Raw genomic sequence first — 72,089 nt, forward strand, 5'->3', positions numbered from 1 at the left:
AGCTTGTTGTAGATGTTTTGAAGGTGGATAAAAATGTTGGACCATGCAAAGCTCAAATGTGTGTTGTCAAAGAGCTCTTGAATCAATCCTTGATGAGAAGAGACAATAACGAAGGGGCAAGTGTGGGAGATATAGAGTTGACCAACTTTCTTGAGCAATTGGTACCCCTAGTTGAGAATCAATGGTATGTTTGTTTGTAGCTAAGTGATTTTTAGTTTACTTAACTTTAGAATGGCATAGGAACCTTCTAAATAGTTGACTTGTGATGTTACAGGTTCAAATAGATTGTTGCACAAGAGAAGAAGGTAAGGTTACCTGTTGGGGAAGGCTATGGCAGCCTTTCTTCCATGGAAGTCGTTTTCTAGGGCAAGGCTTGCCAGATGAAAAATGTTTTGTTTTTAAAATGTCAACCAATGGTCCAGCATCTGGTGTGGATCTTGTCAATCACATGAGAAGAGGAGGAAATGGTGATTTCAGGAATTCATGTGTACAATTTGATCACACCCATCGAGTGATTGGGTGGAGCACAGTGGCATGTCATGTTTATGATCCTAGGTATAACTTCCCTCCATCCTTATGTATCCATGTTGCTATCATCAAGAGAGTTGTGGTATAATATTTAATAATGTTGGCTTTGTCTACCAGTGTGCAGGAATTAATGATCATCGCCACATGTGAGATGAAAGATGAAGATGCTGAAAGCCAAATCCTATTTTGGGAGATGTTGAATGCCACAATGAAACAATGTGGGTATCCCCCTGCAGATTTTCATGGTTTCATTCTGATGAAGCTGGAGCAAATTGGATAGCTGTGAGAACTAATTTCAATGGGGATCCAAACAATATAATTGTTGGGAGAGAGCGCTCATGTCTCTTCCATTGGGAACAAAGCTTGCATGAGCACACAAGGAAATTTGTCAAAGAGGATATGAGGAATGAGCATATCACCATGTGTGAGAATTGGAGATTATGTAAGACAAAGCAAGAAGCTACCAACCAAGCAAAGCTCATTCGGAAGTGGTGGCATGCAGGACATGTCCGTGAGGCTGACATTCCTTCAATGGACATATGGTTTATTTGGTGGGATGTGCGGATTGCCCATTGGGGGAATCTCATGAGCACAGTATGTATTTTGTAGATAAATGTAGTAAGCTAAATAAATGTAATAAGCCAATTCTAATTACCTCCTTTTTTACCACAGGTAATAAAGAGTTCCTTGGAGGAGGCACACACTCCAAGTCAAATCTAGCTGAAAGCATGCATGGTAGTTGGCTAGCAGGAGAAGGGTTTAAGACAAAGATACAATTATATGATTGTTGCATCTCGGACATGGCAAATGCCCTATTACAAAGTGCCAAACAATATGCATATATGATTGGCAAGCATGTTGGGGATGGTCCTAACTTGGAAGCCTTATGCAAAAGGGTGGCCTCAAGGAGTACACCTTCACCAGCACAAGTTCACAAATGGTGCATGAAAAAGTTGCAGGGACACCAATGTATGAAGAACCAAGACCATTACATGGGGATAAGGTAAGAGTCCAAAGAAAGAGAAGCAAGTCATCAAGTATACATTTAGAAAACACCTCACATAAGCCAAGGTATGTGATGGAGACCAGAGATCATAAGCAAAGAGGGCAACCAAGAAAAATTAGGTTCGAGACAGAAGGTGGAGATTGGCATTCAATAAAATTGCAAGGTAATATCCAATCAGTGGATGTTAGGGCTTCCACAATGGAGCAAGGTGGAGTTCAAGGGGAGTCTACAAAAACATCATGGGGAAAACATGGCACTATAGGGGAAGCTAAAGGAGCTCAGAATGAGACCATGCCCACAAGAGAACAAGCCCCAATGGCTCCACCTATGAGACAAGGAGGCCTTCCTAGTGGCCTCTCTATTGTTGAGGTGCCTGTTCACCGTACCTTTTGGGCAATTCGAAGGACCTCCAAAAACTCTAAAGTGGAGTGTCTTGGATTCATAGATGGAAAGGTTAAGTGTAATCGATATATACAAAGCAGTTCACAAGGAGTGGTGGCACCCTATTTCTACTCTGAACGGTAGCATCCAGGGGTAGGAGGAACAAAAGCATAATGGATGTGGTTTTGTAATGATGATATAACTCAAAAATGGCACCTAGATCATAATATCATGCATGTTCCTGAACGTCCATCTATGTGGAAGGTGGATGTGGAAACAAACATCACAAGTGAGGAGATAGGCAATCTCATTAAGGCTAGTTTTAGACTGCAAATAGTGGATCAAGCCCATGTGAATTGGAGGACACCAAATGTACCAAAAGGATCAGCACCGATGCCAACTAATTTTTGTGATGCACATGGAGGGTCGGCATCCATACCAAGGAATCCAGCTCAACACACATTGCTAAGAACCACAAAATGGAGGCATGGCATATCTAAGGAGGCTACAAAAAGAATAGCTAGTGCTCAATCTATGCATGCTATTATCATGGGAGAAATGATAGTGGAGCTTCTTCATCATAGTATTTTCCATTTGAAACAAATAGGGTCTGACAAGGCTCGGATCTCCTATTATGTGCACATCAAGACTGAACCCATGTGTACATGTCCAGATTTTAAAAAAAGAGAGTTGGGTCAAAAACCTTACCTGGCATGCAAACATATCTATTACATCTTCATCCATGTATTGGGATTGGATCCAAATCAACACATGCTTATTCATCAACCAACCCTTTCCACTATTGATGTTTCATCAGTCCTTAGCTGACCTAGGATCAATCCATAGACCTGAATGCAAAATATAAACCTGGTTGGTGTTATGATAGCCCACTTTTTGATGTGACTATTTTTTGCATCGACATGCAATACATATTGCTCAAAATTTGTTGTGTTGAGTCAACACAATGTTCTTAATGTGGAACATTTTACTAATTGCTTTGGCCTTTTCAAATAATAGAACTACATGAAAATTGGCATATGCTTACTTGAAGTTTCATTAAACCTTTGTTGCCTTAGCAGCAATCCATAGACTTGAATGCATAATACATATTTGCTGGTATTATGATGGCTCATTTTTATATATGATATCATTTGATACTGACTTGCAATATAAACTACTTGGATCAATAGCTTTGTCTTTTTTAGTCCATAGAATTGCTAATTGCTTTGGTATTTCCTAGGATAAATCCATAGATACAAGATAAGTAATTACTTTGTTATTTTTTGATTAGTAGGCCTTTTTTTATGGTACTTTAAAAAAGCTCGCAAACTTTGATAAATTTCAAAAAAAGCTCGCATTAAAAAGCTCACAATAAAATTTTCCCATAATAATCATGTGTCAAGAATAGCCAAAAGTCTATACAAGGATGATGTATGTGTGGAACTAATGCCAAAAATAATCAACAAAATGTGACTTTACATAATGGGGCCATGATCTTTGGCTACCCCGAACAACACAAGAAGAGCATTCTATATTCTCGATCTTAGCAAAAAAATGACTTGTGGGAAAGATGTGATGCAACCATACTAGAACACTATGCTAAACTTCACCTTTATGAGCAGACTTGCAAAATGTTGGAGCTCAATGTTAAAAAACTATTTCAAGCAAGGTAGTATAGAGCTATGCTAGGGCAACTTGTGTTGAAACTCAGTGCTAAACTGATTAATACTCATATTGCATGATATAGAAAATGCACTTGAGCTATCACATCTTAAAAATGAGATAGTAAACCATAGCAATGATATAGTGAACCAAATCAAGCATATAAATGAAAAGCACGATAGGACTTTTATTTCTCTAATGTCACCATGCCTCAATATGTTGGAATGGCATCTCCAAAAAATTTGTCTCATCATTCATCTAAATGGTCGATAATATGGGTGCAAAGTGCTCTTTCAAGCACTATTAAATAGAGTACTACATCCTTGATTTATTTACATAGTGAGGGTATAATCTTACTAAACAACTAACCAGTCTGTTCATCTACACAGCATGAACAATTCACAAATAGAATAGACAAAACAAACGTGTTGGGTGCAATCTCCCCCATAGGAGTAGTGCTCTCCTTCCACCTTGTATGTATTTGAATACTAATTGACTGAATAGCTTCTAAGCACAAATCATACAAGCTTCATGTACATCTTCCCTATGGACAAAATTAGGGTAAGGCCCCACAAGCCACTTCTAGAATAGCTTGCTTTTTCTTAAAATAAAGTTGTCTTTTCCCACTTTAGTTAATACATGTAGGCTAAGCCTCTAAGGTTCCAAAATTGAGATATGTACATGGGCACTTGTAATGTCAAAACATAAGGCTTAGCCTAGTTCATCCCCGCATCACTGGGAGTCGCACATATGTTCAAAAAATACGACGAATCTATGCCATCACCTGATTAATTACTCTTCCTTGAATTCACAAAATCAATAACAATGAAATAAACTACTCTTCCCCTGAATTTGCAAAATCAGCCTTTCGTATTTCAACAATACAAAATCAATAATCAGAGATGGATGGTGCACACATGCAACACATGCCCATTAAATGGTGCACACATGCCACACATACACAAAATTTCACAGATGGTGCACATATGCCACACATACCATCATCAAGTAGGTGCTACACACAATAACACACACTCATATAGCTATAGCCATATATCTAGTGATGTACGAGCACATAATTCGTCACTATGAACAGTGAGAACAGATGCACCAACTAAGTGACAATGATGCTGGATCTCACTTAACTAAATACTGAAGGATTAAATTAATGGAATCCATGCCACACATACCATGATCGTGTAAGTGTTGCACTCAATGCCACACACTCATACAGTTGTAGCCGTATATCTAGCTATGTAGGAGCACACATGCATCACTACAAACAATGAGCACACATGCATCAGCTGCATGACAAAAATGTTGGATCTCACTCAACTAAATGAAGGATTAAATTAATGGGATAATTCCAATTCTCGTAACAACTAGGTAGCACATTTTTTATGTCTCTACATAGTCAGCATATAATCTTGCTAAACACTAACAACCAATATCTTCATTTGTGTGTGTGCACGTTGTAATATATAAGGGCATCTGCTATTATTATGAGGTCGTTGCCTCTTTCATGAGTTTCTCTTGCATGTGATAGGCATTAACAAAGTATTGATGCCCATAGCATAAGGCAGCCTGATAAGCATTTGGATTCATTATGTGATTGTGCTTATGGTCTAGTACTCAGTGCCATGTGGAAGGCATGTGAACTAGGAATCTAGGTGTAGCCTCTTCTCCATACCAAATTGGGATAGCTGCTTCTCCATCCTAAATTTGGACTCGGACTCTAGTCAAATAGGACTCAAGGCCAAGCCTAGTAGAATGTGGATCAAATAATTAAAAAATCAAGAGGATCCAAGGAATTGGGAGGATCTAGGGAATTAGGCGAATTTGGGGACTCCATGAAATTAGGAGGATCCGAGAAATTTAGAGGATCAGGGGAATTTAAAGGATCCGAGGACTCTAGGGGATCAAGAGGGCCAAAGGAATCAGGAGGATCAAGGAAATCTAGAGGATTCAAGAATTAAGAGAATCTAAAATTTAGGTTTATTATTTAGAAATCCAAGGAATCTAGATCCAATTCTAGGGATCAGGATCATGATCCATCAAATCAAGACCATAGCAAACCAAATATCAAAACGCGGTCCCAATAATAAAATAAAATAAAACATTTTAGAGTTCATATATCCAAACCTTGACTCTACGGAAGCCATATAAGGCACATCTAAAATCCAAACCTAGGGACATCCATTCATTATGACAAAGCATTCCAACGCAAAACTCAAGGTCCTTTTGTTGGTTAAAAAACAACTCATATAAAGCAAACCTTAGCAAACAAATCCAAAATAAAGTTTTAATAACATCATAAGCCTAGACCTAAGAGAGTGCTTGTGTGCATGTATGTGCATACGTGTGTGCGTGTGTGTGTGCATGCGTGCATGCTCATGCCTATTGAGTTGGTAAAAAATTAATTCATACAAAGCAAACTTGAGCAAACAAACCCAGAATATAGTTTTAATGTGTTGGTAAAAAATGAAACATCATAAGCCTAAATCTACGAGAGTGCCAATGTGCACTTGCACATGTGTGTATGCATGTTTTTTCACCTATCCACTATTATTCCCATAAAAAGTCCAATTTTTCATAGGCAACTAGTGCCAATAGTCTCTCCTATGTCTCTAGGAAGGGGTTGATTGCCCTAACAATGAAAAAATGATTCTCATTGCAACAATTCGCATTGTGATTGTTGAATTGAAGTAAACCTTAGGCTTCAATAAACTTTCTCATTTTTTATGTTGTTTTCCATAGGCAACTAGTGCCAATAATCCCTCCTATGTCTCTAGGAAGGGGTCTATTGCCCTAACAAATGAAAAAATGAATTAATAATTATAGCAATTTGCATTGTGGTCATTGAATCAAAATAAACCTTAGGCTCCAATAAACTTTCTCATTTTTTATATTATTTTCCATAGGCAACTAGTGCCAATAGTCCCTCCTATGTCTCTAGGAAGGAGTCTATTGCCCTAACAAATGAAAAAATGAATTATTCATTATAGCAATTCGCATTGTGGTCATTGAACTGAAGTAAAACTTATGCTTCAATAAACATTCTAATTCTTGATATTGTTTTCAAATAGATGTAAGTCAATACTTAGTATGCTTGCATACTATAAATTTCAACCATTCATCCATCCTTATCATCAATAGCTATAATTTTGTTGGGATAAGTATGGTCAAGGGCTTGCTCTAAGGTGCATGTGTGCATCTAGGGGAGTCACATTGTGTGTGTGTGTGTGTGTGTGTGTTGTAGAAATACACCTAGTGCTGTGAGGTGTCTAGTGTGTGACCTAAGTGATGATATAAGCCAAAGGCCCCCACATGGGAGGTTCCTTTGATTTAGGCTAGAGTCCCACTGATGTAGGGGCTGATTGCCACTGATATAGGGGAGGTGCCTACACCATCCTCTCTTTCTATATAATGGAGGACATTCCTTCATTATAATACATGGATTTTGCCTCACTTGATCTCTCTCTCTTTGTGCCATGATGCATCTCTTCTACCCCACACTCTTCTACATTTGGTATCAGAGCTGGTAGGCTTTGGAGAACTCATTTTGGTAGTGCCACCTCATCATCTTCTCCATCACCTCCTTTTGAGATTTCTTCTTTCTTCTTCTTCAGAAATGTCTTAGCTCTATTCTCCTCATCCCTTGTGTCTTTTACCAAGCCCTCCTAACTGAAGACTCTACCCTATGGGGTGCACCTCTGGCTCAAGCATTCCCCCAAAGATGGAGAATATCACCCGTGCTGATCCAAGCAAGGTCTGATAAAAAATCACGCAATTCCACCTCTATGCTCATCTACTGCTGCCAAAGCCCTTATAGCACAAGTTGGTCCACGTCTAGAGCTTACTGTTGGTGAATTTTGAAGGACACTGCTTGCTAGAGCAAGGAGAAATCAAGGAAAAGACAACCGAAGAAGGGGCAGCTCTCCCAGACAAGATGGCATACTATTTCGCCTATGCTCTGTGTTGAATTTACCTTGGTATTCGCTTTAGATTTGCACAGAAAGCCCTCTCAAACTCTGGTCCAGTTGTGTGAATTATGCCCTCCAAGTTGAGCTAGTCTTCTGCAAAGCATTTTTTATAGTTTTGGAAATTTGATGCTAGAGTAAATGCTAGAATGATGTTTGAGGATTGAAGTAATGCTAAAGTATAGATCAGAGAATGCAATTTCATATTGAAATTCAGTTGGGACTGATCTCTCGTCAAAATGCCAAGCTCTAAAGGTTCTTCCAATGCTAAGCACTTGAAGAAGACTACAAGAAGGACAAAGTTCAAAGTGAAGAAGACCCCAGCCAAGAAACTTTGGGAGAAGCCAACTGGGTATGAATATGCTAAACAATTAGGCTTTTCTAAATTTATCTCTAGCAATCTACATTTGTATGGTGAGGGAGATTTCTTTGTTCAACAAGATTAGTCATTTTGTAAGAGAGTAGACACTGCCTGAAAGAGGTAAGACCCTCTCATGGCTACTTATAAAATTGACAAGTTCAATGGCCAAGGCTTCCATACTTGGTAGATGAAGATAAAGTTTATGCTTATGAAAGAAAATCTATGGGACTTAGTCAAGGAAGGAACTCAATCCTCTCAGGAAGGTGAATCAACTACAACCAAAGGTAAAGGAAAGGCCACTGACTCTACTTCTACACCTGCAGATGCAAAAAGAATAGAGAAAGCCTATGCAATAATTGCATTAGGTTTGGGAGATGATTATGTACACCACATTTCAGATTTGGAATCCCCTTTTGAAGCATGGCATAAGTTAGACATATTATTTGGTGCTAGCTCTCATACTTCCAAATTAAATCTGAAAATTAAGTTCTTTGAACTTAAAATGGAGGGAGATAATGTTGTTGCTCATGTCAACACTATGAGGAGTCTTATGACACAACTAGCCTCAATTTATTCTCCTATCACTGAGGATGCTATATGGCAGTGCTTTTAAAAAGCATGCCTCAAGACTTTGACTATGCGGTCACTACTTTCAAGAATCTTCCTCAACCCACATTAGAAGGCATCATCAATGCCTTACAAGAAGAGGAAGGAAAGAACACTTCAAGAATGGGCAAAATGCACACAAAAGCACTTGCAGTGAAGTTTTTAAAGTGCAGATACAAGGCTTGCAAACATTGTGGGAAAAACAATCATCTTGAGAAGGATTGTTATAAAATCAACCCTTGCTCTTATTGTGGCAAGAATAATCACTCTGAAAAGTTTGGCAATGAGAAAAAGAGGACTATGACAAATCTGGTTGAAGGGAGAACTCCATCAACAAATGAAGCATCCAACTTTGTGGCAAAAGACGAGGACTTTGCCTTTTGAGCAACTTGTCTTTGAATTTTTGTTTATCATCACTTGGTCAAATTTTGAGGTTCTCTACCTGGAGTAGTACTCCAAAAAGAATGTCATGTGTTCTGTCTTTTGTAAATCACCTCTGGTCACCATATGATGTAGGCCATGTGATATGTAGATTTATCCTTGACCACCATGAGATGGCATGTGTGACCACCATGACATGGCATGAGAAACTATGTGACTAGATGTATCCTTGACATTGCAAGAGGCAAACCCTTGAGGGGGGGTATGTTAGGATAAGTATGGTCAAGGGCTTGCTCTAAGGTGCATGTGTGCATCTAGGGGAGTCACATGTGTGTGTGTGTGTGTGTGTGTGTTGTAGAAGCACACCTAGTGCTATGAGGTGTCTAGTGTGTGACCTAAGTGATGATGTAAGCCAAAGGCCCCCCCCACATGGGAGGTTCCTTTGATTTAGGCGAGTCCCACTGATGTAGGGGCTGATTGCCATTGATATAGGGGAGGTGCCTACACCATCCTCTCTTTCTATATAATGGAGGACATTCCTTCATTCTAAGACATGGATTTTGCCTCACTTGAGCTCTCTCTCTTTGTGCCATGATGCATCTCTTCTACCCCCCACTCTTCTACAAATTTTACCTTAACATGCTTGAAGAAGGTGTAGATCATGGTTCCATAAATCCCAACGCCTTTGAACCAGGGAGATGCCTATAAACATGCTTAGCAACAAGGACCTTTGAAATCCTCATAGGCTTACGAGGGTTGTATGTAGCCTATTCAATAATCATCTAGACAAGCCTACCCTATGGTAGACAATCTTTGGGATCATGGTTCAAGGGTTTGGAATGCTAGATGCGTGGGTCCTATAAATTTTGAAGTTTCATATCTTGCACATAGTTCTTCTCCCTTAACAATAATTTCTTCTTTCATCCGTAGGGTGTCAAGTTTGTATTCTTAGTATTTTGACCATGTCCCAAAAGGTTGTTGGATGTGGACGAACTCATCTTTCCTTCTCCCAACAAATGCATGCATTAGTGTTTCATCTATCTACTTGCAGAAGAAAGTCTTCAATGCCAATCGATTATTGTCCCCTTTTCCAAAAATTTCTAAATACATTAATCATGTTGCTTTCTAACAAGTGTTACACTAGAAACACAAAATATCAGAGTTGAACTTAAACTTGTTCATTTATAATGAAACTTGTGTAATGAATCATAGTGTCTTAGACTTGTATAACAGTATAACAGTATGACATCGAGCAATAAAGGCACCTTCAAGGCAATTAATCCCACAATAGACCAACTAGCTCCTTAATTCAAGTGCAAGCATTCATCCATGGATAGCCATGGATCGTTCAACTTTCCAATTTTTCAACGAGGGTCCAACATTGGAACTATCATGACCATGGCTAGTTGTGAAGATGTAGTAACAATGGATATATATTGTCTCTTTTGAGAAGAAAGGACAGGATGAGTAATTCTAAAAATGAGACAAGCTGAGGTGATAATTCCTTCACCTAATGAGACCATGGCAGTTCATAGAGATGCCATCATTAAATACTTAAAATCAATGATCGATGTAGAAAAGCTTGCCCAAAGAGAAAAAATTTCCATAATCCACCACTTGAGGAGACAAGTTTGGATCAAAGTTGAACTTCATCAAAAGTCAAGATTATCTTTCCTCTGAAGACTAATGATGGCATTGTGCCATGATCTTTGCATATTCATACTAATCATAGTATTGTGGCATGATCTTTGCCTACCCCTAGGAACATAGGCAAAGCATTGTGCATTCTTTGTCTTAGCCAAAAAATAACTAACGGGGAAGGACATGACAACATCAAATACCTATTTCAAGCAAGGTAATATAAAGGTATGTCTTGGCATCTGAAAGAGACCTTGCTTGAAACATAGTGCTAGAACAACTAATAAACATATTGCACATTACAAAACTAGTGAACCATAGCAATAATATAGTGGCTTTCGGTGAGTTCTTGCATCATGTCCTTTGCCTAACAGTCATTTTGTGTTGATTCACATTGTTTGCTCTGTCCTTCTTTAGTCCTCATCTTTAACACACCTAGCACCAAGGCATTTGCTTCATATGTTTAGACCATACATCATCCCTTCGCGATTGCATCAGCACCAACTCCATGAATTTGTTGGGATATAAGTAGCTTCCTATCCACAGTTAATTGTTGGCATGAACTCAATCTTCCCAAGGTATAGGGTGTAGTGAAACAATAACAATGATAGCTTCTTTGTTTGGAGGGCTACTTTTGCTACAGTAAATTTGTAAATTGTCATTTGCTCATGATACCATGCACACTAGCTTTGACATGTCTTGCATCTTGGCAACGATTTGGGTTTGCAACTCTTTTGGAATTTGTTGGTATCTTCCTCTTACTTCCTCCCATTGTACTTCTGCATTAGAATTGGGTTTTCTTTGCCATTCTTAAGAAGTCCTTACTACCATCTTGCTTCAATGGTACATCTAGTGCATACCTTCCCCAATAGGGTTGCTAAAACTATTAGTTATGAATTTTCCCAACTCTACTTCATTTTGCTCAAACATGCATTTAGGTTGCCCATGCTTTGGGTTCCATGAAAATTACCAAATGACCTAACAAGAGTGGTTGCTCATTGTAGGATGGATTCATCATGCCCATAGAACATGAACAAACACAAATTTATTTGCAAGTATATAGAACACACTATTGGCAAATAAATGGACAAAAGATTTGTACATCGTTCATTGTCTAATCATTTGTGAGATGCAGTACAATAGGGCAACATTGCACTTAGTACACCCATTGCTTTGCCTTCCTCCCATGCATAGATCTCTCCTACCTTTGCCTCTTGCAGCTATTTACACACAATTGCTCATGAAACACATTGCAATGTGCATTTACAAAACCTTATGTGAGACCTTACAAACTTCTAATGTATTCTATGAAGCCTCACACATTCTCATAAATTCATATTGGACCTATAAGTTGGAATGGGTATATATGAATAGATTTCCTTGAATTCATATATGAAATCTCGGATGAGCGCAAAATCTAGGATGATCTATTCAAGATGGATCATCCCATATTTTGTCAACTATTGCTAAAAACATTCTCACAATCTTCTTACACTCATCCATGCAACTATGTTACAGAAACCCCTACAAATCACTACTAGATGAGCCTAGATACTCTCCCTCTATGCATTCCCCATGTCAGGAGTTTGTCCTTAATTTGTTTTGCTAATCACACCAAAACTATTATTACAAAGAGAAGCCAACTAGACTTTCATGCAAGTTCTTGCGTAGCTGTTAGGGAGATGACCCTTATCTATGGCTACTTGGTGCAACCAACCATTTGACATGTCATCCTCGTGTCATCATGGTGTGTGTGGGTGTCCCATCTCATCACCTAGCCACCAATGGGAGAGACCAATTCCCCAAAATAGACTGAAGGATATGGGCTTCCTCCCTTTGAAGACATTTTTTGGCTTCCTCTTGCTTTGTATGTGGGATTTATCTTCAATATTTGTCCCCTGAGACACTAACATATGGTCGCCTTATGCCATATGCTTCTATCATAATATGCGGTATTGGGAGGTGCTCAATGAGGCCGGTAGATCCTCATCCTCTTTCTTGCACCATCTTTGCATAAGTGGTGGTCAGTTTTTCTCTTGCTACATGTACACATAGACTCTACCATTCTTCTACAAACTAGTTTGGACCACGCCTTATTATAATAGCTTTTACGTTCATGCATGTCTTTCCTAATCTACCCCTTTGTGGGCTTGATCTTCCTGCAAAGGATCGTCACTGCACCAATGCGCCTCTGGCAACTTGAATGAGACACAAGTTAGACATATGCTCTACATGGTTGTTAACACGCTACACAACGGTGCGACATTCGTATCCACCGCATTCCACATGATCATCAAGTCTAGGTCTAGGTGAGTCTGTACTATAGGCATTTCACCACATGATGCACCCACAACTCACAAATCACCTCGCTACACATACATCCACATGTATTCACGGTCAGCACTAGGTGATTATGGTTAGTACGTCCATAACACATCCTTGTGTATTCTCGCACGTTGGCCTCAGAGTCCGCCACATGCCTCATCCATATACCTCACATTCACAACCACCCCTTCAATCCCCCACCTCTCTCTCTTTCTCTCTCCTCTTTCTCAATCATCTAACCCCTTGTCCCTTCCACCCTCCCCCTTCTTTCCCTTTCTTCCCTTTTCTCCTCTCTCTCAGTCATCTAACTGCTATCCCACCAGCCATTACTATATTGCTATCCCACCGATCGTTGCTATACTGCAATCCCGCCTATCCCATTGGTCGTTGCCCTCCACTGATCCCCACGGTTCGTTGCCCTAGTGTTTATCCTGTCAATTGTCGCCCTACCGACATCCCATCAACCGTCGCCATACCAACAGCCCACCGACCATCGCCATTTCCTCTATCCCCATGCCCCGTCACCTTACGCCATCCCCCCGGGAGGTAGGGATAGTGAAATATATAGAAAGGCCCCCTATCATCCTAGGTCGTTGCCATAGCAGTTATAGTCAAACTCTATCAAAACTTTACCAAGAATCTCCTTTCATGTACTCGGCCTCCTCCTATTCTATTGATTCCCTCGCTACTCAGTTGCCATCCTTTTTCCCCATGGACCCTAAAAATGAGTTTTTTGAGTTCGAGATGGAGCTTGGCCTCCAAACCCCTATTCCATAAGCCACCGGTCCCTCCGAATCACAAACCACGCCCTCTGCCACAATGGAGAAGCAAGGAACTGAAAAAGGAAGGGGCAAAGAAGGAGAAGATGGAAAAGAGCTGCACAAAAGAATGCAATTTTTCTTTGCAATAGTGCATGCTTGTTCTCTACTCACTATTGCCACATGTAGCATGGTCAAATCCTTGTTGTAATACCTTAGAGAAGTGGTCGCCAAAGGAAAGAAAGGATTTATTGGGAATCTTGTTACCTCACTCCTCTGTTATCTTCATCCCATTCATTGGCTTGAAGTTTTGGAAAACCCTTACGTTGATATGCTAGATATTGGAGCAATCCACTTCTACAACCATAATGAATATTCTCTCCCTGACCCTCATCCTCTCACAACTTAGTTGCAGTCTAACTTACCCCAACATGATAAGTATGGAGCTAAGGACTAAAACCTTGCCAAATAAAGTGCTTGCAGCTCTTGCAAGACTTTTGTAAGGAGAACTTGGTGTGAAACTATAAATTTTACCACGGGTAATAGTAATATTATCACCAATTTCATTCATTATTTTGATAGCATTATTATCATTACTAGCGATAATATTTTGTAAGACAACTAGTACACCATATAACTTTCAATGTTTTGAAGGAAACCATTGGTAACATGCAATTTCTTTTTTCCCCCCAAAAAGAGGGTTTTATATTATCACTTCGAGATTAAATATACATATGTTTCTTTCTGATAACTGAGATCATCACTGCATCGAGAAGCTAATTTTCTTCCTTTGCAACAACAGACATGTCAAAGCGAAAGATAATAGAAACCACAATAGACTCGGTAGCAGGCTTGGAGTGAGTCGCCTGTACATTTCTTGGTGCTACGGAAAGCACAGGTTCAAAGTGAGGCTGAGGGTTATCTAATAGCGAGGCGTTGAGCAAGCGATGGCTCTACATGTAGGTCTCCATCTGAACTTTGTAGCACTTTGAGGATCTAATCTGGGAACATGGCACTTGTATTGAACTTGCAGCCATAACATGCAATTTCTTAGCAGTAATATTATTCGTTTAGTACTTATTTTTTTCCTTGGTTACCAATGTCATGATGCTATTTCATGCTATTTGTGTTAAAAAATGATATTCTTGAGTGACACATTAACACAACATAGAAACATCAATGAAATCTTTGGTATGGTAAAGGTTTTATATTTATTGATGTCAGATGGTCCAAACCAGTATACAAATATCATATAACAAAAGTTGTCCTCATGGAATAACAAAGTGGGGAGCTTGCTAAACCCACAAATCCTCATTGTAGTCATCACCTGAGCATTAAGATATTTCAAAGGCTTACTCAGCTTGCTCAAGAGCGATGGCAGAATGCTAAATTAAGGCTAGAGCTATTTATTTTTCTTGCGTCTCTCTTCCCAATGATGCATTTGCTCCTTGTGTCCAAGAGAAATTATGCCGAATGGTATGTCCAAGGGCCTTTAGTGGATGACTAACTAGAGTTTTCCCCTTGCAAAGCCTATTGCTAATTGACCTTGAAGATTATCCTCTTCTTTTAAATCTAAGAAACTTCATTCCCAATGTTTAGATCACTTGTCAAAATCCACATGACTATGTAGACTTCTTTCATAACAGCCAGTACATATCATAGGATGTGTCATAATTAATCCATTGAGCTAGTTTGGAGATCTCTTAGCCTTTGCTCATGAATTTACTAATCCCATTGGTGCTTTTCTAAAAGGGTATGTTGCCTTTTTGTTGTGTATTCTAGTTTTTCCACCAGCTTTCCTTATTTTGCATTTAAAAAATTAACAATGGAAAAACAAGTTTCACATTGCAAGGCATAGCAACAGAGCTATGATTTGGCTCTCCAACACAAACCTTCAAATTTTAAAGTAGCTCTTGGTGCACCAGCATGCAAGCAGCCTTGCAAGATACTTAGATCACTTTGTTTTGGTCTACAATGATAATCAGATCACCTTGGAAGATAATTAGATCACTTTGTTTTGGTCTACAATGAGCCTCTAAAGGCATGCTTGGACTTCACTGTAGTGGTGTGCATAGATTCTTTTGAATTCAATGAGCCAATAAAGGCATTCATTGTAGTGGGGAGCATGTGCACAAATTCTTATGAATGTGATTTGGAAGACATATGCATCTTGATGCATTCCCAACTTTGATGGAAAATTGCCAATAGTACATGCCATCAAACCTTGGACCATAAATAACACTAATCATGCATTACGGATTTGATTTGAGTCAAGGAATAATAATTCTATTGTCATGCATCGCATGCATTAGTAGCCTTTTGGAAGCCATCATGTATCTCGCGCACGCATTAGGCCCCCACAAAATTGATGTCCTCTGCAATTGGCCCAACTTGGTCTTTGACAAGTTCAAGGAAGTTGAAGCTATTTGATTGCATGTATGCATTTGCTAGAACGCAATTCTTTTTCCCTTCATACCTTGATGCCCCACGAAAAATGATGGACATTGTATTCCTCATCAACCTCTTTTCCACAAATCCCTTGAAAATGTTTACTTCTTCATGAGGTTGATGCTTTCATTCTAAGTATGACCCATATTCATCATCAACCTCCGTTTCACAAACCCCATGAGTATGCTTGCTTCTTTGGGAGGTTAATCCTTACATTATAAGCCTGAACATGATGACCTTTCAATACCAAGCCATGCTAATGCCATTTTTAATAATCGATTACCATGCGTAAGATAATGCTCTATTAGCATGGGACCGAATTACTGTATTGAGAGAAGGAAGATGAATAAGAGAACAATGAACCCTATTGAGAGAAAGACTAATAGTGTGGATAATCCATAATAGTAGGGCTTGCAACATGGTTTAATGATTTGAGCCTATCAAGAGTCCTTAGGTGTTGAGATTTGCCACCTCCCACACATCTCCTTACTCTTACATTGCTCAGCTTGCCGTAAATACTTTGTGGTGTGTCATTTCATGATGAAAGAGGCACGAGTGTCCTTTACCATCACTTGTCCATTGTTGTACATTGCTCAAACTCTAGCATTTGTACATCCTTACTTCCACATTTGGTTGTGCATGGTTTGCCATCCTAAACAGTGTGAACTAATATGTGATGATAGTGAACATAGAAAAATGCCTTCGGTGTACACATAGATGGATCCCAAGCTTTACAAGGTGGTGAATGGACATAAAGAAGTCATCATCTAGCTGAATTTACCTCAAAAGTTGAGTTGCATGGTGGAGAGCTAGATGCCTCAAAATTTGTTACACACAATGTGCTTGTTGAGGTTCTTGCATTGGAAGGTTTTGTAGGAGTGGATGCGATTCCAAATTCTACAAGGTGATGAATGGAGATGAAGAAGTTATCAGGCAAACTGAATTTAGCACAAAATTTGAGTTGCATGGTGGAGAGCTAGATGCCGCAAAATTTCTTATAGACCATGTGCTTTTTTAGGTTCTTGCATTGGAAGGTTTTGCAAGAGTGCATCTTAGTCAAGGCAAGGATTGACAAGTTTATGGTGATGGATCATTGTTTAAGGTTGGGAGGGCAACAAGCAACTGTATGTTTTTGGCGATTGCAATAGATTGCAATGTGGCTAAGGTAATTTGGAGGTATTTGGCAAAGGCCATTCTTAAAGCTAGCTTCATGAACAATTTTGTATGAAAGGGTGTCGAAAGAAAGCTCTGGGAGCAAATACTGGTTTTGCTTTGACTATGGAGACAATTTGGCCTATAGCTATAGGTGTGTGATTGATGGCCATTAACACTCGCTCTTCCAGGGAGGCTGTTAGGAACAGAACCAAGAACAAGATAATATTCTAAAAGTTGCTTCAATTTGGCTTTGCCATGGAGAAGGAATTAAATTCATAAGATAGCTCGATTTCTAGACAATAAATTTAGGAAGAGATCACATTTGCCCTAGTAGAGATAGTTAAAGCTTTCATTTAAGAATATACCAATGTTGCCATTGCTTTTGCAAAAAGTGGAGTTGTCTATTTGCTTGTAGTGGGCCTTTTTGTTTTATAGTGTAGTTTTTTGCCTATTTTCCTTAATTTGTATTTAAAAAACTTATAGATGGGAGAAAACCATGGTGCAAGGTAGCTCCAAATTGCACCCTTCAAGGACCACAATGATGCTGGCCCTGGTAGAAGCCCAAAACTTAATAGGGTCCATATTTAGACACATGAAACTCAACGTGCACCTTTGGACTTGCTTCAATGAGCCTTGAAAACATGCTTGGATATACTTCATAAGAAGTGTGTGCACTACTTCTTATGGATGGGATTTGGAAGATCTATGCACCTTGAAGCATTCTCGACTAAGATAGGTGGAAAATCATCACGAGCCTATGGCATCTAGCTTTAGACCACTAGTTCACCCCTTATGGATTTGAGTTGAGTCAAGAAACGGTCATTCAGTTGTGCTATCATGCATGTGCCAATTGTCCGTTAACATCTCAAACGCCCACAAAAAATTATGAAGAAGTCGTATTTGTCATCTAACTTTTTTCTACAAACCCTATGACCATGCTTGCTACTTCGTGACATTGATGAATACATTGTAAGCATGACAATGAAGACCTTTTATTACACAAACCAAATAAACACGCTTGCTTCTTTGTGAGGATGATGCTTACATTGTAAGCCTGAATGAACATGATGACCTTTCAACGCCAAGCCATGCTAATGCCATTTGTAACAATCATGCTCTATTAGCATGGGAGCAGATCATCGTATTGAGAGAACTTAGAAGGGAAAAAAAAGGATTATGTTCGGCCAGCAAGAGAGTGGAGTATCCTATTGAGAGAAAGCGCACTACGGAGGATGATTAACGGTAGGTATTTAGCAATTTGAGCGATTCATAGGCCATCAAGAGTCATTAGGTGTTGAGTTTGCCACCTCTTGCACATCTCGTTATTCCCACATTGTTTGTCTTGCCTTAGAAACCTTTTGGTGTGTTGTTTCATGATGAAAAGAGGCATGAGGGCTTCCTACAATCACTTGCTTGATACTCGTGCATCCTTATCCCTACATTTGGTTGTGCATGGGCTGCCATGAATCTGAAGAGCTCCAATGCTTTGTACTTGAGTAGCCTTGGCAGATGACGGATGACACACCTACTGTAGGATAAGCACCAGCCTCTATTAGCTAAAGCCATAATTTCCCCCCTTTTGGTGGGCAAGGGTCAATACACATGACCCGATGTGTTCAAGGCATGGTTGTTTTATGGAGATGAGGTGTGGAATCGTTGACAAAACGGGGTTGTGTAAGGAGGCATGGGCTATATATGCATGGATCAATGTAGATGCTCAATTAGCTTCTCTGTCGGCAACAAGTTGGAGACATCTTTGATCCTTCAAACCCACAGCTTTTGTTCATCCATGTCCAGCTCCTTTGAGGTAAGCCATCCACAGGTACAATCCCGGTAAGACCCATTGCCCATGCTCGCACAATGTACATGTCAGAGTACTCAAGGAATCCTATTACAAACCCAATCCACTTGTTTACCCTGAGAATCCAAGGAGAGCGTGGATCTTGCCAAGCACCATGCTCCTAAGAGTTTATGTCGATGCGCATCATAACCAAGTTCTCTCCACCTATGAACAATGACATCCCGAGGGGCTGATCCACGTAGATGCATGGAAGGCTCCAAGCAAGCAATGCTGTCGTTCATTTTGAGAGACGTGTTAGACTCCTCATGTGACCTCTCATGTGACCGGTCTCTCTAACACAGGAGGAGGTAATCTTGAGAGACTCCTCATGTGACCATTGTTTCTCGCTATGTGAGGGGATGCCAAAGAGGGATGTTTTACCAAGGAAGGGCGGGAGGGGGGGGGGCGATTAAAGAGATATTTTGGAAAGCACGAAGCGGATGTGAGGCCGAAATGCAATAGGGTTGATAATAAGCCCACTGTGACTGTGAAGAAGCAAAAACACCAGAAAAGATCAGAAAGAAGAAGAACGAAGAAAAAAAAACAGAAAAGCTTCAAGCTCGCCATAGCTTTCGCTTCTCGCCATCGCCATAGCTCATACAGCTCACCTCAAGCTTCCCATCCTCCCTCCATAGCTCCCCTTCCTTCCCCTTCCTCTTTCCTTCCTTCCCCCCTTCAGCCATGTCCAAACCTTGGGGCCGTATCACCTCTTGGGCCGCTGAGGCCGAACGTGTCGAAGCCGAGGAGAAAGAGCTCGCTGCTTCCGCCGCTGCTTCTTCTGCCTCTGCCCCCCCCTCCGAGGCCTTCCCTACCCTCGGTGAATCCGCTGCCTCCAAGCCCAAGAAGAAGAAGCAGCAGGCCTTGTCTCTCTCTGAGTTCACCACTGGCACCGCTATTGGGCTCGGGGCCCGGTCGCGTACCACGGCCTCCGAGCCCCGCGGGCTTACCCTCGACGAGAGGGAAGCGCTGCCCAAAGCCCCTCGAGTTCGATCCGCCGAGGAGGAGCACCATGGCGGACTCGGTGGGGCTTTTCGCGAGTATAGAGGTGGTGCGGATCGGTTCGATCGCGAGCGGGATCGTGGCTTTGGTGGGGGATTCGAGCGCGAGAGAGAAGGCGGGGGCCTTCGCAGAGACAGGGACCGGGAAGAGCCATCCCGTGCAGATGGGAGTAGCGATTGGGGTTCTACGAAGAAGTCCGTGCCGTCTTTCGGCGGGGGAGGAAGAGGCTACGATGATGATAGGAGGGGATCGAGGAGCGGTGATCGTGAACTACCATCACGGGCAGATGAAGTCGACAACTGGGGATCCACAAAGAAACAGCTCCCGCCTGCACCAGGGAATGCATATGATCGTAGACCAGGCCGGTACGAAGATAGGAGAGAGACGTTCGAGGAAAACAGGCATTCTCGAGCGGATGAAGTTGACAACTGGGCTATGTCCAAGAAACCTCCTGCAGCGGCACCAGATCAAAGACCAGTAGCTCGATACGATCCCTCCTACCGAGAGTCGGGTGCAGATTCAGACCGTTGGGGAAGAAGAGAGCTGCCACCCACTGAGGAACCGCCCCGGAGACGCCTTGTTCTAGACCCAAGAACTCGTCCTCTCAGTAGGTCTCCCCCTCCAGTTCCCAAAACTGTGGATGCTCGGTATCCACCAGTCCAGCCAGCTTCTTCTGTGGGTATATCAGATTCGCTGCCTCCCCCACGGCCGAATCCCAAACCAAACCCTTTTGGATTTGCCAGACCACGTGAAGAGATTCTTGCTGAAAAGGGCCAGGATTGGCGACGTCTAGACATCGAACATGGCGTCAAAGAGCGGGATAGTAGGCCTTCAAGTAGCCATTCTAGCAGGGCTGATACGATGTCTGAAGTTTCCGTGGATATTGCAGTCAAGCCTAGGTCGAAAGTGAATCCTTTTGGAGATGCAAAGCCCCGAGAAGTTCTATTGGAAGAGAGAGGCAAAGATTGGCGAAAAATTGAGTTTGAACTCGAGCACCGTGGCGTTGATAGGTCATCATTTTTCCTTTCTGCTCGTGTGTTGTGAATTGTTTGCATGGGTTTTAAAAACCACTGTGTTAGGTACGTTATGGGCTTGCTATAGTGCCAGGCAGCTTTGTTTATCTCTGCTTTCTGGCCGTAAAGGCTTTCAATGGTCTACACTGGTCAGTGGTAATAAATAGTTCTTCACCTGACGTCGTGCGTGATTCAGAAGGCTTTGCATAACAGTTGAAGTGCAATTGTGGACGTGTAACTTTTGTTCCGGAGGAAAGTATAACCGTGTTAGCTTCATTGAGGTTGAGACTCCTTGGTGCCTTGAGTATGGATCTTTCGCAAATAGCACAGAGTGCAGAGTAAGAAAGGCCATAATAGAAAACAACTGAGGATGGCGCTTGGTCCTTGAGACTAGCTCAATTGTCTGAGGTAAATTGTTTAAAGTCTTGTTTTTGCGTGGGAGGCTGTGCAAAGCTTTGGCGGATATCATGGTCAAGGTCTCGCAAAACACTAAGAGGTTGCTTGCTTTTTTTGCTCTTACCGTTTTTTTTCTTTTTTGGGGGGGGGGGGGTCTAGGTTCAAGTGTTCCACGTTGAATGTCTTCCATGTGGGTTCTTTGGTGTCAAGTTGGTTGATTGTGCATGCAAATGATTGGATGCTGAAACAGTGACCCAGTGTACTAGTAATTATACTCTATTGGACTTTTTGATTTTTGTTGTCTGGGCTCTTGTAGAGTTGTTGTTGCAAGCCTTTTGTGTATTTTGGGATTACTTAGGACATTGTTGTGATAGGGTAAGCTACTTTAATGTTTTAACTTGTCACTTTATATGCGCTCCAAAGGTCATAGTTGGTGCCAAATAACAGAGCCGTTTTGCCAGGGTTTGTAAAGACCTCTGAGACTTGTGAGACCATTCGTTGAAACCTTGAACTGTGGCTCAAAGGTATTTTAAGGACATGGCTTGGATCTCACTTGCTGGAAGTCTGGAGTGCTGTGTCAAATTTCACAGGGACATGGGCGATTGTTGTTTTGCTAAACGAAAATAAGAGAAGAAAGGGAGAAAATAGCAGAAGCAGATGGATACTAATGCATCAGCACAGGTGTTAGTTTAGCTTCTTGAATGAGGAGCTTTAAAGTTTCCTTTGAGCATGATCTCTGCAAGACAGCAGCTGGCTTTCTCATCAACTTATCTTGGCAGTCTGAGATGACTCCCTCTGTGTAGATCATCCGCACCAAGCCCTAGAGTAGGAATTAAACCACAGTGCAGTATCTGGAACTCACCACCCAACTGTAGAGCTATCAGCTCAATCTCGAGTGGCACCCTACTCTTTGCTTCAATGGCAACGGATCCACAATGTTCAATAAAGTTTTTTGGGGGTTTATGTATCATCTTCAAGGAAAACCGTTGAAGTAACATCCAGAGCATTAACCTTCCTTGTAATGCTATCCTGCTGATCAGGTATAATGGGTTGAGGATTATCCCTAGGGATCGTCCTAATGCATCTACATGCACCTCTATGATTTGCTGACCGGAATTTACTTAGGTCACTGACAATTGGTGATGGTCTTGAGATTCATTTGCCTAAATTGGTTAGGTCTTGTCCTTTTTGGCCTTCAGCTTCAGGCTAACTGTCCAGCTTGTCTGTACAGCTGTTGACATTTGTGTTGCAGTTCTTTTCTTGTTCTTCTCTTCAGGCTCAGTTGTATGGTCAATCTTATATGTTTATATGTTGTCTATTAGCTTTGTCTCTGTCTCATCGTGTCCTCATGCATGGCTATCTCTACAGAGCCCAAAGTCATTGGCAAAGAAGTGGCGATTGCATTTTCAGAGGAGCCAGAAGTGTGGAAGGACAAGGATGCTGAATTGCGCTTCCAAGTTCCTTCCTTATTATCATGGGGATGGTGGCAGAGTTGGTGGAGACCGCCTTTTGAGTGAAGTATCTTGATGGGAACAAATGACTCATGAGATGAGCAACTCCCCAGGAATGCTGAACAATACTCGAGAATCAGTTTAGTGTGGTTGGCCAGAAGGTGTACGCTAATGCATTGCACATGCTTCCTCAAAGGTTTAGAGCATATGTGACAAGTGCATTTACAACAGAGTCTTAAATGCCGCTTACCTTTCTCTTGTTCTTTCCAAAAAACAAAACCTTTTTTACCAACATTCGTCTCAACCTCACTTATTTCTTCTCTGCCATTTTACTGAGGAAGCTAGGGTGAAGGCTGAGGGAAAAGCAAGCCTAGCAAGTGTAAGTCCAAAAGTTTCAAAGCTTCTTCTGAAGCTTTTGAGAACGTCTTCTCAAATACACAGGACATTTAGAAGACCAAAGAGGTTTCTACCGTGATGGGCCAAGCCATTTTGTGTTAGGAATAAGAATGTGTAGAGGAAGATAAGCCCATGGAGGAGAGACTAAGTGGGAAGTACCAGTCTTGGTGGCAGTGAGGAACCCCTTATTATGATGTGGCTTTATGAGATTCACACGTCAAGAGAGTAGTTCAGGATTTAACTCTTCGTGATGGTGGGTTATGTTGGGAGTGTGGTCAATGGGATAGGCAGTGTTTGTGTTTTGCAAGAACTTTTTTTCCTGTTGGTGTTTAAGTGTTATGAAGAAGCATACCATGGAGATAGAGGCTTCTACAAGTTCACATATCTTTTACAACATGGCATGAGATTTGGCAATGCTGGCTACATTATTTCTCACAAATGCAAAAAGCCTGTTAGTGGACAGGCTTCTAGCTGTTTTGCAGGTGCGAGGCTCACGTGGAGGGCAAGTAGTATATGATTTCTCGAACTAAGCTACATTTAAAGATCGATTGGATATATTAGTCTTACAAAGGTATACATTTTAAGTTCGAAACAGACAATCTATTGGAAATAAGGACCAAGATGTTGTCCTGATGACTTATATTACAGATATTGAGGAGTCTATATCTTTGTTAGATTGTGAGCCCTATTTTATTGCTGTTCCTATTGCAAGAATATTGGTTGTCACGCAAGAGAGAAAGACTCATATTCTAAAGGTGTCATGGCTGCAACAAAATACACCAACGGAGCATTCAAAGCTATACTACTCATTCAAACCTGAATCCACATGATGCAACACACAAGATTTTAAAGTATGTGGACAACGGGCTGCTTGTTATCTAGTTTGAAGGAGTAGGAATCCAGTTGCTTGTAGTACAGCCCTTTCACAACATAGGAACCTTTATCCCCCCTTTCTACTTTCTCCTTTACTGCAATGCAGTTGATACTGCATCCTCAGCATCAGTATTTATAACTTACATACGTACATACATTTGTGGCTGAAATTTTTAATCATAAGGGAGTGAGAAATCAATTCATGTCAGTAGAAACTCTTACACTCCTTGGAAAGCTAACCATAGTCCTTGCGGACAAGCGCCTGAACTTGAACGTAAAGAACAATGGCACTCATAATATTCATTAAAGTATTTTTCTCAGCTTGTATATAGTAGTCATGAAGTATCACCAACACACAAAGCGCTACTTAACAGATCCTAGTGGCCTTCAAACGTGACACTGTCATATCCATTCACCTCTTCTGCATTGACCTCAGCATCATCAGGTAGTGGCACCATAGTGTGATAAGCCCAAGGCTGGACATGGGCCTTGTTAATGCAGCGTTTTTATTGTGAATGCATGCATAGTTAGACTATTAACATTTGCTTAGGACAGCCATGTTGAAGACTAACATTCTTGTTCAAGAATTTAGCTATTCCTGGTGCTGTTTTCTCGGAACTGCCGGGCAATAGCCCAACAAGCAACATAGGAATATATGAATTCTGAAGTTGGAATTGGACCTGTGGCATCATAAAACATAAGTTCAAAGGGTTCGAATGCTGAAATAGACTGAGGTTTTCCTAGGAGGTGACTTATGGACCTGACAAATTTGACAAGACTGAAGTATTGATGGAGACTCTTCCTCAACTTGGGCCAAAATAATTTCTCGTGAATTTTATTGAGTTCCTTATTAAGACCCAGTTGTCCTCCAAAGAGATTGTCACGGAAAGTTTGTAGGTACAATTGCTGGACATGCGATGGAATGCAGAGCTTGGGTTGGAAAAGCGTTTTGCGGTAAGACCCTAAATCATCAAGCATTCTGAGTGAAGGGGTGGCTTAGAGCTAGACAATTGCTGACGAATTTTAGACAAGGGTGGATCTGCAGCTTGTAAAGATGTAAGTTCTTGTAGATATGGCATGGATGTAGGTGGAACATGGGGTGGCAAAGGGGTTCTATGAGGAACAGGCAAGGAAGCGGGTAAGGAATTGACAGATAAAGGAGGGCGCTCGACTATAGTGGACTGGATATGGGCATGAGACAGAGCATCTGCCACCATTTTAGGCTTACTGGGCGGTATATGATTGTGAATCTTGCAACAATAGGATCCAACGAGCTAGACGGTCATGAAGCTTCTTTTTCTTGAATGATCTTGCTATGCTTGATGGAGTTTATGGTTTTCAATCTTATGAGTGACTATCGCGAGATTGAAACTGCACTATGTTGTGTTTTTAGAGGATGAGTTTGGGAATGTTCCTGGATTCATCTACATATATGCTTCTGCGATATTAGCAGACATGCAAATTTCACCTTGTGAAGTTTTCGTCCAAGTTGCGGCGTGTTGGTATTGCGATAATTCTTTCTATCTTAAATGGTGTGTTGCCCTATCAGCTAGATTTAGATTTAGATGCTCGTTTGGGAGAGACTAAAATGAAATCGTTTAGACTTCACAAGCAGTTGTAGCTTGAATGAAGAGATTTGGACTACTTTTTGATTAGCCTTCTCCTTTAGTGCTAGCCTTCGTTATGGCTGAGTTTGCCCTTCACCTCTGGAGTGCCGACAGAAACTCAGTACGAAGACTTTTTATAAATGGATGCTCAAGTATGCGTGTGTGTGTGGATTTGTATGTGAGAGCATACTTTTATACTATGGTCTACACCCACTGTTGGGCGTTGATGACATCAGGGGATGTCATAGTAGCTAGTCCTTGCTATGCGTGATGGAGTTTATGGTTTTCAATCTTATGAGTGACTATCGTGAGATTGAAACTGCACTATGTTGTGTTTTTAGAGGATGAGTTTGGGAATGCTCTTGAATTCATCTAGGTATATGATCTTGTGAGCTCATTGTGGTTTGTGTGGAGAAGGAAATGAGTGCCATGAATGCACTGTGAAATTTATTTACTGCTCAAACAACGGCTAAGCACTCTGACTCTGTTTTCCTGTTGATTGCTCAAAGATTTTGTAAGAGTTGTCTTGCTCTTGCTTCTTTGCCAAATGTGGCTCACTGGACCACTGGGCCTTTTGAACGACGGATGATTTTATTCTTGAGAATATCCTAAACTTGTTGCTGAATGATTGCAATGTCTTTAGGAGAACACCTCTGTGTCAGAGTCGAGTAGGCCTAGCATCTCTTGTAGAGATTTCATGAGCCATTTGTGTTATGGTGATTGTAGGTTGCTCTGTTGCAAATATATCAGGGAACTTTGCTATTAGTTGTACTGACTGCTTTTCGGTCTTTGATTGATATTACCGATGAGAGAACTTGCAGTACAGGAGAAACGAGCTCTCTTACTTCATGAGGACTTGTCCCCTCTCAAGTCCCCAGATCTTCTTTTCTTGAAGGTAACGAGAAAGAGGGACTTGAGAATTCTGCACTGCTATGAGTCTGCAATGCTTCTTCACATGCCCATACTTATTTCAATGGAAACATCTTGGATGACCTTGTGGATCTCAATCTGGTACTCTTGTATGCGGTAGTGGCTTGATGATGTCTGTGTTGCCAAAAGCAGTTGTCAAGCCAGCCTCAAATGTGAGCAGGAATGATGGTTTGATATCGCCATGCATCCAAGGCTCACTCAAAATAGTCATTTCTAGGCAATCTCTATCAGCTGCCATGTCTTGCTTCATGTAGAGACTTGAAAACTAAAAGATATACACTTGTTAAGTTTATGGCTTTTGAACATACTTGAGATTCATCTATTCTGCAAATGTGCAGGAATTTTTTCGCTACCTGAGTCATAGGGGAAGAAATTTACAATAATATCTTGAGAGGAATTGATATGCCAAAGGCTCTTGTACTATCCTTTAAAAATAGGAAGTATGATTATGCAGCTTAGCTCACCATGGTTTTCAGGAAAACGAATGTGTGTTTTAGCTGGGTAGGGATTCAAATACAAAGTAGATTCTGTGCATGCTAATGCTGCTTGTGTTTCTTTTGGTGGAAGTGATAAATAAAAGTTATAAAACTGAGACTTCTCTTCTGAGAAGTCTCTGCTGAGACTCTGTGGGTCTTTAGAAACCCAGTATAGCTGCTTATGCTTGGGCACTGATAACGACATAAGTGTTGCTTTGCTTGCTAAGTTTTTTGGACTTTAGAACAACAAAAAATCTAAATTTGTACGATTGGATATATTCTAGTTATGTGCTCATTTTTTACATAGAAGGGAATTAAGTGGTTTACTGGTAGGCTTAAATCTTTCTTAACACTGGAGTTTTTCTGTTTGAAGAAATTTATTGGGAATATTGGCAGCTCAGTCTGGAAACGTGAATGGATGTAGTGAATATGTGGCTTGCTTTTTTTTTTTTTGGGGGGGGGGGGGGGGGGGAGCTGCTATCATGAAGCATACTGCTTAGAGAGTGTTCCTTCTGCCTTTTCTTTCCATTAAGGGAGTGATGTCAATGTGAAGAACAAGAGGAGAGTAGGATGGAAATGTACATATGGATTGGAGTGTTTTTCCCTTCACATATCTGGACATGCTGCAGTGGAGCCAACGAATTGTTTGTTTGCTACTGTAAATGTGGTGGTTGTGTTCTCCTGTGCTAAACGTTCTGCATTGTTCTCAAGTGAGAATGAACTTTTCGAGGACTGGAAGGCTTATCCTTGTTGATGCCTCGCGAAAGAATGTTATCTGGAAATATGCTTGGTTGTAGTAATCAAGTGGTATTCATACCTTTTGCTGTATGTCTGTATCTGGAGAAGTCCTAATTTAAGTGGAGAAGCCTGGTGCAGTGGTCATGTCCTGAGCTTGAATGTGCAAAGCTCTATACAGCTGTGAATAGTTTTGTTAATCATGATCTTCCAAAGCATAAGTCTTTCTACCTTCATATTTTTTAAAGCTGAAGGGTTTTATTTGACAGATAATCTACATAGCCCCAAAGCCTCCCATTGCAAATGAATAAAGAAGAAGATGTTCTTCTAAAATTAGGATGGATGAATGCAACATAGAACCCAACATCATATCCTGCTCACTGGATATTGTCTCTCTCTGTGTTCTTACTAACAAGGAGCTTCAGAGTACTTATGGGCCACTGTTGCGTGGTGTTTATTCGTTTGTACTGATTACCAATTGATTTGTTTTGTGAGTTATTTTTGCAGACCGGAGACAGAGGAAGAGACAAGGTTGAGGGAAGAAATTCGAGCTCTTGGAGAGATGAGTAAACAGGAGGTTGACGTGGATGGTGCAAAGGCAAATGGAATCATAAATGAGGAAGAATTGGATGGACAGGATGGAGTGAAGCTAAGTATCAAGGAACAAATTCAGGTCAAAGAGAGAGAGCTAGAGAAGCTAATCAGGACCCTTGATGACAAAGTGAGGTTCTCCCAGAGAGGTGGTGAAAGGCCAGGGTCTCGATCTGGACGTGGTGATATTGGCAGGAATTTTGAATCCTTAGAGAGGCCTGGGTCTCGGTCAGGTCGAACTGACAGCAGAGCCTTTGATTCCTACAGTAGGCCAGGGTCACGCTCAGGACGCGGAGATGGCAGCAGAGGCCTTGAGCCGTTTGAGAGACCTCAGTCTCGGGGAGGGCGTGTTGACAGTAGTAGATTATATGAATCTCTTGACAGGGCGGGGTCTTGGATTGGGCGCAGCAGCGACAGTAGGAAGAGTTTTGATTCTCTGGAGCGGCCAGGTTCACGTACAGGGCGCAGTGAGTTTGGTAGGAACTATGAATCTCTGGAGAGGCCAGGATTTCACATGGAAGCTGGTGGAACTACCGAGTATGCCCAGGAGTCGGGTGGTGCAGATATCTGGAGAAGATCGAATGAACAAACTGTTAGTGACAGGAGATGAAGCTGGGGGAAGGAAAGGAGAGATTCGATGAGAGGTTGCTGCAAGAAGAGTTTTTGAGCAACCTAAGACATTTACTGATTTGCGTTAATGTGTGGAAGGTATTGACATCCGTTCATAATGTTGATTTTAGCATTGAAGTGGTTCCTAGTGCAGAGTGGACGCATATACAGATTGTGGGTGCTTAAGACAAAGTTGTCTTGCAGCATTGGCTGGAGGTGATCACTTTAATTTAGAGTTGAAAGGCATTTTGTACGACGACAAATAAGTGTGCTTGAACACACTGTATTGGAGCAAGGGACTAGAATGTTTGAGGGAAAATTTTGAAACTGGTGAGTCCAGCCATCTGCCTGTAGATTTGATTTTTGCCTTGAAAATTGTAGGTCGAGTCTTGCAGAATGTAGGTCTTTGGGTGGTCATATAATCTCAAGCCTAAGATTCTCATGCTATTGGAGGTGATATGATGATCACCATCACAGACTTTAGAGGTCAACTCCTCCCCCTTGCTATTTATTGGCTGGAATTTGCCTTGACTTCTTTATTTCTCACATTCGTAAGCTGTATGTAGAGAGTTGTATGTTATTCGCAGAGTCTGCCAGGCCATACAGTGATGTGTTGACTGGGGAGTAACTTCATGGCAATTATAATGGTTGATCTGACTACAGGACTAGAATAGACTTTAACAGTTCAATTTTATTTTTGGTGTCTGCATACAATTTGTTGCAGATCACTTAAATCGGAGAACTTAACCTACCGGTTTATTGAAAAGTAGAAGAAAACTTAGGCCATCTTAATGTGCTTCAATAACAGCTTTCTGGCTTAAAGTGTATGTGGTTCTTTTTGCTTCCAGGCTTGAAAAATTAGTTTTTGGCAAATGTGGAGGCCCCTTCAAAGATTTGTTTTTCGCTATTTTTTTGGACGGAGTGGGCTCATAGCTAGTGGGTCTCTGAATTAGAGAGTGAACAATAAAGTGTGTATAGGACAGCCCTTTTATCTGTTTGTATGAAGAAGCCTTAGGCTGGAGCCTCCAACCAGCTATCAGGGGACTGTCTCACCACAATATGGAGCGTTCCCTAAATGTGTGTACAGGTGCTGTCCATTGGAAGATGGCCAAAGTCACCCCCAAATGACCAATTTTGTTGGAACAATTTGGTGGCTGCTCTTCTTAGATAGGTTGGAGTTTGGTGCATCTGAAGTAGTCATAGGAAGGTTTTCACTCAATTCCAGAGAACTTTGAAGGCAATGGATGGCTGTATGTGAAGCCTTGCCACCATTTGGAAAGAATCCATGTAAGAGGTTTTCTCACCAGAGGATGAGTCAAGATATTAGATACAATGGGTGCTCATTGAGACTTCTTTATGAGGAATCCAATTATATTTAGTTTATGATCAGCTGCCTCCACGCACACAGATTCTTATTGGTCTTATTGCTATGAGGAGAAAACTACTCCAGCAGGTTCTTCAGCTCCAATCTCGTGGAAGGTACACTCAAAACATCAACTAGAAGAAGCAGAGTGATTGTGAGAAGTTTCACCGGTTACTCGTGGTAGATTGCAGGTTCGTCTTTTGACCTCTGAGAGGGCATACTTTTGGATAAGCTCAATATAATGTTAAGGTTGAGGTAGTAGCAATTCTTTTGTCTATTTCAGGTGGTCCACAAGACCAAGAATAAGATTGGTCTACTTGCATTGATGCACCACCCTGGTGAGGCCATCTCTTGGTGAGGCATGTCGAGATCTGGCCGCTCCAGCATGTTCACAGGTCAGGCAGATTTAGCACGGGGTGCCTTCACGGAAGATCTCAAGCTGCAGTTTTTGTTGCTGCAATATCTCCAGAGGTTTGAAGAATGAGTACATAGACTGCTTATAGGCCAAACGTTAGTCAATAATCCAGTATGCGAATAGGTTTATTAGAGATCAAAGACAAGTCAGGGCTTTACTTTTTGGCACGGGTTGATATGACATCACTAGCTATGTCGGCATTATAGTTTGTAGTTTATATTGTGCAGAGTGCTTTCTGCACTAAACGTTCACGATTCATGAAGTAATATTGTGTGGCTGAACATTTCATTATTGCAAATTCTAAATTCCTATTTCCAAATTTGCATGACACCACTAGCATATTGCAGCATGAAAAAGTCAGATAAATTTATCAAAACAAGGCTAATAGTCTACATGCGCATGCTGAACATTACGAAGATAAACTAGCTAAAAAGCTCGAGCTACATAGCCGCATGAGCTGATGACTGGTCCACATCCCTCTCGTTTTCAATCTGCTATTGAGTGACCTCGAGATTCCCTTATCCTCGTGCTCTTATCTGTTGTATGATGTATTCACAAGAATCAATCTATCCACATTTTCAAGAAAGCATATAAGGCTTTGCTACCTCAGCTGAAGAGTGGGTCTGTGCGCTTGATAATCTTGTGCATGTATGTGCTTTGGAAACAAAGTCTAGGATGCGTGGGAACATGTAGCCTCCATGCAGGGATAGGGTCCATGCGCCATGATGGCACCCAGCTTAGACTAGTAGATTTGGAACAGGTCTGTAGGGCATGGATAGGGTCCATGGGCCATGGTAACACCCAGCCTAGACTAATGATCCTTCCATAGTAGTTTAACAGGCAGTTGTAGCTTGAATGAAGAGATTTTGGACTACCTTTTGATTAGCCTTCTCCTTCAGTGCTAGCCTTCATCATGGCTGAGTCTGCCCTTCACCTCCGGAGTGCCGACAGAAACTCAGTACGAAGACTTTGTATAAATGGATGCTCAAGTATGTGTGGGGGTGTGGATTTGTATGTGTGAGAGCATATTTTTATACTATGGTCTACACCCACTGTTGGGCGCTGATGACGTTAGTGGGGATGTCATAGTCGCCAGTCCCTGCTATGCATGATGGAGTTTATGGTTTTCAACCTTGTGAGTGACTATCATGAGATTGAAACTGCACTATGTTGTGTTTTTAGAGGATGAGTTTGGGAATGTTCCTGGATTCATCTAGGTATATCCTTCCATAGTAGTTTAACTGTTTGGAAGCTCATAGATTGGGAACAGCTTTGTAGGGGCAGCCCATGGCCTAGCGACCCACAAATCTGGACGGCCCAGCCAGTATAATGTACAGGGTCAACAAGTGTTAGCCTAGGCATGGGTGAGGGTGATGGCTGGCAACACTAAGGTCTGCAGTTGGAAAGCTATCCCCTTTATATTGCACTGAATACTCATTCGAAAAAGGCTTGCAGTTGGAAAGCTATGCCCTTTATGTTGCACTGAATACTCGGACAATGATGACTTGCCATATCAACAATGTGTGAAAAGACCGATTTGTGAGGGCACATGCTGCTCAAGACCGTGTGTTTAACATTTCTGATGCTCTACTTGTAGATTGTTGTACATTTGGTATCTCATTGTTTTCTTAATTTGCACATTGTTCCTATTGTTGTAGAGCGTGTTAATCGTTTGACATTAAGATTGAAGTAACACGAACTTGAATGAAAAAGATTGGTTCTGTTCATGCCAACATCTTTTTCTTTGCCCCTCGTGGGAGGGACATTCAGCAGGCGGCCTGTGTTTTGCTGGTAACGGCTTTGTTGAAGACTGCACATACTCTGCTTATATCAATTATTTGATTTTTGCAAGAGGATGAAAACTTCTGTTAATTTATGTAAGTGTCCGAATTGTATGATGATAAAGGGTGGTCGAGGGAACTTCCTGGTTCACAGAAGCAATTCTAAATTCACCATGTCTTACTGCAGAAAAGAACAATCCTTTTGTGTTTGCAGGGAAGCACCTGTTAAGAATGAGTACTTCTAGGAGTAAGGATATATATGCAATCATAATATCCAAATGCCACAGTTCCCTCTCTTTCTGGTGGGATCCTACGAGTAAGGATTTACATGCAATCATAATATCCAAATGCTACAGTTCCCTCTCTTTCTGGTGGGATCTTTGCTTGCCTCTCTTCTTTAAGATCCTCTTAATCTTGTAAGGTTCTTTGATACTAACAGACCCTTGATTTGCAGTCAATTACTACTCCTAAGTATCTTAAATTCAGTGTCGTTGTTAAGTCCATGCTGTGTGCGTGGATAGAGTTTCAAGGTACCTTCAATCTGTTTGTATAGTTGCTATTATTTTCTCAGTGTTGAGATTAGCACCCTTACATTCAGATTTGCATAATGTGATGCATCCGTTCTGGGAGGTTACATAGTTCAACAAAAGCCTCTCTTGAGAAGAGCTCACATTTGCGTAATTTAAAGATTAAAAAAAAACCAGCACGAGGAGAGGTTACCCATTGTGTCAATAGCCTCTTTAATGGGATCGAGCTCGCCGAACTAGGCTGATGCCTTATCCATTTGAGCTGCTGTCATATTATTTATAAGAACTATTGCATTATTTGGTTGTCCTGGTTTATTTCTTTGTAGATTTTCCAACACTTGCATTATTTGCTTGGCTTGGTTTATTCTTATTTTCCAGATTGCTTGGTTTTATTCAAAGCATGTTTTCACGAGTGGCTTGTAATTGCTGAGGAAGTCTTTTTCACACGTTATTCTTATTTTCCAGATTGCTTGGTTTTATTCAAAGCATGTTTTCACGAGTGGCTTGTAATTGCTGAGGAAGTCTTTTTCACACATTCTTCTGTACGCCGCCCCCCCCCCCCCCCCCCCCCTCTCCTCTCTCTCTCTCTCTCTCTCTCTCTCTCTCTCTCTCTCTCTCTCTCACTTTTATTGGCATGTTTAGTGGAGTCCAGACTAAATCACAATGTTTGAATCTTTAATGCCATAAGTTTACTGATTTTGAGGTAGCACATTCCACCATGGTAGAGTTGTAAACATGGACACTATGTTAGTACAAGTGTATTGGATACTACCCCCTTAAGATGTGGTTGCTTTGCTTTTAGTGGTTGACTTTTGTGTCGATGAACCTTTCACTCATAGCTCTTGGAACTGTGTTTTTTGAAAGTATGAGCAGGATGCATGTGAATTTTTGTGTCTTAAGTGCATTTCTTTTGAGGTAGCAGATGATTCTAGCGAGAGAAAATTCATGAAATTTTAATGAGGTATAGCTCTTTTCACAATGGTAGAGTTGAAAACATGGACGCTATGTTAGTACAAGTGTATTGGATGCTAAAAGGAAAACCCCTGAGCTCCCCCTTAATACGTGCACGGTTGCTTTGCTTTTTTTGTGTTGATGAGCCTTTTACTCAAATAGCTCTTGGGAATGTGTTTTCTGAAAGCATGAACACGATGCATTTGAATTTTTGTGTCATAAGTGCATTTATTTTGAGGTAGCAGATGATTCTAGCAAGTGAAAATGCATATGCTTCCCCCAAGATGTGGTTGCTTTGCTATATGTGGGTGTGTGTTGATGAACCTCTTCTACAAGTTGCTCTTTGTGATTGTGTAATGTTTTAAAGTGATGAAATATGAGCATAATGCTTGTGTTGGAATTGGGAGCTTGTTGTTATGTTGGTAACATGGGCTGCCTTTTTCGTCTTTGAATTGGATGGACAGAGGTCTTGTTCTCCTCGAGGACAGTAGTTAAAAAGCATCAAGGATTAAAGGCATCATGTTCTGAATGTCGAGCAATTATGTGAAATAAATGATTTTGAATTGCACAAAGATCACATGAAATCTAACAAGATGTCTCACGAAGCAAAGAGAACACCACTTGCAATTGGGAAGGACAAAGTACCACCCGTCCACCCTTCAAATGCCTTGATCTCAATCACATGATGGGATATCGTAATCACAAATGCAGTGAAAATCCTATTAAAACTATTGTACAAATTAACAGTTGATTTGGTGTTTGCCTTGAGAAGTGCAGTAATAGAGAAATTCAGTCTTGAGAAATGTGGTGATATAGAAATTCAGCGTTTTTTAATCTCAAGATGCATTTTAAATTTGCACTCACTTGAATTATATTTGTCTCTACTCACTCTCACTTGAATATATTTGTCTCTACTCACTCACTCACTCACTCACTCACTCACGAGAGAGAGAGAGAGGTGTCTTCGGAAGACCGATGAGTCTATGAGGCTGTAAGAAACCAATACAAACATGTGAGGGTGGAGCTACTAAATGAGCTTCAACACCCATACCACAAGCTACATGCTACCAAAACATAGTGTCCATGTTAGTATAATCCTTCTCATCATTGTGATACATCGTATGTTGTTAGAGTACAAAGTAGAATCCAACCAAACATCAAGGACCTAGTGCTTGACGGGATAGTGGTAGCATAACTTGGATATAGAGTGTTGTTGGCTATTCGGGGGTTCCAGTGCCCTACACGATCCCTTGGTTGAAACTTTGCGTCGGACCAAGGCTACAGTGATCCTAGTTTCTGATGCTCTACTTGTAGATTGTTGTACATTTGGTATCTCATTGTTTTCTTAATTTGCACATTGTTCCTATTGTTGTAGAGCGTGTTAATCGTTTGACATTAAGATTGAAGTAACACGAACTTGAATGAAAAAGATTGGTTCTGTTCATGCCAACATCTTTTTCTTTGCCCCTCGTGGGAGGGACATTCAGCAGGCGGCCTGTGTTTTGCTGGTAACGGCTTTGTTGAAGACTGCACATACTCTGCTTATATCAATTATTTGATTTTTGCAAGAGGATGAAAACTTCTGTTAATTTATGTAAGTGTCCGAATTGTATGATGATAAAGGGTGGTCGAGGGAACTTCCTGGTTCACAGAAGCAATTCTAAATTCACCATGTCTTACTGCAGAAAAGAACAATCCTTTTGTGTTTGCAGGGAAGCACCTGTTAAGAATGAGTACTTCTAGGAGTAAGGATATATATGCAATCATAATATCCAAATGCCACAGTTCCCTCTCTTTCTGGTGGGATCCTACGAGTAAGGATTTACATGCAATCATAATATCCAAATGCTACAGTTCCCTCTCTTTCTGGTGGGATCTTTGCTTGCCTCTCTTCTTTAAGATCCTCTTAATCTTGTAAGGTTCTTTGATACTAACAGACCCTTGATTTGCAGTCAATTACTACTCCTAAGTATCTTAAATTCAGTGTCGTTGTTAAGTCCATGCTGTGTGCGTGGATAGAGTTTCAAGGTACCTTCAATCTGTTTGTATAGTTGCTATTATTTTCTCAGTGTTGAGATTAGCACCCTTACATTCAGATTTGCATAATGTGATGCATCCGTTCTGGGAGGTTACATAGTTCAACAAAAGCCTCTCTTGAGAAGAGCTCACATTTGCGTAATTTAAAGATTAAAAAAAAACCAGCACGAGGAGAGGTTACCCATTGTGTCAATAGCCTCTTTAATGGGATCGAGCTCGCCGAACTAGGCTGATGCCTTATCCATTTGAGCTGCTGTCATATTATTTATAAGAACTATTGCATTATTTGGTTGTCCTGGTTTATTTCTTTGTAGATTTTCCAACACTTGCATTATTTGCTTGGCTTGGTTTATTCTTATTTTCCAGATTGCTTGGTTTTATTCAAAGCATGTTTTCACGAGTGGCTTGTAATTGCTGAGGAAGTCTTTTTCACACGTTATTCTTATTTTCCAGATTGCTTGGTTTTATTCAAAGCATGTTTTCACGAGTGGCTTGTAATTGCTGAGGAAGTCTTTTTCACACATTTTTCTGTACGCCGCCCCCCCCCCCCCCCCCCCCCCCTCCTCTCTCTCTCTCTCTCTCTCTCTCTCTCTCTCTCTCTCTCTCTCACTTTTATTGGCATGTTTAGTGGAGTCCAGACTAAATCACAATGTTTGAATCTTTAATGCCATAAGTTTACTGATTTTGAGGTAGCACATTCCACCATGGTAGAGTTGTAAACATGGACACTATGTTAGTACAAGTGTATTGGATACTACCCCCTTAAGATGTGGTTGCTTTGCTTTTAGTGGTTGACTTTTGTGTCGATGAACCTTTCACTCATAGCTCTTGGAACTGTGTTTTTTGAAAGTATGAGCAGGATGCATGTGAATTTTTGTGTCTTAAGTGCATTTCTTTTGAGGTAGCAGATGATTCTAGCGAGAGAAAATTCATGAAATTTTAATGAGGTATAGCTCTTTTCACAATGGTAGAGTTGAAAACATGGACGCTATGTTAGTACAAGTGTATTGGATGCTAAAAGGAAAACCCCTGAGCTCCCCCTTAATACGTGCACGGTTGCTTTGCTTTTTTTGTGTTGATGAGCCTTTTACTCAAATAGCTCTTGGGAATGTGTTTTCTGAAAGCATGAACACGATGCATTTGAATTTTTGTGTCATAAGTGCATTTATTTTGAGGTAGCAGATGATTCTAGCAAGTGAAAATGCATATGCTTCCCCCAAGATGTGGTTGCTTTGCTATATGTGGGTGTGTGTTGATGAACCTCTTCTACAAGTTGCTCTTTGTGATTGTGTAATGTTTTAAAGTGATGAAATATGAGCATAATGCTTGTGTTGGAATTGGGAGCTTGTTGTTATGTTGGTAACATGGGCTGCCTTTTTTGTTCTTTGAATTGGATGGACAGAGAGGGAACTGTAGCATTTGGATATTATGATTGCATGTAAATCCTTACTCGTAGGATCCCACCAGAAAGAGAGGGAACTGTGGCATTTGGATATTATGATTGCATATATATCCTTACTCCTAGAAGTACTCATTCTTAACAGGTGCTTCCCTGCAAACACAAAAGGATTGTTCTTTTCTGCAGTAAGACATGGTGAATTTAGAATTGCTTCTGTGAACCAGGAAGTTCCCTCGACCACCCTTTATCATCATACAATTCGGACACTTACATAAATTAACAGAAGTTTTCATCCTCTTGCAAAAATCAAATAATTGATATAAGCAGAGTATGTGCAGTCTTCAACAAAGCCGTTACCAGCAAAACACAGGCCGCCTGCTGAATGTCCCTCCCACGAGGGGCAAAGAAAAAGATGTTGGCATGAACAGAACCAATCTTTTTCATTCAAGTTCGTGTTACTTCAATCTTAATGTCAAACGATTAACACGCTCTACAACAATAGGAACAATGTGCAAATTAAGAAAACAATGAGATACCAAATGTACAACAATCTACAAGTAGAGCATCAGAAATGTTAAAAGTCAGATAAATTTATCTGACTTTTTCATGAGCATCCATTTATACAAAGTCTTCGTACTGAGTTTCTGTCGGCACTCCGGAGGTGAAGGGCAGACTCAGCCATGATGAAGGCTAGCACTGAAGGAGAAGGCTAATCAAAAGGTAGTCCAAAATCTCTTCATTCAAGCTACAACTGCCTGTTAAACTACTATGGAAGGATCATTAGTCTAGGCTGGGTGTTACCATGGCCCATGGACCCTATCCATGCCCTACAGACCTGTTCCAAATCTACTAGTCTAAGCTGGGTGCCATCATGGCGCATGGACCCTATCCCTGCATGGAGGCTACATGTTCCCACGCATCCTAGACTTTGTTTCCAAAGCACATACATGCACAAGATTATCAAGCGCACAGACCCACTCTTCAGCTGAGGTAGCAAAGCCTTATATGCTTTCTTGAAAATGTGGATAGATTGATTCTTGTGAATACATCATACAACAGATAAGAGCACGAGGATAAGGGAATCTCGAGGTCACTCAATAGCAGATTGAAAACGAGAGGGATGTGGACCAGTCATCAGCTCATGCGGCTATGTAGCTCGAGCTTTTTAGCTAGTTTATCTTCGTAATGTTCAGCATGCGCATGTAGACTATTAGCCTTGTTTTGATAAATTTATTTGAGGGGATGTCTCCAAGTGTAATCTCCTTTGTTAAGTATGCCACATCATTGGATCCGGGTCTTATTGGCGGTAGTTTGCACGGTGTGGTTGGAAGATCATACTTTGAGAGGAGTTTGCTAGTGCACCTTGTGGTTGTCTCTGTGATCTGAGAGAGAGAGAGAGAGAGAGAGAGAGAGAGAGAGAGAGAGAGAGCATCTAGGGGCAGCATTTCTTCATGTAGTTTTAAAACGTTTATATTATGATAGTATGATGAATTTCTCTCTAGTGAAAGATGTTGCTTTTTAGTGCAAATCCTTGTGAGTTGAAAATATCAGAATAAAAGATAGAAATCTATCACTTATCGGATCCTCTCTAAATAGAATTTTTGTGGGCATAATCAACATTGAAGTAATAACTATCTCTTGGTCTTGTAAGCTTTAGCCAAATGCAGCCCTTTAAAATACTTTTGTTAGGTCTCAAAGTCTATGAAAATTTAAGCTTAAAATTGACAGGCCCTTGAAACAAAGTCTCATCAGCCCTTCTTTATCCTCTAAATAAGTCATTGGACAAAGACCCACTTTGACACAATTAGTTTCTTACCATCACCAAGGTCCCAAATATCTGAGTGGCATAAGTAGCATTCTACTACTACTAATGATGATGCTCAACGCCTTTTACGCATTCTTGTAGAGGGACCTGCTCTTTTCCTAGAAGTTGCAAATTTCATAAGAGTTTGGACCCCTGACCCCTACTCATTCTCTAGGCTTCAAGTTTCTATGCCAATTATGCTTATTATGTCGATGGCCTTGTGGATATTCTTGTTTGCTTCTCTAGCATATGAGTTCTTGTGCCTACTTGTATTGGCTATGTAGGTGATCTTGAGACTAATATCTTGATTCTTTTTTTGATAAAATATGCTTGCAATCCATATAGTAAACCAAGCATACTCTCAATCCTATGTATTCCATGAAAACAATAGATATGATAAGTCTTGATCAAATAAGAAATAATCTATTCCTTGAAAAAGTGAGTGCTGGAGCTAAGAAACACACCTAAAATTCTGATTTGCTTTGCAAAATGTGACTGTGATACCAAGTTATGAAAAACAACAGTGAAAGAGAAGTAAGAGGAGAGAAGAAAAACAATGGAAGGGTGAGATAACAAGAGGAGAGTGAAAGAGAAGTAAGGGGAGAGAAGAAAAGAGAAAAAACAATGGAACGGTGAGATAGCAAGAGGAGAGCAAAAGACTAGAAAGAGGAGAGAGAAAGAACAATGGAAAGGTGAGAGTAAGAGGAGAACGAGGGTGGAAAGAGATGAAGAGCCAAAATATTTAAGGGAAAGGGAGTGAAAGTAAGAGTAGCTATAGAGAAATAGAGATAGGGAGAGAAAAGAAGAGGGAAGGGACAGGAGGACAACATGGAATAGAAGAAGAGAAGGTAAATAGGACAAAATGGAATGAAGAGTGGATGGAAGGAATGGAGTGAATTTATTAAACTAAGTTTTTAATTAAAAAAAGGGCAGGTGTTTATTTAAAAAACAAAAACAAGGGGGGTCAACAGACCCCAATAAAAAATGGACACAACCAAGGTATACAACCTAGGCTCTACGCACATATGCAAATTTTATGCAAAAAACATGGATAGATCCAGATCCTTCAGATGAGATGCCACCAGATCTTCATACTTGACCAAAAACTCTCCAAAATCCATCAAATGAATAGTAGCTCTAGCCAATAACCCTTGTTGCAGTAGCGAACAACCTTCATGATCTCTAAACACCCACTTATTCCTAACATTCGAAATTGCAAGCCCTACAACCGCTCGAATATATGACCAGCAAGAAGCTAGCATTGACAGAAGACCTAGTGCCCACCATATCTCCAAGAAGTATTAGCCTCCACCTTGCTCGAATATAGAAGCAAAGCATCAACCTCGACCTCCTTACAATAGCCTCTATCTTTGACTAGACACCCTTTGGTTCGATACACATCTAGAACAGGTGCTTCATCGATTCCACTGCCCTACCATAGACGAGGTATAATGGGTTAACTTCCACCCACTGAGCCAACTTAGCTCTCACAAGGAGCCACAGCTGCATAGACTTCCATAACAAGAAATTTGCTCTCCCAATTTTGCAGTCCTTCCACACCCCCCTCCACCGGGAAGCCCACAACTTGTATCCCCTCCTTAATCTCTACCTTTTATTCAACTCCTCAATAGTTCTAGGCATGAAAAACAATTCCTTGTACACTACTGTAGCTGAGAATTTACTGATAGGTGTATGACCTAGCACCCATTGTATCATCATCCAACTTTTATTACTGCTTCTATTTGAGGACCACTCCTCAAGCAATAGACTATAAACTCTAGACATCAGTTGGAGCTCTCAAAGATTTAACCCAAACTTCATTCTCACCTCCTCCACCAATGAGATCTAGTTTGCTATCCTAGGATCCCAAATATGACTCCATGTCTGGATACCCTTCCTGTGCAACCCTCTTGTCCTCTCATGAGATGTAGCAAAGCCAAAGGTCAATTCTCATCCTTCATAGCCTTCCCCCATCAGATGTTCTCGGCTAGACTAGCACCCCCCTTAGACCCTTTCTTCCCTTCCAAGTTAGAGCAGCATAGCATTGCTTCCTGCCAAAAACCATCCATGCTATCAAGTTCAAACCATGCATTTTCAACGGGTAAAGAGAGCAGATCTTGTGATACTAGGAGAGAAATTTCCATAAATCGACCACCCTTCCACTCCCCTGCCCAATGAACCATCTAGTAATCTCCACCCATGGCACTTTAGCTACAAACAGCCTAGGAAAACATCTACAAATTAGTACCATATTTCTCAATTCCACATCAGGAAGCCCCAACCCACCTTGTAGTTTGAGAGCCTTCATTACTTCCCAAGGAATATAATGAACTCTTCTTTGTCTACCCTCCTTTGGCCATAAGGAAGCTTTAAACATCCTTTCTATCTCTTGCTAGTGAGACCTCCTTATATTCCAAACTGAGGCAATATAAGTAGTAGCTGCAGACAACACATGTTGCAAAACTAAGAAACTAGCATTCAAAGGCCGATTCTGAGGGCTAGTGGTTTGGCCACAATCTTATATGAGGTATTCAACATAGTAATAGGCCTCCAATCTCCACTTTGAGCCTCTCTTGACATTTTGGAAATAACTTCTCCAACCCAGCTTTCACATCCTTGGATAACTGACCCCTCAACACTGCTACATTAGCCATCTCCACAAGGTCCCCTTTTAATAGTCCCCATAAATCAATGAAAAACTCCATAGCAGTGAAACCATCCAGACCTAGAGACTTCTCCTTCTCCATTGTTGAAATTGCATCCCATAGCTCCTCCTCTGAGAAAGGGCCGCCTAGTAGGCTCCTTTAATAGTCCGACTCTCGAGTCTGGACATCCTCCTGCATTCCTAGCAGGCTCTCTTGCCATTTCTCATCACTTCCCGGCATCACCCATAATTGAGGTTAGTTCTAGACAAATGATCTCAAATACATGCCAAAATTCAGTTATACCAAGTTACCTTGCTTATCAAGCACTCGGTTAATTCTCTCTCTAGTATGCTTCCTTTGCATAGATTGAAAGAAAACCTTCGATGGGCAACTACTACCAACTTCTAACCAGAGTTGTCTACTCTTGGTCTGAGCTACTCTAGCAGCTTCAAGTTCCTTGACCTGTAAGGCAGTCTTAGATTCCACCAATAGGGTACCCACCACATCTCAGGGATCTAAATCTAATGGCACACCCTTCAGGGTAGGTCTTGCCCATTGCAAGACCTTTGCATCCCGCTCTAGCCTGACATGCTTTTCTTTGCACCAATCTCGAGCTACCAGAATGGCACATGGTTTTGCTACATTTCCATACTATTTAATAGGTGTGGGAAAAAGCTTCCTCGGGACCTTTATGGTGTGGTATTCTTTTTCTAGGCAAGAAATATAAACAAGAAGCTTGAACTTATTTGGATTCACTATTGAGGGGATTAATTATATTAATTAGTTTAGCTTTAGAGGCTATAATTAATGGTTTTCTTAGATTCATTGGATTAACAAATCTTTTTGGTTAGAATGCCAAGTCTTCAATAGTTAGCACTAGATTGTTGCACGTGCACTCACTAGCACATGCACATTTTTGCACATATAGTTTGCACTAGATTGTTAAATGCACACTCACTGGGGTATGCACGTTTTTGCACATATAGGAAGACCTAATCTATTTCCACCTAGGGATGATTGAGTCTTAGTTGCCCTATGAAATCCCACAAATAAGCATATAGTTAGTCCCTACCTAATCGACAAATCATGTGCACTCACAAGATTTTGCATAGGCACATACTAGATTGCATCAATAATAGTACCACACACTTTCATTCCATACTCTCAAAGCATGCAATGAATTCAAAAGCAAGACAAGAAGCTATGCCAAATCTCAAGATGCCTCAGCCAAAATGAGACCCTTGCCAAACATCACAGCCGTCTCCTCATGTACAAATGTCACACTTTCATACAAACTGATCTACAAGTCCAATGATTCGGGTGTAATCCAATCCAACATGAATGAAGGATAGCAAGAAATTCCAGTCTCAGCAACAACGAGACCCTTGCCAAACCTATTCCCAAGAAGATTCGATGACAGGGTTGTAGCCTTAGCAATGAGATCCCCTCCAAATTCACAACCATCTACCTCTCCTCAAGTGGATATAAGCTTCTTGGCTACATACCAGAAATCGTATAAGCTTATAGTAGCAACGAGATTGGCATGCCATAAGTTCAACATCCACTGGGTTACACACATGACATCCCAACTCTGAAATCAAAATAAGCCATAACCCGTGGATGGGTAATAAAATGGATCCAGGAGTATGTTGTCTCTGTGTCAACATGGACTTAGGTAGCACAGAATGTGTGTGTAGAGTAGTGGCAAAGCTCTGATTGTACTTGCATAAGGCTAGGAATATAATCCCTTTTAGGAATCCAACTTGCATGTTCTACATGCAAGTTCTACATATGATTCCTACATGCAGTTTCTACATGCAACTCCTACATGCATGCTCTACATGCAAGTCCTACATGCAAGTCGTACATGCAACATGCAACATGCAACATGCAACTCCTACATGCAACTTCTAGATGCAAGTTCTACGTGTAGAGAGAGAATGCCTTACAATTCCTACATCCAGAGAGAGAAGCTCTCTAACTTGTATAAATAACCCATAATGGAATGAAGCCCACACTCTTTGGGGCATTGTGTTGAGCTCTACTTTGGTATTCCAAGGAATTATCTCCAAGTGTCCATGCTACTTGTACTCCATGTCCAAAAGCATGTCCTAACCTTGCAACTCCTCCTCCCCTCTCCTCCAACCTTGCAAACCCTCTCCTCCTCCCTCCTCCTCCGCTCCTCCTCCCTCCTCCTCCCTCTTGTTATACATTGAGTTATGATTGCGATTCATGAGCAAGGTGGGAGAATCAATTGAGCATGAATGAGAGGATTGGATGTACTTGAGCTCAAGATATAAGTCCCATGTGAAGTGGTTTTCTATAACACTAGAGGCAATAAATATTTCAATCCTATTTCATTTCAATTCCATAAAGTACTAGCATCCAGTTCACATGCCAGTTGGCCACTAGATGCGACAATTAATCCCAAAGTTTAACAATACCCTTGGTTAATATGCGTAGCCAAAGTTCCAAAATTTGACAGAGAGTTTTAAGGGGATTTACTGAAACTTATGCACATAAATGAGTCAGCATGGTTGTTGCAATTGATAGTAAAGGGATTGATTTTAAGAAAGTAAAGATCTTACTCATCGCTCTTGATGGCTCATTATAGCAAACTAGAATTCCTCATTTGTTGGTGGTCATTTCACTACATGGGATCATCTAATCAATACATAATTTTAGAATTCATTTAGGCATATTGGCTATGCAAAAAGGTAGGAAGGAATTTACTTGGCATTGTTACCATTCCTATTGCTTGTTAGTAGGCTACCCTATGAGGCAACATTCTTGAACACCTTTAGGAATATTGATTATGTGGACCAAGTTAGAGAAGAAGTTTCTTGCCACTACCTTTCTTGTCCTTACCATGCTACCCTATGAGTCAATATAGACATTACCTTTCTTGTTATTATCTTTCTTGTCATTACCATGCTACCCAATGAGTCATTACCTTTATTGTCATTACCATGCTACCCTATGAGTCAATATAGAAATATGCAAACAGGTCTACATTGAGATGCTATCCTATGAATCATTACAATGTCACCCTATGAGTCAATAACACTATGCAAATAGGGTGAAAAGTCTTATGAATAAATGCCCTACCCCAACAATACCTAAAGATTAGGTATAGGTCTAGTTTGTAAAATAATTATCTATGGATGTGGGCTTTCATGGTAGGAAACCACAACCCAGCACATTGGATGCTACAATTGTAATTGTAAGCAGCACAAAAATTACCAAATGGGGCTCAATCTAGTGCTCCAGAGGAAAGATAGAAATAAACGGTAAAGCTTCTCCCCACTTTGCTTTAAATAGATCTATCAGACAAGGATGTCCTCTAGCACCATTGCTATTTGCGATAGCAATTGATGCCCTTGGTTGGCTTATTCAGGATAAGGTAGATAATAACACTTTAAAAGGTATCTGGGTTGAAGAGGGAAGACACATTGCATAATGACAAGAAATCAGTGGTGGTTGGCATTCTTGAATGCTTAAATGTCTTTTTCCTAGCCTCTGGCTCCAAAATTAACCATGAAAAAATAGGGATCTATGGTACCAAGAAACCACCACCCCATATCCTTAATACAAACAAAGACTGCAAAATTATAGGTGAGAGAGACGTCTTTGGATTACTAGGAATTCCTATGGGATTCAGATGCACAATAAATGATCGATGGGACTTGGTAATTGATAGAATCAAGGATAAAATCAATAAATGGCAAGGCCTTCAACCAACTCTCGCTAAGAGAAAGTTTGTCTTAAATCACTACATTATCCTTTGATTCTTTGCTTTATTTCCTGCTGTGCACTCTGACTAAAAGGAGTCTGGGGAAGATTAACAGCCTTTTCTATTCTTTCTTGTGGGGAGGGATGCAGACCACCACAAATTGGCCAAAGTAGGATGGCAATTCTGCACAGTGCCCAAAGAGACGAGGGTTGAGGATTATGGGTGTTGAGAAGTCTTCAACAAGATTCACAAGTTAGTCAGTAATCAAAACCTGTCTAGAACCAAAATCAACATGGGCTACTTTGATCTGCCATAACATAGAGAAAGTCAGATTCAGAAGATGTAAACATTGTGGGATATAGTACAATAACTTTAAGCCCAATTCCCGTTTAGTTATGCCTACTTGCTGCTGGGTGACACTCCTAGTAGAGCCCCCTCTAATTGGAATGTTATCCGCACTTCTGCATTGTGGTCCATATGGTTTTCTCGATGTGCAAAAGTATTTAACGATAATCATGTGGATGCTACTGGATTTTTTCTAAATCTATGTTGGAAACCACGAGCAAAGTGACAATTTGTAGAGAATTCTCCAAACCTAGATGCAACTCAAGTGTACGTTAAGACCAAGATTTTTCATGTCGAACTTTGAAGATAAGTCTTGTTTAAACTTCTTGATGAAGCTATCCTTTCTTCCCATGGCATTCCAAGAACCGCAGACTCTCGCCCCCACTCATGATTCCACCCCCATCCCCGTCAGACTCATTGTGGCACCTCTACTTGATCCTCCTTCACCTTTACCCACCGCAAGTACCCAAGAACTGCTTGTGCCTTCCCCCTCACCACCCCCGCCCTCCTTCAAGAGACTCGTCTCATCTACTGTTGATGACCATGCAAGCATCCCATTTAAAGTGCACAACAAGAATATCAAGAGAACTCTTCCTCTAGTCCCTTCAGCTACCCAAGAGAGAGCTCCCTCGTAAGGGATAGAAGAGTAGATGCTCGTTCCCATACATGCACATTTCGGGTACTGTTGTTATCAAGGTAATTACTCACGTGGTCTCGAAGGAAGAGATAGGCTAATATTCCTTGCTTAACTATTACCCTATCTATTTCAGTGTGACTTGTTCTCGTAGAAGAGTCCCCTTGCTAGTTCTGTAGTAGGTAGAGAACTTTTAATGTAAAACTAACTGTGTATTTTTTTACATAATAAGAAAACCCTCATTTTTGGAAAAAAAATAAAGAAAAGAAACAAGGTTAGTATGCAAGGCCGCCCAAATGAACATGAAGTACCAAAGTAAAAAACTCAATGATAATCAGTCATCATATTAGTATCAACCATCATAGGTTTAAAAAACATCAAGATGGGGATTGAAATGAAAGTCTCAAATCACATGTGAAGGAAAGAGCTAGTGATAGTGAGCTTTACTTATCATTAGGTGGAGAACTTTGCCCCACTTGCTTAGCCTTCTTTTTGGGTGGAGATCCACAACTTGCCTCCCTCGGTTTTACCTCCTTGTTGGGTGGAGGTTCAAAAGCAATCTCTCCATGCAATGCCCAGACAACTTCCACACTCTCCTCCCTGATAGCTTCATGAGGTAGGCACAACTAATCTAACCATATATTAGGCAATAGATAGTTACATAATTTACACCTCAATGTTTCCTTCACAAATACTACAAAGCAATAATAGTGCAGAGGGTGCAAACACTTGGGCCATCGGATGGGGCACGATCTATGATGTGGCCACCGCATAATATTCACTTCTCACCCTATCACATCTCTAGAGGATAAGTTTCAGATTTTACCTATGCTACTGTGAGTATCATTGGCTATACCTCCTCATTGTGGAAAGCTTGCTTTTTCTTGATTAGTTTCTCCCTCAACTTGAGGGTGTGAATATTGTCCTTTAGTTGCTCCACACACTGCTTGCTTTGGGCAATGGCTGCATCAGACTACTACAGCTATATTTCTAAGTACGTAGCCTACAAGAGGGTTACTCTATGCTCTGATTCAACAATATGGCTAGCCTACCTCTCATCATTATATATAGACTTACCAAGATCCTACAGAGTGGCATGATGCTTATGCTCCAAATTGTGGTACATGTCCCCCCAATATGCAGTCGTTCCATCTTGCCTTGAGCTGCTTTCTACTTGATTTGATTCTTGGGCATTTTGTCTAGGATTCGAGGATTCCTGTAGCTCCCCTAGCATTGCATTGGTTTCCTTAGCCTTATTTTGCACCTGCTCTTAGAATATCATGCCAATATCTTTGTCAATGCTCAATGCATTTACCATATTGCAAAGTTATTTCAAAAGACCATCCTTTTCTTCCTTTTGACAATCAAGGGTTTTTGCCATGGACATTAGCTCCCTCTCTACATTCTCCACCTCCATTAGAATGTCCTTTCTCTAAATAGAAAACAACATAGCAATCCAAAATAATCTCTCTCTCTCTCTCTCTCTCTCTCTCTCTTCCTCTATCTATCCCTCCTATACCAGTGAGCAAAAAAAGTCAAAAATCATCTTGTAGTTTTAATATCATCTACTTGAATCTCTCCCTCTTCCCTATCTCTTGTAACAAACATATAGACAAAGTGTGATACAAAAATGTATCTACTTAATACAAACAAAACTTTCAAGGTGAAATCACTTCATTACCTGGAAAGTACGTGTTCCTTCTTCTGGAGTTAACTCTATACTCCACAAAGGTAGAGAAAGACCTGAAAATGATAGAACACCCATTTTTCTCACTCCTTCCAAGCAGATTTAGGTCGCAATTTTAGGACTTGACTCTCTTTACTCCAAAAAGGTGAGGAAAGAACCGAAAATGAGAGAACACCCATTTTTCTCACTCCTTCCAAGCAGATTTAGGTCGCAACTTTGGTTTCTAAGAGGGAGTGAAATAAGTAGAGAATGAATGGAAGAGAAGAGTGAATAGAGCTTGGATAGAAGTTTCTCTGAGACATTTTCGAATATGGAAGAAAAACGTGAGCAAAGAGGAGAGAGAATGACTAAGCAAGAGTGAAAAGAGGATATTTTGAAACCAGCTGCTAGAAAGTGGTAGGAATGAATGTTTGAAACATTTTAGAAGAGAGAGAATAGGGAGAGAGCTGGTTAGGAAGTCAAAGTCTAGGCCAAATGGTTGAACCAAATGGAAAACGTGAGCATGGTTCTAGCTAGGGGATAGTTTGCCATGGGAGGAAAACAAGGAGGCCTGACATGGTCAAGGCGGGTGCCAAAGATAACATTTTGTTGTGAACCACCAATGACATTTTTTGGGGTATTTTGGAAAAAAATTGAAATTTCCCCTAGATTTAAGGAGCCTCCGTTATAGAGAAGTCCACATGGCATAATCTCTTTCATGGATACCATATTCCCTTATCCAAGGCTCTAATATTTTAGTAATTCTCCAAATAGCCCCTTTTTGAGTCCAAAATTTTTGTAATGAATGTCCCAACTTTGACCCCCTCAAGGGTTTGCCTCATGCTATGTCAAGGATACATCTAGTCATATAGTTTCGCAAGCCATCTCTTGGTGGTCAAGGATAAATCTATGGCTAGGATATCATGCTAGCAAGGGTGCCCAAGGGTTAAGGTTTACAAAATGGGATAACCCCCCCTCCCCAAATGGTTATCTCTCTTGCATGTGCAAGGATTAATCTTAGGCTTTTGTGTGGACCTAGTTTCTCATGTGTGCAAGAGGTATCATGGAGGCAAAGACATCTCACATGGCCCACATCATATGGTGACCAGAGTTGATTTACAAAGGCTATAAGGACTAAAATGCATTACCATAACATTCTTTTTTGAGTTTGACTACTAATGACAAAAGCTCAAAGATGTTGGACTTTAGAAGGCCTAATCTTTATCTTATCTACCACAAATTTTGTTGCTTCATTTGCTAATGAAGTTCTTATTTCAACCATAATTGCTTTGTCTTTCTAATTGCAAAACTTTTCAAAGTGATTGTTTTTTCCACAATAAGTGCATGGATTGATCCTATAGCAATATTTTTCAAGAAGATTGGTCTTTCCACAATGCTTGCATGCTTTCTACTTGCCTTTTGATGAGAACTTAATTGTAAGTGCTTCAGTTTGATCTTATACCTTTCTTGAAGTCTTCTTTCTCTCTTCCTCTTGTAGAGCATTGACGATGCTCTCTAGAGTTCGATGGGGAAGATTCTTCAAAGTAGTCACAACATAGTTAAAATCCTAGGGCATACTCTTCAAGAGCACAGCCATTGCATCATCTTCAGTGTGACTGAGAGTTGATTGAGGCCAATTGTGTCATAAGACTCCTCATAGTGTTGACATGAGCTACAACAAAGTCTCCATTCATCTTAAGCTTAAAGAACTTAATCTATTTAGAGTTATGAGAGCTAGCACCAAATAGCACATCTAACTTATGCCAAGCCTCATAAGGCGATTCCAAATCTGAAATATGATGCACATAATCATCTACCAAGCCTAATGCAATAATTTCATAGCCTTTCTCTAGACTTTTAGCATCTATTGGTGTTGTTGAAGTAGAGTCACTTGCCTTCTTTTCTTTAATAGTGGTGGGTTCACCCTCTTATGATGACTAATTCCCTGTCTTGACTAAATTCCACAAATTCTCCTTCATAAGCAAAATTTAATTTTCATTTGCCAATTATGGAAGCCTTTGCCATTGAATTTGTCTATTTTAAAGGTAGCCATGAGAGGGTCTTACCTTTATCCTTAGGTAGTGTCTCCTCTCTTACAAATGGCTATAAATATTGTTGTCTGTGTGCTAACATGGACTTAGGTAATATAGAATGTGTGTATAGAGTAGCAGCAAAGCTTTGCTTATACTTGCATAAGGCTAGGAATAGTTTCTCTTAGGAATCCTCAACATACAAATTCTACTTGCAACTCCTACCTCTGCAAGTTCTACATGCAAGTCCTACATGCAAGTTCTACATGCAACTTCTACTTGTAAGTCCTACATGCGATTCCTACATGCATGTTCTACATGCGAGTTCTATATGTAACTCCTACATGCAACATGCAACATGCGAGTTCTACATGCAACATGCAACTTGCAACTCCTACATGCAACTTCTATATGCAAGTTCTACATGTAGAGAGAGAATGTCTTACAATTCCTACATGTAGAGACAGAAGCTCTCCAACTTGTATAAATACCCCATAATGGAATGAAGCCCACACTCTTTGGGGCATTGTGTTGAGTTCTACTTTGGTATTCCAAGCAATTGTCTCGAGTGTCCATGCTTCCTTGCACTCCACGTCCAAAAGCGTGTCCTAACCTTGCAACTCCTCCTCCCCTCTCCTCTAACCTTGCAACCCATCCTCTCCCTCTCCTCCTCCCCCCCCCCTTCCTCCTCCTCCTCCTCCTCCTCCTCCTCCTCCTCCTCCTCCCTCCTCCTCCTTCCTCCTCTTCCTCCCTCTTCTCTCTCTCCTTTTCCCCCATGCTCTTACATCTTCTTCCTCTTGCACTCCTATGCTCCCCCTAAATCCTTAGTTCCTCAACCCTTAACCTCCATGAACTACAAGGGAGATGAGTTCTCCACCATGTACTCTAGCATGAGCCTTGGATCCTCCTTCTAACCCTTGAACCTCTTCTAAACTCTAGAACCTCTTCTAAACTCTAGAACCTCTCTTTAAACCTTGGAACCTCCTTCTAAACCCTGAACGTCCCTCTAAACCTTAAACTCCTAATGAAGACAAAAGGCTTCATTACCTCAACCATGATGATGCACGTACCTTTCACACATGCATGCACTATGTCTGCTTACCACACTTAAGCCTACGTCTCTCACCAGAATACGACTCGAGATCCTAAGCTACACGTATACTACAAACGACAACCTCGATATATTTGTAGGTGACAAAAGGCCTTGGAACCCTGCATATGGACAATACCCTACTCTTCTTGCGGAAGTCGTGGGAAAGAGCCAACATTTGGTGCCTCGCTGGGGAGACTAGCATCTCAAGTAACGCGTAAACATACGCAGGTATGTGTAAAAAACAAACTACTAGGAACTTTCATGAACATAACACTCAAGGGCAAGGATAGTTTTAAAAAAATCCCAACTCTAGTCAAACATGTCAACCCCAAGCATTAACCTTGGGTTACTACCTTAAGAAATTTTCTTTATTTCTTTTAAAGAAGCCACTTGATAAACAAATGAGGCTAGGTAGTGGACACGAATGCATAGAGCTTGCAATTTCGATTATTTTAGCTTTTATAGAAGAGCAATTCAAGCTAACCATAAAAAGTTATGGCTCCGGAAGAGTTTAGGGTTTAACCCTAAACCTACACCCATTTCCTATAAAAACCCACTCCACACCCTCATTCCAAGCCCTACGCAAGACACTCGTCTAGTTGGAGGGGGGGGGAATAGAGGGGAGTGGTGGAGAGGAGGGGGGTGGAGGGGAGGGTGGGGGGGTTGGGAGGGGGTGGTGGTGGAGGGGAGGGGGGGATGGAGGGGGGTGGGGGTGGTGGTGGTGGAGGGGGGGGGGGGGGATGGAAGGGTGTGTGGGGAGGGTGGGGGGTGGAATGGAGGGGATGGAGGGAGGTGGGGTGGAGGGGATGGAGGGAGGGGGGTGGGGGAGGGGGTGGGGGGTGGGTGACGGAAATCCAAGTATTTCTTGATGTAATGGGAGTGGTGGGGGAGTGGGAGGAAGAGATGGTCACCTAAATGCTCAAGTCTTTCTCAATGTAATGGGATTGTTGAGGGTGAATGGATGGCTAGGTTATCATTGCGAGAAGGGATCAAAATAACTCACTATATGAGGATAGGAGTAGGGTGGTGGTCGATGGAGAGGGAGGAGTGTCTTGCGTAGGGCTCGGAATGAGGGGGTGGAGTGGGTTTTTATAGGAAATGGGTGTAGGTTTAGGGTTAAACCCTAAACTCTTCTAAAGTCATAACTTTTCATGGCTAGCTTGAATCGCTCTTCTGTAAAAGCTAAAATGATCAAAATTGCAAGCTCTATGCACTCGTGTCCACTACCTAGCCTAATTTGTTTATCAAGTGGATTCTTTTTAAGAAATAAAGAAAATTTCTTAAGGTAGTAACCCAAGGTTAATGCTTGGGGTTGGCATGTTTGACTAGAGTTGGAATTTTTTAAAAACTCTCCTTGCCCTTGAGTGTTATGTTCATGAAAGTTCCTAGTAGTTTGTTTTTTACACATACCTACGTATGTTTACTCGTTACTTGAGATGCTAGTCTCCCCAGCAGAGGCACCAAATGTTGGCTCTTTCCCACGGCTTCCGCAAGAAGAGTAGGGCATTGTCCGTATGCAAGGTTCCAAGGCCTTTTATCACCTACAAATATATCGGGGCTGTCGTTTGTAGTATACGTGTAGCTTAGGATCTCGAGTCATATTCTGGTGAGAGATGTAGGCTTAAGTGTGGTAAGCAGACATAGTGCATGCATGTGTGAAAGGAACGTGCATCATCATGGTTGAGGTAATGAAGGCTTTTGTCTTCATTAGGAGTTTAAGGGTTAGAGGGAGGTTCAGGGTTTAGAAGGAGGTTCCAAGGTTTAGAGAGAGGTTGTAGAGTTTAGAAGAGGTTCTAGAGTTTAGAAGAGGTTCAAGGGTTAGAAGGAGGATCCAAGGCTCATGCTAGAGTACATGGTGGAGAACTCGTCTCCCTTGTAGTTCATGGAGGTTAAGGGTTGAGGAACTAAGGATTTAGGGGGAGCATAGGAGTGCGAGAGGAAGAAGATATAAGAGCATAGGGGAAAAGGAGAGAGAGAAAAGGGAGGAAGAGGAGGAAGGAGGAGGAGGGAGAAGGAGGAGGAGGAGGAAGGGGGGGGGGAGGAGGAGAGGGAGAGGATGGGTTGCAAGGTTAGAGGAGAGGGGAGGAGGAGTTGCAAGGTTAGGACACGCTTTTGGACATGGAGTGCAAGGAAGCATGGACACTCTAGACAATTGCTTGGAATACCAAAGTAGAACTCAACACCATGCCCCAAAGAGTGTGGGCTTCATTCCATTATGGGGTATTTATACAAGTTGGAGAGCTTCTGTCTCTACATGTAGGAATTGTAAGACATTCTCTCTCTACATGTAGAACTTGCATATAGAAGTTGCATGTAGGAGTTGTAAGTTGCATGTTGCATGTAGAACTCGCATGTTGCATGTTGCATGTAGGAGTTACACAGAGAACTCACATGTAGAACATGCATGTAGGAATCGCATGTAGGACTTGCAAGTAGAAGTTGCATGTAGAACTTGCATGTATAGAAATCCAAGTATTTCTCGATGTAACCGGAGTGGTGGGGGGGTGGGAGGAAGAGATGGTCACCTGAACGCTCAAGTCTTTCTCAATGTAACGGGATTGTTGAGGGTGAATGGATGGTGGGTGGATGGCTAGGTTATCATTGCGAGAAGGGATCGAAATAACTCCCCTCTCCACCACCACCCCCTCCAACACCCCCCTCTCCCCTCCACACCCCCCCCCCCTGCCCCCCTCTCTCCACCACCCCCTCCATTTCACACCCCCCCCTCTCTTTCTCTCTCTCTCTCTCTCTCTCTCTCTCTCTCTCTCTCTCTCTCTCACTCACTCCTCTCCCTACATTAAGGGCCTAAAGACATGCTAAACTAAGGGCTTAGAAGCCCTTGCAGCCCGGTGACGAAACCATAGTGCCAGCTATAGTGGCACGTACCCATTTGGGCAGCGCTTCCCTTCCTCTGCTCGCAAGTACGCGGCGCTTGCTCTGCCACGCCCGCCTCACCACGCCTCGTCGCTCTTGCATGCCCGCGATGCCTGCCTGCCTGTCGCCGCTCCCTCTTTGCTCCAACTACCATCCCTCCTCCTTTTCCTCAATACCTTCCCACGATGCCCCCCCCGTTAGTTTTTTTGAGTTTTATTAAAATAAAAATAAAAAACCTAACCTAACCCTAGGACTAACTCTAGTCCTAGGGTTAGGTTAGTTTAAAGCTAGGTTAGGTTAAAGATAGGTTAGTTTAAAGCTAGGTTAGGTTAAAGATAGGTTAGTTTAAAGCTAGGTTAGGTTAATTGTTAGGTTAGTTTAAAGCTAGGTTAGGTTAGATTTAACCTAGGTTAGTTTAATTGTTAGGTTAGTTCAACTAACATGATAGCTAGGTGAGTCTGACTGTACTAAAGCTAGTTCAACTAACTATGGTTAGTTTAGTTAACTGTAGTTAAGGTAGGTTAGACTAATTGTTAAACATCTAATTGGATAGTTAGGTTAGTTAGACTAACTAGTCTAGTTAAGTCAACTGAGCTAGATCAGTTACTATCCCTCAGTTATACTTAAAGCCCATTCACACCAAACCTTAAGACCAAGGCCTCCCCCCTTCAAAAAAGGCCAATTTTACCCCTACTTCAATACTTCGTATCTCGCCCGTTTGGGACCCAAATTGGATCCTGTTTGAACCACTATTTCACACACAGAAACACCACACTACGGGGCATTTTTCCAATCCATTGCACACCATTTTGGCATCCCTAGCACTCGCTCATTCGTGCCCCCGTGTGGGTCTTGTTTTGCACTAATTCGCTCATATCTTTATGCCGTGACCTCTGATTGATGATCCCTCTACATCGGCACATTTCCCTACACATGGGGGATAGTCCTAGAAAAATTATTAACATGCCAATCCCTACAACACTAACACATCGCTAACCCTTCTAACACAACTACATCAACACCTGCACTTGCGACATAGACACCCTTTGCAACTCTCGCCCAATCTGCATGCAGCTATGCTCTGGCCAATGCCTCTGACTCCAATGCTCACCAAATGTGCATACAACTCTGCTACAACCACCGCCTCTGACAATCCTCTACCCTGAATTCCCCCTTAAAATTCAAGAAATCCCTTTGACTCCTCCATGCTACAACATGGCCAGATGCCATTGCGACAATGATGGGGATATTAACCTCGATGCGTAGGGTAACAATTTATTTAATTTTAGAAATAATAACAATCAAGGAAGGTGCCCCCTGGACAAACTCAAACTTTCCAAATATAATGGTAGGGGAGATCCAGCCGGATTCCTCCAGCATTTTGATGCCGCATGCCAAGCAAATGGAGATCAATCCAATGAAACCAAGGTGGCATGGTTTCCCATGGCCTTAACCGATGAAGCATCAAAATGGTACCTAGACCTCCTAGTGGAACAAAGAGCCACATGGGACCTGCTTCAAACAGAATTCAAGAGGCGCTTTCAAATGGAGAGACTACAAGATGATCCCGCCTCCAACTCAACACGATCGAACAAGGCCGTCGAGAAGATGTTTGCACGTACCTGGGCAAGATGAAATGCTTAATCGCCAAATGTGACCCATGCCCCGATGCAAAGTACCTCACGGCATGGTTCATTGCAGGACTAAGGAAGAAAATCTGCAAGGATATAAAAAAGATTAGCAGTTATGAAACGTTCAGTGCTGCTCATGCGATAACCATTGACATCGAGGATGGCATGATTGACTCTAACACCAGCAGTGATGATGGAAGATCCAGTGCACGAGATAAGTGCTCTAAAAAGGATAAATCCAAGTCCACTACCAAAATGTCAAATGAAGATCACCTAGAGGCCATGACCATGAAGCTAAAAGGCAAAATGTTGCAGACCATTGAACAAAAGCTTCACTTATCTCAGCTATCGCCACCTCAAACTTGTCCATGGCGAGAAAATGTATGGTGCCCACATTGCATGGCCAATCACACATCAAATGAATGCCTAGTCCTAAGAGCCAAGATCACTGCACAAGCAAATCCACCGCCAAGGTTATGGTGCCATATCTGCATAGTCGGTAGCCATGATGAAAATAGTTGCATTTTCAACATGTGCAACAACCCGCCTCGACCTCAACAATACCAAACAGCACCCATGCCAGTGTATAGGCAACCGGCACTTGCATAAGTGCCCCCAACTCCAAGGCTAAATCCTATTCCCATTTAGACACAAGTCCCAAAATTACTCAGGAACCCAAATCCACAACGGTATCTAAGAGCGCCAAATCCATCTCCTCAGGCAGTTCTAATACAACTGCAAGCCCAGGAAGTAGACTTGTCATTCGGGTATGAAGTAGAGTACCTAGTGTACTATGTAGAAGGTGCAAAGGGTTGAATACCAGTCTACGTAAATCAAGTTTGACCCAATACATATCGAGCACCAATGAGTGCTACAGTTGTGGAGAAAATCACCGGATTGCAGAGTGTCCTCATTGTGGTAGCCCCGCTACTTTCCAACCACTCTATAAAGAGTGTGGCATAGGACATGCCTGTATGGATTGTCCCATGAAAATTAAGGTCCCACAACAAACAAAGGTTAAGCCTGATGTCCCAATCAGCATCATTGGGGTGGACCATCAAAGTTTGGGGCCGGAAAGCATAATATCACAACCTATGGATGTAATTACATGCTAGTAGAAAGAGGCCACCAAGGACCCTAACATTCCAATCCAAACAAGATGACTTCTTATAAAGAAAGCACAAGTGCCTCTACCTCTACCAAGCAGCAACCAAGCTCATCCACATCAGCTCCCAAGCCTCAAATAAAAGAAGCTCCATACCCAAATGTAGAGATGGAGAAGGCTTGTTTTCAAGCACTTCAACAATGGGTACAAAAGGAACAAGCTCAATTTGAGGCAGAGAAGCAAGCTCACAATCCAATCCATGGCTTGGCCCCACAAAGTATTGATATTGTACTCGAGCCTCTATTCCAACAACAAACTCTGCAACATAATGTACCACCACATCAACTTGAAGGAGCCGCACTCTCTAGCATCCTAAGTTGCCCTGTGTCAATTCCAATCGGAATCCTCCTATGGAATTGTCCCAATCTCTAGGAGAGTTTCAAAGGCTAGATCGAACTCTCAAATCCCCCTCCACCTATAAAAGATATCAAAGATATCACTGTGTGGATGGGTGAGAGATGATATATGCAATATCACGATGTTTTTAATCCACAAGGCATGAAATGAAGTCCAAGCCATAGTGGATGGTGGAGTAGGTGTAAATGTTTTATTAAAGGAGCTCAATGAATGGGGTCTCCCACCAATGCAAAAGAATAATTTCAACATATGCCTTGCCGATGATTCACGGGCTAAGCCCTTGGGAAGAGTGAATGGCATCTCAATAAAGGTTGCAGGAGTCCACTTTTTCCTTCAATTGACAATCTTGAATTTCCCCAAAAAATCCTATCAAATCTTACTGGGACGTCCTTGGTTATGGGAAGCATTAGTCCTCCATGACTAGGGAATTGATAGACTGATAATCCGAAATTGTGACACCCGCAATTAGGGTGAATGTGGGGACAAGAGCTATAAAACCAATTGTGCTTAGTGCATTGGATGACACATATTCAAAATGAAAATCTCAAGCAAATCAACTCCTCTACAACAGCATGCCATCGCGGGTGATTCACAAAGCAATGTCAATAACTAGATACAAACATTGGCAACCATCGACAACTACCATTCATTAGACCCCATCTTCTCGCAGATAAATGCTAAGGTGATACAGATAGATCCTCAACTCACACATGAAGAACCAATCGATCTAGAGATGCCATTCATTATGGCTAACCTCAAATGGGATAATGAACCTGAAAAGCTACCCATACCAATGATGACTCTAATTTTCCATGGGACCTTGGTGTGGGAGAATGTAAGATCATGCTAAACCTAGTGCATCTTATTGAGCAGAAGACTACGGAGGCTCAAAGCATAGAAGAAACTCCATGAAAGAGATGATGAGCAACTATGAATCAATCCATTCCAAATATATGCTTTTGCAATACAAGAGATAGGCTTCTTATAGAGAGAGCCCTTAGAATAGTCAACACTTGTGTGATCCTCTCATCCACATCTCTCCTTGTGGATATCCTCAATCCACATCTCTACATCACGTAGTCCACATCCTAGGGTGGCTACTTTAATTCTTTCCTATACCATACCTTAGCCCTTTAATCTATGTGCTCATGGCACCATATCTCAACACCTCCCCTTGGTGCCATAATCCTTTGGCTACTGCAAGGTGGTCAGATGTGAGTTACATTCCATCACCTCCCCTTAGTGCATGCATTGCTACTTAAGGTGGTCAAGTGTGGCTTTTACATGTCAATACCTCCCCTGGGTGCTTTCATAGCTACTCTCAGGTGGTTAGGCGTGATTTAAAAAATATAGGCAAGGTTGGCAAGATTTTGGTTTCTGAATACATTCCATTGATGTCACCTTTTGGCTCATGGCTTGATGACAATGCTGTGTAGTTGACTTGCTGGTTCTTCAATCTGCAATCTTCTTCCTTGTATAGGTTCATGCATGATGCTTTGTTCTTCCATGTGCCTTGATGCTTTATGTGTGGATGCCATGCTTCGTGCTATGGTCATCTCATGCACTTGTGCTTTTGGCATGCTTATAACAATGATGTGTACATTCATGCTTTGATTTGTCATTTGTTGCAAAGGTCTTACCATGAGATTTATTTTGCTTCAATGGTAGTGTCTAATTGCATACAATGATTCTGATCTGACAGGCGCGTAAAGCTCAAAAAGACGATCACTTTTCCTTTTTGGAGCATGTCCAGATTCCTCTTGGATTGGAAGCTACGGCTTATCGAAGTTTTGATGAAGAAGAGGGGCCTTTGATGATGTGTCATGGGGATTCACATGCTGCACTCACACTATTGTGCTTAGCAAGAGGTTACTGCCTTGGTGGCACTGCTGACTGTGCATGCTGATGTGGCATAACTAACCCTAACTCTAGCCATGGTGGGTTAAGTTAACCAGACTCTGATTTAGCCATGTGGCATACTCTTAACTAAATGAGTTAACCCAAAGTTTAAACAAACCTAACCATAAATTTCACTTAACTACACCTATCTGCCACGTGGCATTTCCACTTGGCCAATTACTGACCAAGCCTCACTAACCAAGCCTATCCTTATCTCCACGTCTGGTTGTGGGCATTCCATTTCTCTCCCCCTGCTGCGTCTTCTTCTCGCTTGATGTGATGCTTAGCAAGGTGCTGTGAGGAGCGAGTGCGACTGTGAAGGGGTGTGTTGACGATCATGCAGCATGGGTTGTCGAGCAGCATTGAAGGTAGGGAGCCGTCTTGCTGTGAGCAAGGATCGTTGGAGCTTGGAGGTTGGCAGTCCGTTGAGAGGCTATGTTGGAGATGCAGAGGGCGCAGCTATAGATCCACAATCGTTGGAGCTTGGCTTGGGAGGCAGATTATTGTCGTTGGAGAGGTCATTTGATGATGGCAAGGCTTGGAGCTTGCTAGCGATGGTGTTGTGGGCTAAGTCACGTGGGTGCCTTCCCTGCTCCTACTCTGGCTTGCATCTACAAGTAGTAATCATTGAGGTTGTTTGCAGCAACCATGGGCAGTAGGTAGGCGGTTTGGCGGACACCAACACACAACACACAACATAGATCCAGCTGTTTTGTTGCTGAACGGTCGTGGAGGCAGAGTGTGAAGGCTTTGGAGGAGGCTGGTAGTTGTCCGTGATGGCGGAGTCTGTTGCCAGCTGGTTGTAGAAGTGTTGTTAGCGCTGAGCCACGATCCTTGCTGGTCGGTGTAGTCGCTAGGCCCTTAGCTTGTTGCAGTCGATTGCATCGAAGTCGATGCTTGTGCTGGCTGCTGGTGAATTCGCTTGCTGCATTGGAAACATTACAGGTTGGCGTTGGAGTACATGGTTTTTCGATGGAGAAGCGCTAGAGCCACTGCTAGTTGGTACTCATTGGAGCTCTTTGAAGTGGCTAGTGTCGAACAGCTATGCTACTGAGACGTAGATGGAGTGCTCACTGCTGTGGCAGTTATGGGCTATGGAGCTGTGAGAGATCAAGCTATGGGAAGTCCATCGTTGATGAAGCTTGTTGATGGAGAACCTTTCTTCCAACCGCCTCACAGATTAGATTCTTCTCCTTAAGACAAACACACTCTCTTGAATGAGATTTCTCAAAGGATGAAATGGAATCCTAACAATGAAATCTCAATGCTAATCAAAGAACTTTCTAACTAAGAAAAACATCTCTCTCTCAAAGAACGGAAATCTCTATCTACCTAAGGATTCTTAGATCTATCTCTCAATGACCTTAGGCTTAGCTAAACCTGCTCTGATACCATGTGGGAGAATATAAGATCATGCTAAACCTAGTGCATCTTATTGAGCTGAAGACTACGGAGGCTCAAAGCATAGAAGAAACTCCATGAAAGAGATGATGAGCAACTATGAATCAATCCATTCCAAATCTATGCTTTTGCAATACAAGAGATAGGCTTCTTATAGAGAGAGCCCTTAGAATAGTCAACACTTGTGTGATCCTCTCATCCACATCTCTCCTTGTGGATATCCTCAATCCACATCTCTACATCATGTAGTCCACATCCTAGGGTGGCTACTTTAATTCTTTCCTATACCATACCTTAGCCCTTTAATCTATGTGCTCATGGCACCATATCTCAACACCTCCCTTTGGTGCCATAATCCTTTGGCTACTGCAAGGTGGTCAGATGTGAGTTACATTCCATCACTTGGAACTAAGGCTAAGAATGCTGAACTTGAAGATCAAGTCTTTGATAATGACTTAGACATTCTGCATGCCCTAATGGTAGTCAAGCTCCCAAAAGTTGAACCTCTAAAGTTGAATAATAGTAGAAGATCCCGCAAGAAAGCTGAAGGAGGAAAGCACATAAAAGCGAAGGCCGAACACTTCAATGAATTTAAATGAGTCCAAACAAGGATCGTCAAATTGTATCTTGCAAAGCCAGCTCCCTCAAAATCAAAACCACCGCCTCTTGAATGCCCCCCCCTGAGGGACTGGAAGGCATATGCACAGCAAATGGACCCTTACTTGGGAACACCTAACCAGTGGAAAAGTTACCCCACAGTTCCCAACGTAAGAAGTTTCAAAAATATAAGCCACATGTGCGCATGAAGCTCGATCAAGAGACTTTGGAAAAACAAAGTCAAAAAGAGCCTAACAAATTAGTTAATGAAACTATGCCACCTAGTACACATGGCACATGTCAGGCTAGTTCAATACCATTAGAGGCTGATCTTCACGAAGTGCTGGATTACTTCAAGAATTACACAAGTGGCAGTGTCCCCATAGCAATGCCAAGACCACTAAGAGAATTTGAAGTTAAAGAAACCGATAGCATTGGAGAAACTCCAATATATGAGGGACCGGAAAAAACTCACACAATAAACCTCACCCTTGAAGGGGAGGAAGAAAAACTGGTTTTCATTGGGAAATAGCTTCAACAGGAAGATGAAACCAAACTCAAAGCACTCCTAGTGGAATACCATGACTGCCTAGCATGGTCATACAAAGAGATGAAAGGAATTTCACCAGACATGGCAATACACACGATACCTATAAGGGAAGGTGCCCACCCTAAGGTATGGGGACCTTATCGTACAACCCTTTGTACACACTCCCAATTTTTGTCTAAGTTTTCTGTCTGTCACCACCACCCCCCCTCCCCCACCTCCTTCCCCCCCCCCCCAATCTCCAGCCCCCCCCACCCCCCCACTTTACAAATTATTAGTGGAATTCTTATGGACAGAAGAGTGTGACCAAGCCTTTGAGCTTTTAAAGTGGCTCTTAATCATAGCACCCATCCTTATATCTGCCAGTTGGAATATTGATTTTCATGTTCATCCTTTGGCAAGTATGGCACCATCACTATACATCAGAGCCCACTCAACATTATCCTCAATAGTAGAGTCATTCAAAGGGCCTTCTCACTCCCAACACAAGGTGCCAAATACTGTACATAGCTTGATGATGCTAAATTTCTTGAAGTATAGCCTCTCCGCCAAGGGCACAATGTTCCATAAGGATGGCATATTACTTTGCACCATCCTTAACCCTTGCCTCAAGGAAGCAGCACAATTCCTATCCACAATCCTGGGGGTTAAATGTGGCAAGAATCGATCCCTTCCACTTTGCACATTTGTTTTGTTGAGTAGGATACTAAAGAAAGACCCAACCTCATAACGCACTTACCCTTGTTGCTACCACCCTCTTAACCTTTCCTGAGCTCCATCCTAACATCTATTCCCTTCATTGTCTCTTTGCTCATGCCTCTCATTTTCAACTAATCCAATGGTCATAAACTTACAAGCCTGTCACACCTAGCTTCTTCCCTTCCCCTGCTAATCCTACCCTCGAGGATTACCAAGCTGTGCAAACCATTTTCCCAGTTCTTCCCTCCCTCCCCTCTGCTCCCCCTGTTGAGATATCAAGCTCTACCCCCGATATATCTCCTGGATGACTATCATTTATGTCACCGCCTATGTTAGTTGTACTCGTGGTGTAGTTAGACTACCACGTATGTTTTTGGTTTGGGTTCACATATGAACCATGTATTCTAGGTTTTGACATATAGGGTATTTCCCTCTTCTATTGTATGGTTGTTGTGTGCAAAAGTGAAGAAAGGCTTCACCCTCCAACCTTGTGTCCTCTCTCTTTTGTGTGTTGTGAAGAAAGCTGAACTTGAGTCTCCTATCTCTCTCCCTTATTCTTTACATGGTATCAGAGCCTTGTTCGTGGTAAGGAGCTCAAGAAAGCAAGCCAAGTTTGTGGTGTTCTGGTAAGAGGACCAGTGTTGCTTTCCTATTTCGAGTTTGGGAGCAAATCTCTACAGGTAGCACAGCCAGAAGTGCAGGAGTGCACTGTTTCAGATTGAGAGGCCCTTCGCGGTGTGGCGAGAGCGCAGTATATGCTGCGGGAAAGGACGAAGCCCTTGGTTAGTTTATTTTTTTGATTTGAGGCCGTTTCGGGGCCCGTTTTGAAGGCGGAAGTTCTTCACAGGCACTCAGAAAAAGGCCCTGTTTTTCGCTGTGCGACCACTGCACGGCTAGTCGGTGGAAAGGTGCCACAAAAATTGCATCGTATGCCTGTGTGCAGGGATATTGGGAGTTGCAGATTCATGCCTGTTGCCTGTTGATGCAAAATTGTCACTAGGAAGTGACTGTGTGGTGAAATACCACTTTCGTCAGTGTTGCGGATCTGCCCCTGTGAGGCTTTTTGCAGAAGTTTTGCTATTTGCCCTTGTGAGGCATTTGCTATGTTTACAGGTTGCTGTTGCAATTCGTGATTTGTAAAATGTCTGAGAATCTGTCTACCATTGTCAGTGAGAAGCTTGACAAGAACAACTTCCAAGCATGGAAGTTCAGGATGACAAACTTCCTTATGGGAAAGGGAGTTTGGGAGTACATCAGTGGTGAAACTGCAGAACCAGTTTTGGGTGCTGCTCCCACTCCTGCTGAATTGAAGGCCTTTAAAGAATGGCATGAAAAAGCCAGAAAATGCCTGTATTGGCTGTCCGTTAGCATTTCAGATTCTATGATTGTGCATATACAGGATGTAGAGACGCCTAAGGAGGCATGGGATACATTGGTGAAGCTGTATAGCACAAATACCAAAGCACGGAAGATGCAGCTAAAGCAGGAGTTGCACAATGTGCAAAGGAAAAATCTGAATATAAATGAGTATTCCTTGAAGGTGAAAGGCCTTGCAGATTCTCTTGCCTCCATTGGAGCACCTGTTGATGATGAGGACTTAGTGTCCGTGACCTTGAATGGTCTTGGGAAAGATTATGCACAGTTTCGGACATCCATTGGAGTCCGTGAAACATTTCCTGATTTTCAGGAACTTATTGCTCTCTTGCTGAGTGAAGAGCAAAGGAATGGTGGTTCAGCCACCTCAACTTCTCAAGAGACTGCTTTCTACTCGAATACAGGTAGAGGCAGGGGTAGAGGAAGAGGCCGTTTTGGTGGCCGTGCAGGAAATCAGAACCAACAGCAACAACAGGAAAACCAGTCCTATGGAGGAGGACGTGGTAGTTCTAGAGGCAGGGGGAGCCAAAGAGGCCGTGGTTCATGGCAAAGGAACCAACAAGTAAATAGCAGCACAGAATGCTATTATTGTGGAAAGCCTGGACACAAGGAGAATACATGCTATAAAAAACAGAATGACATCAAAAGTGGGAAGTTGCAGCAAAGCAACTATGCATCATCAAGTGGGCATGGTGACGACAGAAATGAGCACCTTTTTGTGATGCAGCATATGGTTAACTCCATGTCAGGAGATGCTGCAGCTTGCAATGATGTTTGGTATGTTGATTCAGGTGCCTCTAACCACATGACCAGTCATGGTGAGTGGTTTCATGATGTTAGAAATTTGGATAAGCCAGGTTATGTTGAAACAGGTGATGATACTGCGCACCCAATTACGCAGGTTGGTAAAGTGCCATTGGCTATGCAGGATGGCAAAACGAAGTACTTGGCAGATGTACTTCATGTTCCAAAAATCACTAAGAACCTGGTTTCAGTTGGCCAGATGGTTGAACAAGGTCTGCAGGTTAGATTTAACCCTGATGGATGCTTTGTTGAGGACTTGAAAAATAAGTGCCGCTTGGTTGCGAAAGGCAACAAAAATGGCAGAATGTTCACCTTGGATGTTGATATGCCTGAGGTGAAAGCTGCTATGTTTGCGCATGGGAGAGGTGTCATTGCAGATATTGAGATATGGCACAAGCGCATTGGGCACGTGAATATACAAAGGCTGAAATCTATGCAAACGAAAAACATTGTTGCAGGTTTGCCTAAATTCAGAGTTGAGGGAATGCAAAAGGTATGTGAAGCATGCCAAATGGGTAAGCAGGCCAGACATGCATTTCCCAAAAATGCTAAGGTGAGCAGAAGACCTTTGGAAGTGATCCATTCAGATGTTTGGACAACCAAAGCTGCTTCTATTGGTGGATGCCATTATTATGTGATGTTTATTGATGACTACACTAGAAAGGTGTGGATTTATTTTATGAAGCACAAAAGTGAAGTGTTCAGCCATTTCAAGGCTTTTAAGGCCATGGTTGAAAAAGAGAAAGGTGTGCATATTAAAGTGCTAAGATCTGATGGAGGGGGAGAGTACTTTTCAGAAGAATTTTGTGAATATCTGAAAGAACAGGGAATTCAAAGGAAGTACTCATGCAGGTCTACCCCTCAGCAGAATGGGGTTGCAGAGAAAGGAAGAACAGGCATATTGCAGAAGTAGGACGGGCGATCCTAAATGAGAAAAACATGCCTGATTATTTTTGGGCTGAAGCAGTAGCAACTGCTGTTTATATTATGAACAGAACCCCCACTGCAGCTGTCCATGGCATGACGCCTGAAGAAATGTATACAGGCCAAAAACCAGATATTTCTCACTTGAAGGTATTTGGTTGCATAGCTTATGTTCATGTTCTTGATGAGAAGAGAACAAAGCTGGATCCAAAGGCAGAAAAATGCATCTTTATTGGATATGCTCTGCACCAGAAAGGGTATCGCTGTTATAACCCTTCCACCCGCAAAATGCAAGTGAGCAGAGATGTTGTTTTTGATGAAATGAGCAGCTGGTATGCACCAACTGTTATGGTAGGAGATGCAGATGCAGGAAATGGGAATGCTGCAATAAATGCAGAGCAGCAATCTCAAGCCTTGAGTGGACCCAGAGAGTCCTCTACTAGTGGATCTAATGCATGGACAGGGAGATTGAGATCTAGTGAATCGTCACATGGCAGTCCTGATAGTGTTGTGCAGGTATCACATAAGGGAAAAGAAAAAGTGGACCATGTTCCAGTGTTTGATGTGTCTGCTGGTAGCTCTCATGTTGATGGAGAGTCAAGTGGCTTTGAAATGAGCCTTGATGAGGAACTTGGGATTCCTTCTGTTGTTACACCTGGTGCAAGGAAAAGCAGGCATGATTTAAAGACTCCTGCAACTGATCCAGTTGTACGGAGGTCCACTCGTATTAAGTATCCAGTTGACAGGCTGAGATATGATGGGTATACAGCACATCACTATGCTTATATGGTCAAGGTTCTAGAGGAGCCAGAGCCCACATGTTTTGAGGATGCAGCAGGGCATAAAAATTGGGAAGCAGCTATGGATGAAGAGATGGCTGCCTTGGATGCAAACCACACTTGGGATTTGATGCCTTTGCCTCATGATAAGAAGGCTATTGGCTGCAAGTGGGTTTACAAAGTAAAGCACAATGCTGATGGGTCTGTTAGTAGGTACAAGGCAAGATTGGTTGCCAAAGGTTTTGCACAGACATATGGAATTGACTATGAGGAAACTTTCAGCCCAGTTGCAAGGATGGCAACCGTGAGAGTAGTAATTGCTATGGCTGCTGCAAAGGGATGGTCTTTGCATCAGATGGATGTGAAAAATGCCTTCTTGCATGGTGATTTGCAGGAAGAGGTTTATATGATGCAGCCAGAAGGTTATGAGGATAATTCACACCCCGATTTTGTATGCAGGTTGCGCAAAGCCTTGTATGGCTTAAAATAGGCGCCGAGGGCATGGTCAGACAAGATAGGGCAATATCTTGCCACTATTGGATTTCAGATTTCCAATTCAGATTTTTCACTTTATGTGAAAAGGACAAACAGAGGGATTGTGCTTATAGTCATCTATGTTGATGACTTGATTATTACAGGTGATAGTGATGCAGACATTAATGAAGTGAAGTTGCTATTGAAGCAGAAATTTGAGATGAAGGATTTGGGAGAGCTGCGTTACTTCTTGGGCATTGAGGTTATTAGATCCCCGAGTGGGATATGGCTGTTGCAAAGGCAATACGGTTTGGACATGCTGTCCAAATATGGGATGACAGGCTGTAAGCCTATCTCTGTTCCATTGGAGCAGAATGTGAAGCTCAATGCAGAGATAGGTGAACTTCTTGAAGATATTACTATGTACAGGCGCATAGTAGGTAGCTTGATTTACATGACTATAACCAGACCAGATTTGAGCTATGCTATTTGAGCTATGCTGTGGGGCTGGTGAGTCAGTTTATGCAGGCACCGAGGAAGCCACATTTGGATGCGGCTAGGCGCATACTGCGGTATGTGAAGTCCACATTGCATTATGGACTGTTTTATGAAGCTGGGTGTGCATTACAGGTACATGGATACACAGATGCTGACTGGGCTGGTAGTGTCTCAGACAGGAGATCTACTAGTGGTTTTATGTTTTCCCTTGGGAGTGGTGCCATCAGTTGGAGCAGCAAGAAGCAGCCAACAGTTGCCTTGTCGAGCACAGAGGCTGAGTACAGGGGTGCAGCAATGGCTGCATGTGAGGTAGCTTGGTTACGAAAGCTACTTGCAGATATGGGACAGTCAGTTCATGCAGCAGTTGTCATTCATTGTGACAACATTAGCAGCATCATGCTTGCTAATAACCCAGTTTATCATGCTAGAACGAAGCACATTGAGGTGCATTATCACTTTGTGAGAGAGAAGGTTCTAGCTGGTGAGATTGATCTTGTCTATGTCAGCACTGAGGAGCAGGTGGTTGATATTTTTACGAAGGCATTAAGTACCGAGAAGCTTCACAAATTTAGGAGCTTGCTTGGTGTACGTGAGATGGATTTGAGCTTGAGGGGGAGTGTTGAGATATCAAGCTCTACCCCCGATATATCTCCTGGATGACTATCATTTATGTCACCGCCTATGTTAGTTGTACTCGTGGTGTAGTTAGACTACCACGTATGTTTTTGGTTTGGGTTCACATATGAACCACGTATTCTAGGTTTTGACATATAGGGTATTTCCCTCTTCTATTGTATGGTTGTTGTGTGCAAAAGTGAAGAAAGGCTTCACCCTCCAACCTTGTGTCCTCTCTCTTTTGTGTGTTGTGAAGAAAGCTGAACTTGAGTCTCCTATCTCTCTCCCTTATTCTTTACACCCCCTTCCACAACTAATACTCTTCCATATTTCTCCCCCATGTCCCCAGATTCTCGCCTTGCCCCATCATCACCTGCGACACTACTTGTGTTGTCATTAGCAAAAAATGACACAGTATTTGATTTTAAATATCAAGATCCGAATAATAAAGGAGAAAAAGGTTTGCCATCTCAAGAAAAGTGTCTATGGCTTAAAGCAAGCACCCAAAAGTTGGTACAACAGAATTGACAAGTATTTTGCTGATCTGGGATAATCCAATGCAGATCATACTCTCTACTACAAAGTTCAAGGGGAAGACATTACTATTGCACTTTTGTATGTAGATGATCTAATTGTGACAGGAAGCAAGGATAGCTTCATCAGAAAATTAAAACAAGACTTATCTGCAGAGTTCAACATGAAAGATCTTGGACTTATGCACTATTGTCTTGGAATTGAGTTCAGGAGAGATTCATGAGTCAGCTCAAGTATGTTGACAGTCTCCTGAAGAAGTTTCATATGGCAGATTGCAAGATTGCAGCCACTCCCATGGAATAGAGTTTGAAACTTACTAAAGATTCAGAAAAGCCTACAGTCAATGACAGATACTACAGGTAGCTCATTAGATCTCTTATACATCTGACAATCACACGGCCAGATATTTGTTATGCAGTAAGCTCACTAGCACAGTTTATGGCAAATCCAAAATAGTCTCACTAGAATGCAGCCAAAAGAGTCTTGAGATACATCAGAGGTACAAGACAGTTTGGGATAGAATACAAAGGAAGTCATCCACGGTTGCATGGATAGTGTGACAGTGACTATGCCGGAGATCATGAGACCAAGAGATCGACATAGGGATATGCATTTTTCCTTGGTCAAGGTGCTATATCATGGTTGTCAAACAAACAGCCAATTGTTTCTTTGTCTTCGACTGAAGCAAAATATAGAGCACTCACTACAGGTGCATGTGAGGCTATATGGCTCAGAAGACTATTGTCAGAAACAGATTACTTTGATGAGTCAAAGCGAACAACAATATACTATGATAATCAATCGGCTCAAGCATTGGCCAAAAATCCATTATGTCACTCCAGGACAAAGCACATTGATGTCAGAGAGCACTTCATCAGAGAAAGAGTGTTACTTGGTGACATCACTCTGCAGCATTGTGATAGCAAGGAGAATGTTGCAGACATCTTTACCAAACCACTCGGTAAAGAGCTATTCGAGAAACACCGACTAGCTCTTGGTTTGATGCAGAGGAAGGACATTCCCATTAAAGGGATGTGATGAAAAGTAATGCTCAGTCCTTCTTCAATTCCCCAAAATCATCATCTTGAGGGAAGGCCTATTTCATGATGTTGATCTTGAGGGAAGGTGTTGAGAGTTCACGCTCAACATCATGTGATCATATGTGCATAGCACCATCACGTGATCATATGTGCATAGCACTAACCTTATAGAGTGCTATAAAGGAAAGGGTTAGATCCCCTAACCCTAACCCTAAAAGGGTTTGTATATATTCTATTTTTTCAACTAAATCTAGTGAACAATTAGTCATTTGTGGTGTGCTCTCTAGCTGTGCCCTCTCTCCTCATCTCCACTCTTCTCCTCTCCCCTCTTCATATTTTGTCAGTCTCACCTTCATCAGATCAACCTACACATTGAGGGACATACATAATATATCATGTTGAAGACTAGATGGAAATAGGTATCATATGTAGATGGAAACAAGAAACTCATTCACTCCCTACAAAAGCCCATTTAGAATTTCAAAAACATCTCTTCAAAATTCCCCATAATCCCAAATGTGTTGCATGACAAAATGATACCCACATTGAATTTCAACTTGCACTGTGTATATCAACAAGAAATCCTCTCGCGAACTCTCTTGCATTAGTTCTTCTTTGATGATGAAAAACTATAGGTTTTATAAACGAGGTGATGTCCAATTGTTTCATGCTGCTTACCTCTCCCATTTCCTCTCCTTTTCTCTTTTCATGACAACTAGTCTAACAAGTCCTCTCCTCCTCTCTTTTCATGCTTTTCTCCTCTTCTCTTTTCATGCATGAATGAAAGAATGACATAGAGGAAAAGGGATGGAAGACAAAAATGTAGAGGTGGGGAAAAAGGGAGCTTGCTTACTTGCAATCTCCTCTTCTCTTGTCTTTTCAAGTTCCCCTCAGTGCCAAGTGCATATATCAATGGCCTTGTACCAATGGATATATTGACACATCCACACTAAAAGAAAACTTGTTTCTTCACAAATTCTAGATTCAGTATTAATGCCAAAAACTATCCATTACCTTGTAGTGAAGTTATAACCTTTGGTTCCATGCATTATTAATAGATGTCATACCATGAAGATTCTTCTATAAATCAAGCATCATGACATGAAGGTATGAAACTTTTCAACAAGAAATCACTCAACTGTGACAACACAACCTCAAAAGATAATGGAGACGATGTATGCTTGGCATCATCACATTTGGTAATTAAAGAGGGTGAAGCTAAGGAGAATTTACTATCAATGTGTCTTTTCCTTTTGATATTTTGGCTCATTTATGTAAAATTTTCAAAAATTGATTTACACAAAGAGTATGAACCGAGTTTAGCCTAGGTCAATAGTGCATGATGCTTAATTCGTGATGATGTATCACTATCATACTCTAGCCCAACATTTGAAGACTTGCACTGCATCTAGGCATGGTATGGACATATAGATGTTAGCATCATATGGACAAGCATGAGGTCAACAAAGTATTGATGTGGTGTTCCATTCCATGGTGGGATGTCAGCATTAGGCGCTCGACCATAGTGCCCACCATCACTACAACTATGATCAAAATGGAAAGGAAAAGAGGAATCAAAGGCATCAATGACAAGGAGATTTCCAAGGCGTCGAAAATGCTCAAGCATGGCTACATTAAAGACTTCCATTTTGTGGGGATTGGATTGCTTATAGCGAGAGGATCCAGCGGGGGCAACACTAGTGCGTAAAACTATGTCTCGAGGGGACCTATCCCCAAATATGGATTGCCAAAAAGACACTGCATTTTCGATAGCATCGACAAATGTAGCTACCGATGTGAAATGTTCGCCATCGTGGAGGCCGCTATTGAAGATAAAGGCATCAGGATTAGAGCCAGAGGCATTAAAGGATCTAAGGAGGTGATCACGATACTTAGGATCAAGGAGGGAGTCAAGGCCAAGGCCATCTAGATAGGGTTCATGGTGTCCATTGAAGACAAGTGAAACGTGGAGGCCTTGGTCACTATGATAGGGATTGATGAAGAACTCGTCGACAACTCTATCAAGAACCCAATTATTGATGGTGGCCGATTTAGGTACTGGGTATCCAAGCACGAAGATAAGGAGATTGCGGATGAAGTCTTGCATGTTGGAGTCCCCCCAGAAGAAGAGCCATCGACCATTGAGGCAGTCCCAAACCTCATGGCTCTCCCAGATACGAAAAGCACAGTGCCCCGAGTAGACCCATCCATTGCTCTCAAGAGGGGCTACAAGCCCATGACACCAGGGTTCAACACAAGCTTGTGAAATGGGCAGGCAAGTGTCGAAGCGACCATCAGGGCCGGCAAGG

The 72,089-nt window shown here is 41.8% G+C and overlaps 2 protein-coding genes across 2 annotated transcripts in view; one reads left to right on the forward strand and one right to left on the reverse strand.

Moving 5' to 3' along the window:
• Positions 1 to 19,552: 19,552 nt before the first annotated feature.
• Positions 19,553 to 31,086, forward strand: LOC147894262 (eukaryotic translation initiation factor 4B2-like). Its single transcript, XM_087384580.1, has 2 exons — positions 19,553 to 21,078; positions 28,453 to 31,086. The coding sequence occupies exons 1-2, from the start codon at positions 19,751 to 19,753 to the stop codon at positions 29,144 to 29,146; spliced, it is 2,022 nt and encodes a 673-aa protein (XP_087240706.1). The 5' UTR covers positions 19,553 to 19,750; the 3' UTR covers positions 29,147 to 31,086.
• A 40,102-nt stretch (positions 31,087 to 71,188) lies between these two features.
• Positions 71,189 to 72,089, reverse strand: part of LOC147894263 (uncharacterized) — a 1,620-nt gene continuing 719 nt past the window's right edge. The window contains exon 1 of the mRNA XM_087385270.1: positions 71,189 to 72,089. This exon is cut by the window's right edge and continues 719 nt beyond it. Within this exon, the coding sequence (XP_087241396.1) occupies positions 71,189 to 72,089 (901 nt within the window).

This window comes from Dipteris shenzhenensis, chromosome 14 (genome assembly GCF_047967505.1).
Source record: "Dipteris shenzhenensis isolate YYH24624 ecotype China chromosome 14, Dip_SZ_1.0, whole genome shotgun sequence".
Lineage (NCBI taxonomy): Eukaryota > Viridiplantae > Streptophyta > Polypodiopsida > Gleicheniales > Dipteridaceae > Dipteris > Dipteris shenzhenensis.

Bases quoted from the DNA above. Each gene is read 5' to 3' on its own strand.
- LOC147894262 (XM_087384580.1), top strand. From the start codon at position 19,751: ATGTCCAAACCTTGGGGCCGTATCACCTCTTGGGCCGCTGAGGCCGAA. The intron at 21,079-28,452 runs GTCATCATTTTT...TTATTTTTGCAG, and splicing joins GAGCACCGTGGCGTTGATAG to ACCGGAGACAGAGGAAGAGA.